Genomic DNA, 68,377 nt, shown 5'->3' on the forward strand with positions numbered 1-68,377 from the left:
ATATTACTCACCGCTTTGGAGGTCCCTTTGTGGTTGCCAAAATGTTATGGGGCGGGGGGGGTGGGAGGGGGCGGGGAGTCTTTGCTCCCAGAGCTTCGAAGATGGTGGCAAGCCTTGTGTTTTCTGACCTGGTGTTCTCGGTCTCACGGATTCCAAGAAATGGAATCTGGGGCCATGCAGTGAGGGTTATAGCTCTATTAGAAGCTGTGGGTCATGGAAGAGAACCATGGAACCCACTGACTAGTGTTCAGCTCAGTTAGGACAAACCTGGACACTTAGCCATGCAGAAACAATGGCAAGCCTTTAGCCCTATCGGGGGCGGCAATGGGCACCTTGCTGGATCAGGAGCACAGTGGACACCCTGCCGGCTCCAGAGGGATGGCATGGACGGCCCAAACACAGACTAGAAGAGAGTGCAGTTGCAAAATTTAATAGAGTGAAAACAGAGCTCCCATGCAAAGGGAGGGGACCCAAAGAGGGTAGCTGTTGCTGGTTCCAATGACTGGGTTTATATCCCGATCATTGTCCCTCCTGCTGTGCTCTCAGGCAATAGATGATTGGCTATTTCTTTACCTCCTGTTTTTGCCTAATTAGCATTTTAGTGAGCTCTCTTTATTACCTGATTGGTGGGGTGTGAGCTAAGTTGCAAGCCCCGTGTTTAACAGTGGATGTGGTCACCTTCCCAGCTAGATTTAGGGATTCTTAGTCGGTCTAGGAAATCTAGCAGGTCCTGTCTCTCAAAATGAACAGATTGAATGTCCTGCCATTAGGAGGAAGGGTGGAGAGCTGTAAAAAAATTTTTTTTTCATTGAGTTACAGAAAATAAAACTGCAGTTTTGCCCACCTGAGTTTGTTTATTGTGGAAGTTTGTGCCTGTTATGCGTGTAAGGCCAAATGCCTCTGCACCAGCCTCTACCATCATAGAAGTGATTGCTACCCTCACTGGTTTTCAACTTCAAGAATTGGCCTGGTGCAGTGGCTCACACCTAGCACTTTGGGAGGCCGAGGCAGATTGACTGCCTGAGCTCAGGAGTTTGACACCAGCCTGGGCAACACAGTGAAACCCCATCTCTACTAAAATACAAAAAATTAGCCAGTATAGTGCTGTGCACCTGTAATCCCAGCTACTTGGGAGGCTGAGGCAGGAGAATTGCTAGAACCCAGGAGGTGGAGGTTGCAGTGAGCCAAGATCACGCCACTGCAATCCAGCCTGGGTGACAGCATAAGACTCCATCTCTTAAAAAAAAAAAAAAAAAAGAATCAAGACCACTATTTTCCAATCAATTTCTTTATCACCTTCATGAGTTTTGCCATATTTGCTTTCCTCTGGGGTATTGTACATTATTTATTATTTTTCAACTCCCTTTTATAATTTAAAAATGAAATAGCTTTATTCTAAGCAATTGAAGGACTTGTTACATAAATATATAAATATGGATATTTCCCAATGCATGTCAAAATTAACATGAAACTACCTTTTCTTCCCTTCCTTCCTCCCTCCCTCCCTTCCTGTGTTTCTGAGATTGGCTGGCTCTCATCATGTTTCTTGGGCTGGTCTTGAACTCCTGGAGTCAAGGAATTAGCCTGCCTCCCACAACAAAGAGATATTAAGTGTTTTGTTTTTGTTTTTAAAATGTGCCGGGAACGTGAACCCAGGAGACGGAGTCTGCAGTGAGCGGAGATCGCGCCACTGCACTCCAGCCTGGCCAACAGAGCCAGACTCCCTCTCAAAAAAAAAAAAAAAAAAAAAAACCCGGAGGCTTGGGTGGGAGCGTCATTGCTGTATGTTTTCAGCATTAGCTTTTCTGGGCCACTTGATTATTATCATGTGTATGTATTACCAGGAGACAATTTTTTTTTCTTTTTAAATTACGAAATAGGGCACCTGGGGCTCTGGCTTGAGGCCTTGCAGTCGTCTCTGGGTGCAGGAGGAGCAGGAGAACAATGGGCCTCTGCTGACCCCTGCTGGCCGCAGTGCCTCCCACCCGCCCTGGTCTCCACAGGGTGGGGGTCTTGCGCCACCGCCTCCATCCCCAGAAACAGCCATCCTTCCTCCTCTGCCCCTAGAAGGCCTCCGTCAGCCACTGCAGTGTGCTCTGGACATCGGGTCTGGGGCCTGGTTGGGAGACCCTTGTGCTCCGGAGGGCACTGAGGCTCTGGGCTGCATTTGTGTCCCTTCCAGCCCTGTCTACATCGAGTGGGTGGGGTTTGAGTCCTGGGATCAGAGTATCCACCAGCTCTAGATAAAACCCGACTTTGGGAGGCCAAGGTGGGCGGATGACCTGAGGTCAGGAGTTCGAGACCAGTCTGACCAACGTGGTTAAGCCCTGTGTCTACTAAAAATACAAAAATTAGCTGGGCATGGTGGTGGGTGCCTGTAGTCCAAGCTACTCGGGAGGCTGAGGCAGGAGAATCTCTTGAACCTGGGGGTTGGAGATTGCAGTGAGCCAAGGTTACACCACGGCACTCCGGCCTGGGTGACAGAGTGAGACTCTGTCTCAAAAATAAATAAAATAAAATAAAATAAAATAGGTAAAACCCAGAGAATTTTGGAGATTCAAACTCTTCTCCCAGGGACTCAGATTCTCTGAGCTATAGGTCACCAGGGCAGAGCTTTCCTGAGAGCAGGGGCAGAAGAATGTAGCACATAGAGGAGTCTAACGTGCCAGGACTGAACTGGGAGTGGGCAATGGAAATCACAGAGGATGGAGCCCTTTGGAGGATTAGGGAAGAAGGAGGAAGGGAGGGAACCCAGATGTCTGGGCAACCTCTGCAGAGGAGGCCCCTTTTTTCTTACCTGGAAAGACCTGGATCAAGGGCCACGTGACACGTATTCTCCAGATCTGTACCATATAGGGCAGGGGTGGAACACAGTCGTTTTTAGATTAGCTCCATGACCCAGGCCAAGTCACCTGAGTCTCAGTTTCCTCCTCTATAAAATGGAGAGTCATGATTGCCAGGGGGCACAACTCCTAACTGAAACCAGCAGAGACAAAACGGACCACGAGATGACGGGTGCAGTGCAGGACAGGGTTAATAACTAAATAGGAAGGGGCGGGGGTGCTCTGCCACTGGGAAGGATACCCTCTCTCCACCTCCCTTATGCGGGAATGAATCTCACAGCTCACTCTGCACTGGCTCCCTCCTGTGGAGAGACCGGGGATAGGAAGGAGACAGCCGGTAAGTTCCCCGGCTTTCTCCCCTCAACAGAATGGTCCAAAGTTCAGCGCACAGGACCTGTCTGGGTCACCTACATGACATAGAAAAGAGCTATGTTTCCTTGTGCAACTGTGAACAGCTCAGAAATGCAACTAGCTTCTATTTGCTTTCCTTCCTTTTCTGCCTCATTTCCTTTTTTTTTTTTTCCCTGTCTCTTGTGCCCTAGAATTCCACTTCCAGTAAAGCCTTAGGACATAAGCTTTGCCTTGGGCTCTGTTTTCTAGAGCATCTGGGATGAGATAGACGCTTAGAAGCTGTGTGACCTTGGATACATGACTTAACCTCTCTGTACTTTAGTTTTCTCATTAGTAAAATGGAGTCATAATGATTCCTAGCTCATGAGGTTGCAGTGAGTTAAGTCTACTGAAGGCACTTAGAGCAGTAGGTAAGCATTCAGTTAGAATTCATTGTCGGGTGCAGTAGCTCACACCTGTAATCCTGACACTTTGGGAGGCCTGGCACTTCCTTGAGTCCAGGAACTTGAGACCAGCCTAGGCATCATAGTGAGACCTCGCCTCTAAAAAAAAAAAAAAAAAAAAAAAAAAAAAAAAAATTAGTTGGGCATGGTGGCATATGCCAATAATCCCAGCTACTCAGGAGGTTGAAAGAGGAAGGATTGCTTGAGCCTGGGAGTTTTAGGCTGCAGTGAGCCGAGATTGTGCCACTGCACTCAGCCTGGATGACAGAGTAAGACCCCATTTCAAAAAAAAAAAAAAAGAAAGAAACGAAAAAAAAAAGTGTTCACTGTTTTTAGTACCCTGGGGCCTGAGAATGTTCTGGACATCTGGACAGAGGCAGCTCATCGGGAAAAAAATGGAGATTTGAATGACTTTCTCCAGGGTTCTCATCAATGACAGAGCCACGCAGCGGAGGATGCCTGTTGCTACCCAGGCTGCACCTCCCACACTGGCTGCCCCTGACCTTGGGGCAGTGGCCTGAGGCTGGGGAAGGAACACTGGATTGAGAGTCAATAGGACTTGGTTCCAGCTTGCATGACCCTGGGGGAGGCCTCCACTTCTCAGAAGCCCAGTTCCTCACCTGTAAATGACTACATTGATTGAACACAAACCCAGTGAGCACTTAGCCCAGATGGGATCTGTGAATATCACACCTGGAAGGGCTTAGAGACACTTCTAGCCTTCTGCCTTCCTTTTACACATGACAAAACTGGGGCCCTGAGAGAGGAAATAACTTGGCCAGGGCGAGGGAGAGGGCTTGTGGATTAGACAGGGACAGAGGAGGTGTGGCAGGGGAAGGGGATATGCAAATTCCCTTCTCAGCACCTGAGAGCTGGCCTGGGAACACCTGGGAATAGCTTCCTTTGGCACAGACACCCAACATCAGGAACCTCAGAAAGCAGTATCTTTTATGAGTCTGGGGACCCCTCCAGCCTCTGCCTGGGGCAGCAGATGTGGCTAGGAATAGGGAGCCAAGGCCCAGGAGTCCTGGCAAATGGCCCAGACAGCCAGAAGCCAGGGCCAGCACAGGCTGGGGCAGATAAGTGCTGCTCACTGAGGGGCTGAACAGCCAAACATGGAGAACTTGATCCCCTGCTCAAACCCCATGTCTTAATGACAAACTTCTAAGGCCAGGAAATGGGAGACTAGGGGAGCATCTTCAGCTGAGCCAGGATGGGGCCCTCTGAGATTCTAGCTGAGCGTTCCCCTCACCCTCCTTGTTGATGTCCAGAGGGCAATTGCTGGGAAGAAAGGAGTGCCCAGGTGAGTTTGCACTCAGGTGTGAGAGCTGCTTCCTGGACTTCCAAAACAAGGGAGGAGAGGGGAAGGAGGTGACACTGGTGTCCAGAGCCATGCCAGACATTCACCTCTAAGGCTTCATGTGTGCTTCATGACAGTCCTGCCAGGAGGCATTATTATAACCCTCCATTGTGCAAATAGGGACACTGAGAGGGCTGGGGCATGCCAACGTCCCATAGTCAGTCCGTTTCAGAACCTACACAGGCTGATCTCTGACCCAGGCCTCTACCTCCAGGGTCAAGGGTGGGGCGGGAGCTCAGAGGAGGGCCTTGCAGCCCTAGGGTGATGAGTGCATGGTGGTTGCTTTGACCGTGGGAATGGGGCTTTCTCTGCTTGTTCTCGAGGAGCCCAGAGGAACTCATTGTGCAGGGCACAGTTACAGCTGAATGAATTCGTGCTCCTTTCTGTCATGTTACCCAAGGCTCTTAAAAAGCTTTTTTTTTTTTTTTCCTTTTCCCAAACAGGAATCTGATCACCTCAATAGACCACCCTTGCCTGGTAGGACTTTGGGAGCTTATTCTTTATGAGCGTCTCTCTCAGGCAGAACCCAGACAGACCTTGCCCCCACTCCCAGGAAAGTAGAGCAAAACCTTTATCACAGGTGGGAGAAGAGCGGCCATCCTGGCTGCTTGGGAACAGCTGGGGTCAGCTTTGATCAGCCCTCTCTGCGGACTCAGGAGGGTCCTTGGCAAGAAGAGTCGTCCCATCCCCAGGAACCATCAGCATCTCTAACTGACGTCCTTCAGGGCCTCACCACCTCGGTTAAAGAATATTCACACTGCAGGGCCATGGAGGCTGAAGAGAGCGACACAAAGAGAAGGGGGGGGTGGGGAGAGCCCTTGAATTGCTACTTTCGAGGGCTAGGCCCAGGTAGAGATAGCAGACACCCCACTGCCTCCTCCCACTCCAACTTCCCACATTTATCTCCTCTGGGAAGCCTTTCTAGACACCCCTGCATCCCCCAACTTCCTCACATAGTCCATAGAGACTCCCTCACTGCCTGCTACTCTCAGCTAAACTGCCACTTCTGCTCAGCTTGGGGCCACAGGAGCCTGGCTTCTCTGCTGACCTCGTGGTCTGACCGCACTCAGATAGATGAGCATGAATAAATGTGACCATGCATCCATCCCTCCATCCCTCCATCCCTCCAACACAAATTAACAAGCACCTATGATTTGCAGGGAACACCTTGGGGGCACAGGGATGAATAATACAGGTGTACTTATAAGCAGTTACTAGGAACTCCAGCTAGGAAGTGAGCCTTAGACATCAACAGCGAATGAAACAATACTGTTTTGTATATCAAGTTTTTCTTGTGTCCCAGGCTCTGTGCTAAAGCATTTTATACACATTCTCTCATTCAATCCTCATGCAACCTTATCAAAATGACTATTATCATTTTTTATAGACCAGGACACTAAGACACACAGATATTAACTTGCCTAAGGTGGCCACAGGGGCAGCAAATGACAGAGCCAGGCTTTGCACCCAAGCAACACCACCTGTCAGAGCCACCAGCCATGTGTGGGACTGAGGAGAGGAGGCCACTCTCACCAGCAGGATTGGGAGTGGCTTCCTGGTGAAGGTGACTTGTCAGTGGTGCCAGGACTGAAGGCACTGAGTTTTGGGCCATGATAATTCTAGGAACAAAGGTAGAAAAGTGCAAGGCACATGGAGTGACTAAGGAGCACAGTGCCAGGCCAGGAGAGGAGGGTGTAGACCTGGATTGAGTGGAGGGAAATGCAGTTTCATAGGCTTGAGGCCTTGCTGCCAGGCTAAAGTTTGGGGCTTGCAGTAGGCAGAATTATGGCTCCAAAGATATCCATGTTTGGCTGGGTGCGGTGGCTCACACCTGTAATCCCAGCACTTTGGGCGGCCAGGGTGGGAAGATCGATTGAGCCCAGGAATTAAAGATCAGGCTGGGAAACATAGTGAGACCCTGTCTTAACAAAAAAATTTGAAAAGAAAATGAGCTGGGTGTGATAGCGCGCACCTGTAGTCCCACGTATTTGGAAGGGTGAGGTGGGAGGATCGCTTGAGCCACGGTCGCCCCACTGCACTCCAGCCTGGGTGATAGAGTGAGACCCTGTCTCAAAAAAAAAAAAAAAAAAAAAAAAAAAAGAGAAAGAAAGGAAAAGAAGAAACTCGAGCATGTGTTAGCTTATGTGTCAAAAGAGATTTTGCAGGTATGATTAAGGATTTTGATACGGGAAGAGTATCCTAGATTGTCAGTGGGGCACAAGGTAATCACTAGAGTCCTTACAAGACAGAGGCAGGAGGCTCAGAGTGAGAGAAGATGTAATGATGGACACAGAGTTAGAGAGGGAGACTTGGAGATGCCACATTGCTGACTTTAAAGATGGAGAAGAGTGACTGGGCACAGTGGCTCACACCTCTAATCCCAGCACTTTGGAGGCTGAGGTGGGCACACCATTTGAGGTCAGGAGTTCCAGACCAGCCTGACCAACATAGTGAAACCCTGTCTCTACTAAAAATACAAAGAAAATTAGCTGGGTATGGTGATGCACGCCTGTAATCTCAGCTACTTGGGAGGCTGAGACAGGAGAATCACTTGAAGTTGGGAGGCAGAGGTTTCAGTGAGGCTAGACCGCACCACTGCACTCCAACCTGGGTGACAGAGCAAGGCTCCACCTTGAAGAGAGGGAGGGAGGGAGGGAGGGAGGGAAGGAAGGAAGGAAGGAAGGAAGGAAGGAAGGAAGGAAGGAAGGAAGCAAGGAAGGAAGGAAGGAAGCCATAAGCCAAGGAATGCAGGTGGCTTCTGGAAGCTGAAAAAGCAAGGAGACGGATTATCTATACCCTAGATCCTACAGGAGCAACACAGCCCTGTGAACATCTTGATTTTTAGCTCAGTGAGACTTGCTTTGGATTTCTGACCTGTGTGATAAGTGTGTGTTGTTTCAAACCACTAAGTGTGGTCATTTGCTAGAGCAGTTACAGGAAATTAACACAGCACTTTTACCTGAGCACCACGTGGGCACTGGGGCTTCAAGCAACATTGTACGACTGGCATTTTAGAAAGTTGGATTCAAATATTTACCAAGCTTTCTACATGCCAGGACCATGCTAGGCCAAGGGGAGATAGTGCAAAAGACAGGTGCAGCCCCTGCCTTGGGTGGGGCTGTAGCATCATTGGAGGCCACTCCAGCTGCCACACTGGATTAGAGGACAGTGCAGGATGAGCAGATTATCACTAACTGGCAGCCCGGACAGAAGCAGTTCCTAACCGGCAGCTGCAGAGCTTTTGTTTAATTGAGAAAAGACTTATCTGAAGGGCTCAGAGGCAAGCACTTTTCAACAGCTGTGCCAGAGCCAGCCCAGCAGCCACGTGGCTACAGCAAATTTATGCTATGGCTGTCCACTGCCCTTTCTCAGCAGGGCTGCCTGAGGGTCTCGTAGGAATGAGGGGTGGGGGGCCACCTGGGGTTTCTCAGAGCACCAAGCAGGATTCTCCACTGGTGGGAGGAATGTGCTGGGAGAAGGTAAGAGGGGCATTGAGGTGCCACCCCAGCCCATACCCCAGTTCCACTCCCAGGAGTATATCCAAGAGAAGTGTAAACATACATGTGCTAAAATATACACCCCAGAATGTTTGTGGCAGAGCCATAATAGCCTCAAACTAGAAGCGACCCCAGTGTCCACCAAGAGGAGAACGGGTGGCTAAAGTGTGGTATGTTCCTACAAGGGAACACTGAACAGCGATGAGAATGAATGAGCCATCATGAAACCCAGCAACATTGATAATTCTCACCAACTTGATATTGAGCGAATGAAGCCAGATACAAAAGATCTATTACATGGCTCCGTGTACTTATTGTTCACAAAGAGGCAAAATGAATCTGCATGCTGGAAGTCAGGATAGGGTTCCCCTGGGGTGGTGGAGGGCATAGTGATTGGGAGATGGCACAGGGGCTTCTGGAGTGCTGGCAATGTTTTCTTTCTGATTCAGGGCAGGGGTTAAATAGGAGTGTCTGCTTTGTAATAATTTATTGTACAACACACGTATGGATTGTGCATTTTCTTTGGGTACCTGATATTGTGATGCTTATTTTTTAAATTATTAATGAATGTACTACAGTGTTGGGGGTTATTTTGGTGGCTATGTGATGTAGGAGGCATTGGCTTAGTGTTAGAAGGCCCAGGTTCCAGCCTTAATGTGCCTGGACTATGATGCTGTGCACACTGGGCAAGTTGTGGCCCCTTTTTGGGTCTCAGTTTCCTCTATCCATGAATTGGAAGCGTGTATATGTGAGTTATATGATTTTTGCAGAAATTCAGCAGAATGCTGGAACTGTAGCTAACCTGAGTCCTTACTTTAAAGAGAAAGACAGAAAGAGAGAGAGCCCAGGACTTTGTTGGAACTGGAGACGTTTTCCTGCTTCCTTGTTAGAGCGGTCATGTGATGATTTGGCTCTATTACTAACGGCCCAATTATCTGACCTTGGCCTCAGAGACAGGTGTGTGGTGGACTGGAAAGAACATGGTGGGTTTGGGAGCACTCAGTCCAGGTTAGAATTCTGGCAAGGTCCCCATTTTAGTTGTTTGTGAACTTGGGCAAGTTAATGCGCCTCCCGCACTCTTCCATCTGTTACTAGTAAAGTGCAGGCACCCAAGCCCACCCTACTGGGCGGATGGGAAGATGAAGTGAAAAGTGCCCCCAGCTGTTGGAAGCAGGGAGCCCTGGGAAAGCAGACCCCACCTTTACAGGTCACAGGGACTGTATCCTGAGAGCCTCACCTGACTGCGGGGGGCCTCAGGCCTGCCCCTGCCCATAAGGCCCAGAGAGTGGGGGTTGGGGAGGGATTGCAGCGTGAGGGGGCTGCTCTATGGCCCTCTGGCGAGGGGCCTGGGCTAATGCCCTGGGGGCCTGTCATCCCTCCCATGTGGTTTCCCACTGCCTTGCGCGAACAGCAGGTACCAGGAGAGCCTTGCTGAGCTGAATGGAGGTCCAGCCTGTCGCACTGCACTCAGCTCAGTATGAGAGGACATGAGAAATGGGTAAGGATCTTGATATGTGAGAAACAGCTGGATAAACTGCTGGAGTTGAAGCCAAGTCGCTCGGAGAAGACCCAGGGGCCATGGGCCACTGCTTTTGCAAATCCAATGGGCTCTCTGGATTTTCTGGTCTTTTGTGTGGAGGCTAGTGTTTCTTCATCTCTGATTTGTTTTCAGAGAATCCAAATCTGCTTAATTTAAATGGTTTTCTTTTCTAACTATATAAGGCACATATGTTCCTGCAAAAAAAAAAAAAAAAAAAAAAATCGAAACGCATAGAAAAGCAAAATAAGAAAATAAGGCTGGGTGTGGTGGCTCATGCCTGTAATCCCAGCACTTTGGGAGGCTGAGGTGGGTGGATCTCCTGAGATCAGGAGTTCGAGATCAGCCTGGCCAACATGGCGAAACCCCACTTCTACTAAAAATACAAAAATTAGCTAGGCGTGGTGGTGTGTGCCTGTAATCCCAGCTACTCGGGAGGCTGAGGCAGGAGAATCACTTGAACTGGGGAAGCAGAGGTTGCAGTGAGCCAAGATTGTGCCATTGCACTCCAGACTGGGCGACAGAGCAAGACTCCATCTCATGAAAAAAAGAGAAAAAGAAAGTAAGACTCAGCCAGGTGCAATGATTCACACTTGTAATCTCAATACTTTGGGAAGCCAAGGTGGGAGGGTATCATGAGTCCAGGAGTTCGAGACCAGCCTGGGCAACATGGCAAGATGCTGTCTCTACAAAATAAATTTTTTTTAATTAGCTGGGTAGGGTGAAGCAAGACTTCAGCCCCAGCTACTACGGAAGCTGAGGCGATAGGATCACTTGAGTCTGGGAGGTTGAGGCTGCAGTAAGCCATGACTGTACCACTGCACTCCAGCCTGGGTGACAGACCAAGACCTGTTTCAAAAGAAAAGAAAAAGAAAAGAAGACTCACTCATCATTTCATCATCTGGAGATCGCTATTGTTAACATTTTTGTGTATATCCTTCAGATTTACATATGTGATCACCAGGTATATTTGATCAGCCAGGGTGTTTGGTTGCAGGCAACAGAAACTGGTTCTGGCTAGCTACATTAATTAAGGCAGAATTGGCTGCTGTACTAGGAAAATCCCCAAATAACAGTTGCTTTATACAACACAAATGTATTTCTTGCTCACATAAAGCCCGACACAGTGGTTCCTGCTGGGTAGAGGGGAGTGGAGGCAGCTCTGGATCACAGTCACTCAGTACAGGACCCAGGCCAAGGGTGGCCCCACCCATTCAATGCCTGGCTTCCTAGGTGACCAGCCAACATGCAGCTAGCAGGCGCGGAAGAGAGCATGCAGAGGATTCTGCAGACCTGAAGGGGTGTCCGTACTGTTCCTTTTCTTTCCATTGGCCAGAATTCAGTCACCTAGCCATACCTAACGGAAAGGCTGTTGGAGGACTCGCAGAATCGACAGGAGGCTGGGGCACCAGGCTTGAGACTGAGCAGTTTCGAGGGAGCTCCAGGGAGTCAAGAAGCAGAAAGCAATACACATACACCCCCAGCCCCACCAGAGCTGCCAAGAATCGCCTCCAATTCCTCTTGGCTCCTCCAATTCCTCTTGGTGTCACTCTCTCGGGATTCAGTGTCCTATAAGAATGCATCTATCTTGTTAGGAATCCCCAGATCATGCCCTCATCCCTGGCTGCACCAGGACCAGGAGAGGCTGGATCTGGTCCCTGAACCTTGTCATGGGAGGCAGGCATTTCCTGTGGCTGGGCTTACCCCTCTCCCTCCCCAGGAGAGATAACTTCCTTTTTCTTCTGGTTTTATTGCAATAGAATTGACAAAAAAAAGTATATATATTTAAGGTGTACAATGTGATAATTTGATATATGTATACACTGTAAAGTGATTGCCACAATCAAGCTAATGAACACATCCGTCCGCTCACATAGTTACTTTGTGTGTGTGTGGTGAGGACACTTAAGATCTACTCTTAGCAAATTTCAAGTATGCAACACTCTATTATTAACTATAGTCACCATTCTGTTCATTAGATCCCCAAAACTTATTCCTCTTACAGCTGAAGCTTTGTACCCTTTGACCAACATCTCCCCTTTCCTGCCCCCCACCCCTCACCCCTGGCAACCACCATTCTACTCTCTGCTATGAGTATGACTTTTTAAGATTCCACATATAAGTGAGTTAAAGCAGTGGTTGTCAATACTGAAAAAGAGACAATTTTCTGAGGGCCTGTTGAGAAAGAGGGTTGGTTCTGGACAGTCAAAAATAACAATGTTTTCTATTGTCTCACTATACTGTGTTATTGGGCCTGGGATCCTGCCCATGCTGCCAGTTGCCCCACCCACCCACGCACCTGCTGAGTGGCCATAGCCGTCCTGGGTTTCTACAGCCACAGGGAGAAGTCAGAGCGCCTGGGAAATGGAATTGCCCAGAAGCCTCATGGAAAGGAGCCATGTGGAGTCCAAGGCGGCTCAAAGCTGTAATGTCCCACCAAGGTTTCCATGTTAAGCCCTCAAATACACCAGGACGACTCGCCCAGCCCTCTCAATCACCAACGCAACCCATGGCCAACAAAAAGCTGTGAGAGGAATAGGAAGAGAAAGCCTACAAATGCAAATTTCAGTTTGGAGGTGTTTTGTCTTTTTTTTTTTTTTTGATAGAGGCAGGGTCTTACTATGTTGTCCAGGCTGGTCTTGAAGTCCTGGCCTCAAGCAATCCTCCTGCCTTGACCTCCCAAAGTGCTGAGATTATAGGTGTGAGCCACTATGCCTGGCCTGAGGTGTTTTGTCTTTAGGGAACCTCATTCTATGATTAACCGGGTCCTTGACACACTCCGAATCACTGTTTGAAACAATAAGTGCACAAAAAGATACTCAACATTGTTGGTTCCTAGGAAAATGCAAATTTAAAAACATGAGATATGACTACGTATTCACCAGAAATGGGCAGAATTAAAGACAGATGACCTGGTCCAGTGGCTCACACCTGTAATCCCAGCATTTTGGGAGGCTGAGGCAGGAGGATCGCACAAGCCCAGGAGTTCAAGACCAGCCTGGGCAACACAGGGAGACCCCATCTGTAAAAAAAAAAAAAAAAGGCCAGGTGTGATGGCTCACGCCTGTAATTCCAATACTTTGGGAGGCTGAGGCAGGCAGGTCACTTGAGGTCAGGAGTTCAAGACCAGCCTGGCCAACATGGTGAAACCCTGTCTCTACTAAAAATACAAAAACTAGCCAGGCTTGGTGGTGCACGCCTGTAATCTCAACTACTCAGGAGGCTGAGGCACAAGAACTGCTTGAACCCAGGCAGAAGTTGCAGTGAGCCAAGATGGCACCATGGCACTCCAGCCTGGGTGACAAAGCAAGACTCAGTCTCAAAAAAAAAAAAAAAAAAAAAAAAATTATCCAGGCATTGCAGCATGCACCTGTGGTCCCAGTTACTTGAGAGGCTGAGGCAGGAGGATTACACTAGCCCAGTAGTTCAAGAACAGCCTGGGCAACATAGCAAGATCCCATCTCTAAGAAAAAATTATCCAGGCATGGTGGCATGCACCTGTGTTCCCAGTTACTTGAGAGGCTGAGGTGGGAGGATAACTTAAGCCTGGGAGATGGAGGCTGCAGTGATCCATGATGATGCCACTGCATCCCAGCCTGGGTGACAGAATGAGGCCTTGTCTTAATAAATAATCTCGATAAATAAATAAATAAAAGATACTCTATAGTGCTGCGAAATATTCAGAGCAAATGGAACTCATCTACATTGCATACATATTCCATTGTATACAATGCAATAACCATTTTGAAAAACTGCTTAGCAGTTGTGAAATAATAAGAAATACACATATTGGTTTCTGCCCCCAGTTCCTGGCACAGAACTACTAAAACTCTTGTAATTTCCTTAGGAAAATAGGAGTGCTAGGAGGATCTTTTGTTTTAATATTTAGTCTTTGACCCAGATTCCTAACACAGAGCTCCTATATCCCTGGGAATGTCCTGGGTGATAGGACCATCTTTTGTTCTAATAACGTGACTCCTGGTGGGCTCCTGAATAGCCTCAAGATGAGAGCCGGTTGCCCGGGGAACCAACCGTGTGATTAAAGAATTGGAACTCGGCCAGTGTGGTGGCCCATTCCTATAATCCCAGCATTTGGGGAGGCTGAGGTGGGAGGATTGCTTGAGCACAGGAGTTCAAGACCAGCCTGGGCAACGTAGTGAGTGAGACCTTGTCTCTACTAGAAGTAAAATATTGGTTGGGTATAGTGGCATACACCTGTAGTCCCAGCTACTCAGGAGGCTGAGGCAGGAGGATCACTTGAGCCTGGGAGTTTGAGGTTGCAATAACTATGATTGAGCCACTGCACTCAAGTGTGGGCAACAGAGCAAGACTCTGTCTCAAAAAAAAAAAAAAAAAAAAAGAGGAACTCCCAGCCCTGCCTCCCTGACCATCCTGGTGGAGGAGAGAAGGGCTGGAGATTGAGTTAATCACTGAGGCCAATGATGTAATCCATCATACCTATGTAATTAAGCCTCCATAACAGCTCAAATGGACAGGGTCCAGAGGAGCTTCCAGAGAGCTGAACACGTGGAGGTTCCTGGAGTGGTGCATGCAGGGAGGGCGTGGAAGTTCTGCGTCCCCTTCCCACAGGCCTCGCCCCATGCATCTCTTCCACCTGGCTGTTCATCTGCATTCTTTGTAACAGCCTGTATAATAAAACGATAAACATAACTAAAGTGTTTCCAGAATTTTGTGAGTTGCTCTAGCAAATTAATTGAACCCAAGGAGGGGGTTGTGGAAACCCCAATTCATAGCAGGCCAGAGGCACAGGTTGTGATTGGCATCTAAAGTGGGAGGACCTGTGGGATCTGAGGCTATCTCCAGGCAGGCAGAGTCAGAATTGAGGTGAGTTAGAGGACCCCTAGCTGATGTCCACTGCAGAACAGCTTGCTTGCTTGTCAGTGAGGCAAGACCTCATGCAGCAGTAACACAGACACCTATTCTGTGACCTGGTAAATCCACTCTCAGGTATGAGAGTGGATGAGCAATGAAACCACACATTCACACAGATTCATGCAAGCGGCTTTATACATGGTAGACTGAAGCAGTAAGCAATCCAAATGCCCATGATCAGGATAATGAATAAACACATCGTGGTATATCCACGCAATAGAATACTTCTCATCAGGACAAATGGACTAATGAGACAGACATGTAGGGCCGTGGACAAATCTCAAAAAGGTGTAATGAACAAAAGGAACCAGACTAAAAACATCTCCTACCATATGGTTCCATTTATATGGAATACAGTCTGTGGTGACAACTCAAAAGAATGCGGAAACTTTCTGGGGTGACAGAAGTAGCTGTATCTTGATCCAGGTGGTCACACAGGTCTACACATGTGAGCAGCCCACTTAAGTTTTGTGCATTTTACTGTATGTGATTTATACATAAAGTACTATGAAAATTTAAAAATTAATATGGCTGGTCCCCTTTCAGGTTACAACGGTCGCTTTCAGTGAATGCTTACCTGTCCCAGGCCTGGCTCCCCAGGTCTGCCCTCTGGTTCTTGTGTAAGAGGATTGACTGTTTCTTCCTGGATGCTGGACCACGCAAAGTGGGGACACCTGTCACCTAGTCCCAGCTGGCCCTGATGGCCTGCTTGGTGCCTGCAGCAGGTGAACATGGGGCATTCTTTCTCTCCACTATACAGGGACCCACGGTTCCCTTATTGATTCAGCTGTTCCTCAGTCCTCACTGGCAAATACTGGTATCGTGTATTGTCTTAATTGGCATTTCTTGGATTAGTAGTGATAGTAGTGAGGCTGAGCTTCTAAAATATGGTTACTGGACATCTTTATCTGTTTATTCAGAGCCTGACATTTTCTTTTTCTTTTTTTCTTTTTTTTGACAACATCTCACTCTGTTGCTCAGGCTGAACTGCAGTGGTACATTCAGGGCTCACTGCAGCCTCAACCTCCCCAGCTCACTCAAGCAATCCTCCCACCTCAGCCTCTCAAGTAGCTGAAACTGCAGGCGCACACCATCACATCTGGGTAATTTTTTCTATTTTTGTAGAGATAAGGTGTCACTATGCTGCCCGGGCTGGTCTCAAACATCTGGACTCAAGCAATCCTCCTGCCTTGACTTCCCAAAGTGCTAGGATTATAGGTGACAGCCATCATGCCTGACCAGAGCCTGACATTTTCTCGGGACTCGTTCCACATAATGGTTAACAGTGAAAAAGAAAGGAAAGATATATTTTTGCCAAGCAAGCATTTCTAAAGGATATATATGTTCTTCTTTCTTCTGTGCCTTTCCTAGGAGGGAGTATCTTTTTGAGGGGTAATTTTTTGTGACAACAATGACAGTAACAATAAAAAATGGAACCATCTGCTCCTCCAGACTCAGTAAAATTGGCTTGAATCCCTCAAATTTGACAGCCTACAGCACTCCAAAGCTTTCCTCACAATCCTGTGCATTCTCCAGGGCGGAGGGTTCCATGGCCTCCTCTGCATGTGTTCACTCTCTCCTGCCACGTTCACTCTACCCTGCACACACACACAAGCACCAAATATTTGTGAGTTTAGCACACTGAAGATGGGCTGGAGTGGTGAGGAGACAGGAGGGCCTAGCAGGCTCACCTGATTCAAGCCTATCTTCATCCTGCAGGCTCTTCTCTCTTCCCTCTCCCTCCATTTTTTTTTTTTTTTTAGATGTAGTCTTTCTCTGTCTCCCAGGCTGGAGTGCAATGGTACTAACTTGGCTCACTGCAAGCTCCGCCTCCCAGGTTCAAGTGATTCTTCTACCTCAGTCTCCTGAGTAGCTGGGATTACAGGCGTGCGCCACCACACCCAGCTAATTTTTGTATTTTTGGTAGAGACAAGGTTTTGCCATGTTGGCCAAGCTGGTCTCGAATTCCTGACCTCAGGTGATCTGCCTGCCTTGGCCTCCCAAAGTGCTGGAATTACAGGCATGAGCTACTGCGCCCAGCCCCCCTCCCTCCTTGCTTCTCATTTTTCTCCCTCTTGAGAGCCTAACAAATTCCTTTCCCGTGTCATGCCAGGAAGTTTCACCATCATCTTTTAAGGCCCTGGCCTTAGAATCTCAAATACCTTATCAATGTATTTTTTCCAAAGATAGTTCCCATGCTAAGAACAATGGAATGCCAGCTACTCAAATGCACATTTGAAAATGTGACTCCACCATCATCGTAATAGAATTGCAGTGTTTTTCTGCTTCTGAACAGATTTCAGGCTACTTCTCTCAAACTTCCAAGCTGGTGAACGGCACCACGCTACTCTGACCGTGCAAACAGCACTCTGAGGACTTGGAGCCAAGAAGGGTAAACTGAGTTCGGACCATGGAAAAACTTCAATGCCAGGGGAAGGATTTGGATTTGATTATTTTACTTAAGGATCCATCAAAGCTTCTGGAATGGAAGGAGGGTGACTGGAGGGGGCTAGGCAGAGGATGATGAGGGCTCATCTTAAAGCCAAGACAGGTCTGGGAGACTCTAAGGAACATCCACAAACTTTAATGATGGGGAAGGAGTGACAGAGGAGAGATGAGATGTCTCCAGGCTGGAGCCTGAGTATCTGAAGATGAAGTCAACTTTCCTTTCCTTCCTGGTCTGGAATAGTCTGTAATTTTCTAGGCACCATACTTAACACAGGCCATTACTGCTGAGATAGGACTGGCCAAGGCTGAGGAAAGATCTGAAAAAATCATTAAGTGTAGCTTTTACTGGACACACACACAAGGCACCCTATAACAGTGGCGCTATTAAGGTAAGTGTCTCAGCCCAGTTCCCCTGGAGGTTTTTCAGCCTCCCACCCTATTTGGCTTTTTTAATTTCCAAATAGAATCCTTCTAGGCAGATGCACGTATGGAGCTCTTTGTATCACATAACAACAATGGCTAGTATTTACTGAACACTATGCCAAGCCCTGTCCAAGAGCTTTCCATCCTATAATTCATATACACACGTAACCTTTTCTGTTCCTCACAACCCCATGAGGTAGGTATTTTTTTTAAAGAAATTGAGGCAGAGAAGTTAAGTCACTTGCCCAAGTTCACGCAGCTAAGAAGTGATGGAGCCAGTATCACAACCAAAGCGCTGATGGGTTTATTTTCTAGAAAAAAACAAACTAGGAGACAGCAGAACAGGCCTGTGGCCCCAGCTTAACTGCTGACCAACACAAGCTTGAGCAGGCTTTTAAATACATACTCTTTCATGAGGACATTTTTGGGAGCAACAGATATGCTCACGTCTCGATTAAGATTGTGGTTTCATGGGTATTTACATATATCAAAACTGATCAAGCTGTACACTTTAAATAGGTGCAATTCATTGTGTGTCAACTGTTTTTATAAACTTTTTTAAAAAAATGGATAGCAATTATGTGATGGAATTAAAGTATTTGTAATACTTCTATAGTAACTCTCAATTATCTTATGAGACTCCATTATGACATTCAAGCATGATATATAACATCCATGGTTCATTTTTGAATTTAAGGATTGCTTTGAGGATTTTGCTATGCCTCAGAGGAGCAAAATGTCTCCAAATTGAAACTGAGAGCTACAATGACTCAAGAAATGTTTTATAATCTGGCATTACTGAAAATAGAACACAAAGTATGCAAAGATGTTGTCTGTAACAACATAGCGATATTGCTGAAATAAAGTAAAAAAACAATTTATGAAATAAACATACAACAAAAATTTTAAAGTACACCCCCCCACCTTTGCCGCCCTAAGGATAAAATCCCACTCTGCCCTGAAGGCCATCCCCCTCCTCCATCACTGTTCCAGAAACACTGGTTCCTTTCTGGTTCTTCACACCTTGGGGCCTTCACACGTGCTGTTGCCTGTGCCTAGAACTCTCTAACCCAAGTCCCGCATGCCTGGTTTCTTCTCAACCTCCAGGATTCATGCGAAGGTCATCTCCTCCTTCTGACCACCCAGAATTCAAAAGGACACTTTTCCTTCTCTCCTACAGTTAGAGCTTTATTTCTAGATTTGTTCTTGTCCTCTGTGTGGGGGAGACAGGATGTGTTCCGTGGTGCGCTCCAAAGCCTCTTGCAACACTGGACACGAAAGGCACTTTACAAATGTGTGGGAAGGATGGAGGGATGTCTTCTCTCTGGACTCTGGGACCTCAAAAGATGGGTGCCTTGATGAGAAGAGCTCAGAATTTTGTCTCTAAATTCCAAATACGTGGCAGGATGACCACTCCCTCACTTTCTTAGTTTTTTTCTCCCCAAACAGAGCAGCCCCAACCTCTGGTGGCAGCAGCTCTGGGTAAAGGCCAAGTTCCAGAAGGAAGTGACTTCTCAAGAGACCAGGCCCTAACACGCAGGAATGTAGCCAGAGGCTCAGGTTTTATCTGTTCAAGCAAGGTGGCAATGGTTAACTATTTCAGTGTGAGTTCTTAGAAAATTCTATGGGTTGGAATGCTAGCAAAATCAGCCCGTGCTAGGGGTCACCCAAAGTGGCTGGAGTCAGGTGTTCAGGCACAGCTAGTCTCTGAGCTCTTTGAGGATAAGCATAACCTTAATCTAGTACTGCACTGTTGGTTTCCGGCCCAGAGCCAGACACATAGCAGGTGTGCACTAATCCTGTTGTGATGAAATCAATAAATTCCACTGTGAGAACATGTGCTTTCTGCACACGGTAAGCCCTTTATGCATTGTCTCCATTCTTCTGTACAAAATAATTCTGTGAAGCAGATGTTCTTATCCTCATTTTGCAAAGGAGGAAATGGAGGTTCAGAGAAAGGTAATTTGCCCAGGGTCAGGGTCACACAGCCAGTGAGAGGCAAGGCCTCTCCAAGTGGAAATCCCTCCCAATATTAAAACAATGGCCTGAAATGACAACTGCTGTTTTGGGGGCCAATAAATTGACGTCCTCCCCTTGAAGTACTCGTCCCCCATTCCCAGCCTCTCTGCCACCCAGGCAGTGTCTCCTCTACCCCTCGCTGCTCTGGCCTTGAATGGTTTCAGTCCTCTCCACTTTCTGGGTTCTCCTCTTGCTTCTCTGATGGCTGTTCCTCTTTCCACTTCCTAAAGGCAGGTGCTCCCCAACACTTTCCCTTGGAGTTCTCTTTTTCCTTCCAGCCCTCTCTCTGGCTTGCCTCTCAAACCTGCATGCCCAGCTCGGGCCTCTCCCAGGAGGTCCAGATCCATCCATGCCCCGAAGACTGCTGCTAGTTACTCCTCTCAGAATGCAGGTCCTGCTCTGAAACCTTCAATAGCTCCCCAGGGCCCATCAGAACAGCAAACAACTCCTCAAGGCATTCAAGGCTCTAGCACACCTCTCTCTGTTTCCCTCCCAACTCACAGCCTTCATCCATCTGTGCTCTCTGCCTTTATCCTGCTGTCCGTTCAGCATGGCTGCCCTCCCTTTCCTGCTGCTCAAGGGAGCTCTAACTTCCTGGACTATGGCACAAGCTCCTCGTCCATGAAGTCCTTCCTGGTCCCCCTCCCCAGGTAGGTGTGGCTTCTCCCTCTTCAGGAAACTCCTTGAAGACCCCATCCCAGCATTCCCTGGGTAAAACCTACTCCCATGCTTGCTTTGACTCTCCTATGCTGGGTCAGAAAGGAAGCCCCACACAGCATCAGGGGACAATGGCTGTTCTGTATAATTTGGCTTCTTTAAGAATCTCTCCAACTGCAGAATGAGATGGTGGAACTGGATCAGCATTTCTCAAATTTCTGTCATTCAAGTACCACCACTGTTGCTTTATTCTTGTACTACAGGTACTATCATACGCTTACTATGTATCTACTCTTTTTTAAAAGAATTTAAAAAGGAAATCTAAAATTGCTTACTATGAGTGGAATGCCAATGTCACTTTTAATAAAAGTTGCAGTAATGAAAAGGTCATCATGAAAATAAACACATAACTGACAAAATAAGAAATGTCTGTGTAATGCCTCCAATCCTCCCATGCATAATTCTGGGAAATAATCTACTAGATTGTCAGAGGCTTTGTCTAAGATAAACAAAGCTGAACACTAGTTAAAACTGTAAGCACAGAATTTAATCAGTCATAACTATTGCAATAGGGAAAACAATCTAGTATGAACTGAGCTCAACATTGATTTGTACGAAAAGTAATTGGGCATTTTGAAAAGAGGATGAGGGAATATGAGGAAGGACAAGGAGCAGTTTAACAGAATCAGGGAAGTGAAAAATGACACAGGGTTGGTCAGTGTAAGTGACATTAGGCCAGCTGTGTCTGCTAGCTGCCAATTACCAAAGTTAGGATGCCATCCTCCCAAAGAGACTGGGAGACAGAAGCTCTATCCTCAGGTGTTGGATGAAACAAAACAGTAAATATTTTGGCAGCCTTAAGTTTTCTCAGGCAGGCACTTTAGAGGGGGTAGTGGGGCCAGTGTCACCTTAGGTAGGGGCCACCAACCCCTGGGCTGTGGACCAGTACTGGTCTGTGGCCTGTTAGGAACCAAGCAGTGGCATTAGATTCTCATAGGAGCTCAAAACCTGCTGTGAACTGTACATGCGGGGGATCTAGGTTGCATGCTTCTTATAAGAATCTAATGCCTGATGATCTAAGGTGAAACGGTTTCATTCCCCATTTTTTTTTTTTTTTTTTTTTGAGATGGAGTCTCTCTGTTGCACAGGCTGGCATGCAGTGGCACAGTCTCAGCTCACTGCAACCTCTGCCTCCTGGGTTTAAGCAATTCTCCTATTTCAGCCTCCTGAGTAGCTGGGATTACAGGCCCGTGCCACCACATCTGGCCAATTTTTATATTTTTAGTAGAGACAGGGTTTCACCATGTTGACCAGGCTGGTCTCAAACTCCTGAGCTCAAGTGATCTGCCCACCTCGACCTCCCAAAGTGCTGGGATTACACGCCTGAGCCACCGCACCTGGCCAAAAATGGCTGATTTTACTAGGCAATCCTATTGTTATTTATTTATTTTTTGAGACGGAGTCTTGCTCTGTCACCCAGGCTGGAGTGCAGTGGTGTGATCTCGGCTCGCTGCAGCCTCCGCCTCCCGGATTTGAGCAATTCTTGTGCCTCAGCCTCCTGAGTAGCTGAGATTACAGGCTAGCACCACCATGCCCGGCTAATTTTTGTATTTTTAGTAGAGATGGAGTTTCACCAAGTTGGCCAGGCTGGTCTTGAACTCCTGGCCTCAAGTGATCTGCCCACCTCGGCCTCCCAAAGTGCTGGGATTACAGGTGTGAGCCACCACGCCAGGCCTTCATCATAGAATTATTGCCCATCCCCACCACCCTGTCTGTGACACCACTGTTTTCCATGAAACTTGTCTCTGGTGCCTAAAAGCCTGGGAACTGGTGATCTTAAGGATGTGACGCTGTTATTAGAAACTGTGTTCTGTTCAGTCTTTATAGGCCAAGATTGAAGCCTAGTTGAGAAGAGGACTCAGACAAGCATGGCTAGGTTCCATCAAGAAAAGAATCACTATCAGCTTCTTTACCTTAGCCCCTACCTCTCCCAATAAAAGCATCAATATTGTGACTACGTACCAGGTGTTTCACAAAGTTATGAAGTAGTTATAATTAATATCCTCATTAAAAGGTTGAGAAAACTGAGGCTCAGAAAGGTTGCCTGCCCAAGGTTCCGCAGCCAGAAGTAGCAGTGCTGGGATTTGAACCTAGGTCTAGGTCTCACTGGTTCCAGAATTCACTGTCGTCCAAAGTGCAGAGCTCCATTCTATGTTTCTAGGCTCTATAAGCCATCCCTCTCTTGCACATGCCCATTTTATGAATGCCACTGGTCTCGAGGATTGAGTCTGGACAAGTATGTGGCCCTGTGGATCTTGGCTCTGGCTGCACCACCTGGGGAGCTTTCAAAATACTGATGCCTGGACCTCACCCCTAGAAGCTCTAAAGTAACAGGTGTGGAGTGCAACCCACAGGGACTTTTAGAAGATTCCAGGTGATTTCTGTCAGGAGCTAGGTTTGAGACCCACTGTGCTAGATGCCTTCACAGTTATCATCCCATATGATCCCTACAAGAGCCCTCTGAGAAAGGCAGGCAAGTGGCAATGCCCATGTCCTGCTGACGAAGAAAACTGTTGAGAGGCTAAGGCTCAGAGAGTAGTATCTGGACAGAAAGCAACATTCCTGACATCTAGCTCTGAGTTCTCTGCCTAAAGGTTCTGCTCTACAAGGCACAATTAAGAAGAAAAAAAAGCAACATCTCCAAGAACAGCAGCTTAATTTCTCTTGTACAGTAAAAGTCATCTCTCACCCCCATTGAACACATGGAGGAGAGGTAGTGCCTGCTTCAGCCATAGTACCCAAAACAAGGCCAGGGGATCTCCTGGAGGTGAGCAGTGACCCCCTTCCTGACAAAGTGTTCCCCTGGCAGAAGCCAAGGGAGGCCTAGGGGACAGGGGCCTGCAATTCTGTGATAGCGCCGCGGCCTGTTTTCCACGCCCACTTTTCTGAGACAGTTTGTGATCTGGACTCCCTGAGCACCCGTGGGGAGCTGGGGGCAGCCTAGGGAAGTTGGGACCTATTCCTGTACTCTTCCAGGCAAGCGTCCCTGGCCACCTAGCCTTGTCAGGGTCCAGGCCACGGGACCCTCTGTGCATAACCCTGGGCCCACCAGCCTGTTCCGGCCCTGACGTTTGCTCACTGATAATGTGCAGAGGGGAAAGGGCGGTTTCCCACCTCTGGGAGAAGAGGGCACTGTCCGCCCTTGGTAGACTTGGGGGACGTCACTGCTCACCCTTGGGGGACTTAAGGGTTCCCAGTGGTGGGCAGTCGAGAGGATATTGTCCACATCTGGGGCCACCAAAGGACCCCCGTACCTCAACTGGAAGGCCAGAGGTTCACCTCAGCCTTGCGGTCATGAGGAGGCAGAGGGCCCCTACCCACTCCAACCCCCTAAAAATGCAACAATCCCAGGCACACCTTAGGCCGCAGCCTGGCTGTGACCGAACAGAGGGCGACCACACCCCACGGGAGAGGCCAGGTTGGGACCGCAGGGCGCAGCTCTGCCAGTCCCACCCTTTGGCGCAGGGCTCCTGCCGACATAGCCCTCCAGGCCGCCTACTCTCCAGCCAGCCGGCTCCACGGACCCACAGAAGGGCAAAGGGGCCGCGTCGGGGCGGCGGAACGGTCGTCGGAGGGCGCCCTCCAGGCCCAAGCCGCCTTCTTCGGCCCCCGCCATGGCCCGGGGCGGCAGTCAGAGCTGGAGCTCCGAGGAGTCGGACAGGCAGCCAGAGGAGCAAACGCCCGAGAAGCCCGGGTGAGCGGCTGGGCAGCGCTGGACGGGCGTCGGGGGTCTGGTCCGCGAACCGGCCGCAGCGCCGCCCGGAACCTCCGCGAAGGTTCTAGGCCTTTGTGGCGTCACTGTCTCCTTGCGGAAGCTTCCGCCGGCGCCGAATAAAACCCGCCGCGGAGGAGCCGGTGGCTCTAGTGCGGCGGTGCCGAGCGTGAAAGTCTGCCTAGCGCGGGGAGCGGGCGGGAGCCACAGGCGGCGGCGGCGGCGGCGTCGGCGGCGGCGGCGAGGGCGGTGGCAGCGGTGACCGTGACCGTGACGTGCGGGCGGGCGGCGGGGGCGCGGGCCAGGGTCCCGGCAGGGGCGTCCGGGGCACTCTGACCGGCCTCGCCCGCCCGCCCGCCCGCAGAGACAAGATGGTGAAGGAGACCCAGTACTATGACATCCTGGGCGTGAAGCCCAGCGCGTCCCCGGAGGAGATCAAGAAGGCCTATCGGAAGCTGGCTCTCAAGTACCACCCGGACAAGAACCCGGATGAGGGCGAGAAGGTGAGGGGCGGCGCGGGGCGCGGGTCGGGCTCCCTAGGGGCCGAGGGTTATTAAGCCAGGAGCACTGAAGGCGGTGGGAAACTTGAGCCGCGTTTGTTGGGGAGGCCGTCGCCAGGCGCCTCGGAGCCAGGCCGGGGCAGAGGTGGCGCGAGACCTGGGCGCCCTGTGGCGCGGTCGGTGGAGGGCGCTTCGCCCGCGGAGGAGGCATGTGGTGCGGCACTGGGGCCTCTCGCGAGTCCCTGCCGAACCCATTCATTCCTCCATTAGCTCCACAAGTGTTTGGGTAGCCCCTGCAGTGCGCGCTGGACTTGGGCGTCAGGGAGGCGCAGGGGCTGAACCCAGTTCTCATAGGGTGTGTTGGCGTTCCTGTGGGAGAGGCGGCCTGGAAATCGGGAAACTGAGGCACGCACAAACAGTTGTGTACTTGCTGGGAACGACTGGCTCGTGTACTCTGTTGATGCATAAACCCTAGGGATGAGTGTCTTCAATCTGAGCCGGTACCTTGGACAAACGCCGTGCCTCTCTTGAGAATGACTAGCTGGATTTGTTCTGTGCACCTGCTTCCTACCTGATAAAAGTGTCAGATAGTGAATAATTCCATTTTCTTTATTAAACAGGAACATGGACATGTGCAGCCTGACATTAGCTAGTAGTCATATTCTGGGTTTTCGGTGACAAGTGACACACAGTTGATCATAAGTACCAATCATAGACTGAAAATACTCTGCATTTTAGAGACAAAAGTTAAAAGCTTTTCCATCCTGTTTACAGAAAGTTTGCTTTTTATCTCTAAAGAGGCTCATGACCCACCTGAATAGGTGAATTGAAGGAATGAGGCGTTGCAAGGAAAGGCTGCTGGCCCTCCCATTCCTCCTTTCACTTCTTGCCATTTTCTTATAAAACTTTGGTTGTTCCGCATGGGTCTTGAGAGGTGGGGCCTTTATAGTAGCTGATAGCAGTGTCGCCTGGGCCACTTTTGAAGCCACACTGATCACCCATGTAGCATTTAAGACCTTTGGAAACGACACTGGAATCAAAATACCTGTCTGCATTAGTTATTCCAAACTGGAGAAAGCTACTTCAGGATGGTTTGGCTGAATGGCAACAGTGATGGAATATTTATATTTAGCCACATGTGCTGAATGTGGCTGTCACAAGTTTAGAATGCTTTCGTGTAAGACCATTTGTCTGTTACCCACTTGCGTTCTTTCTCATCTATATTTAGATGGCTTACTGTAGCTTTTAAAGGCACTGGCGTTTTACATGGTGCTAGTGATTCATCCACCTGCTCCCTACATTCATTGTAGTCTGCTTCTGATAGTCTTGTTTAAGGAGAGCTTCTAGGCTTCTAATTTCACATTTCAGCAGGTGGCTAAAGACATGTGGGAAAGCCTTCTGACCCTGGTTTCAGGTCAAATCTCAGCACTCAGAAGAGTAAGTTCATGCCTCTGTGTGTACAGTTAGAGCTGAATGTGCTTTTGTTGTTCTGAAGCTTTTATTTTTAAAACATTAGACTTGACCTGTACTACATATATGTAGGTTTCACCCTGTCAATACCTGTCTGGGCAGGTTGTTTGGTTTGTTTTAAACTAATATTTATTTATAGCCAGGCACTGAGTTAGTGTCGCATAAATGAGGCCCTTGGCAGTGAGGTCTGGCAAGCCCATCTCAGCTTGGAGGGAGGGGTTCTGTGATGTGCCTGTTGCCAGGAATACTTTCCTTCCCCTGCCTTCACGGAAGGGGATAAAACTCCTTAGTTCTCAGCTAAAACATCTTCCAGGAGGCTGCCTCTGCCTCGTAGACTGAACCACAGGCCCAACAGGCATCCTACTTTAATGGTGATTACTTGTTTGATTAACTGTATTCCTTTAAAGGTGATTTCTTGTTTGATAACTGTATTCTCTGCCATAATATAAGCAGGGCAGTGACTGTGCCCCCATGGCCACTTACGGGGTGAGTAGCTAGCTGTGCAGGGTAGGTGCTAAAATGTTTGTTAGCTGGCTGAGTAAATGCACTTTAAAAAATTGTATGTAGGAGAAGAGGGCTCTATAAAGGCACAAATTGGAAGGGAAATTGCAGTGAAGGAATATTGGAAGGAGAGTGGTAATTTAGATTGGGAATCAAAGAGGATGAGGAGACTGGGGACACAATTTATAGAAACTGCTGTAAAGTTCCCCAGAGAGAGCTCATTCGTTCATTTGTTCATTCATTCAACAAATACCTCCTCTTCTGGTCCCCACTGTGTGCTGGGTGTACTGTGCAGGCCTTTTGTGAGTGTGTATGTGAGTCTGTGCAGTTCTTTTCCACTTTATCACAGGCAGAACATTTAAATTTTTTTTCCTCCTAAGTTTATCACTGTATTATTAATGTCTCTTCAAAAATAGACTATGCCAGTTCTTTAGCCCTTGCTGGGACAACTGAGAAGGCCGTTGGGGTGTTGGTCTTTGTTTTTTGCCCTGTTGTCCCCTGTTGCTAAGCGTTGGGGCAGCTTGTGTTTGTCGGGCGCTCTGTATGGAGTCTGTACTTATCTGCGGCTGGTTTTTTTTTGCAAGACGCATGGGTGGTAGGTAGTGGGTCACCAAGATAGTCCCTTTCAGGGGCAATGATGTGGGGTATATTCTTGGCTACTACCCTGTTGAGATGAGTTTGATCTTTTGGTCAATTTCATTGTAACTTTTAGTTTGAATGATAGATTTTCAGGTTCAAAAATCAGAAGATAGCAAACTGTGCAGAAAATTATAGAACACAGAGGAAAACCTACCAAGTACACATTATCCTAACCACTCTGTGCTGCTTTCCAGGCTTTCCCCAGGATGATCATACATGGCCATCCTGATACATAGACATTTTGTTTTCTTGTTTCCACTTAATATTTTATTATAAGTACTTTTCTCAAGTTGTTACATAGTCTTCAAAGCCATTTTCCCCTCAGCTGTATAGTAATCCTGTTAAGATTCTGTGACAAATGATCATGGCCTGAAAGGCAAGCTGGTCATAGCACTTGTCTCCCACTGGGAGAAGGGGGTCCAGGCTGGGAACTGAATTAGACTTTGGAGTCCTGGCACCCTAGAGGATGGACTCCCTACTGGTAGTTGGAACCCCCATCCCATGTGAGGTCTGGCCTCTGACTGAATGTCCCAAGCAACTGGGTACTCCTTTTCCGTTCTTAGATAATTCTAAGTATAAATGTCATGTGAGTATTCAGGGTATTTGGTGAGTGTTTCCAGTGGACATTCCCATGAAGCTTATTTACCTAGTCCTGACCTGCAGATAGATGCGGAAACTCTCTAGGGGCAGCCTGGCCTAGATGCTTTCTGATCTGTACCAGGCAACCAATCCTTACACCGTATCTCAGGTTTTCTGCTGAGGAAAGGGGTAGTAGTGAATGGTACTTACTTCTTCGCAGAAATGGTATGAGAATTAACATATCGAAAGATCTAGCTGACTTATATATGATGCTGACGTCTTTTTAATACTTTTCTAAATTGTACAGTTTTTTAGCTATTCTTTATTAGCTATTATTATTATTAGTTACTTATTAGATTTCAATCAGGGATTTGTAGAACAAAGGAGTTAATGCCTCAAATTCCCTTGTTCTCTCAAATTCCTTATTTCATGGCACTTTTTTTCCCTGAGTATTTTGTGAAGCCAGCTGCATTATAAGATCTGTGTATCTATATATCCATATATGTCTCTCTGACTAAACTGTAGCCTCTGGAGGGCCAAGACCGTACCTCATTTATTTATGTCTGAGTTCCCAGAATCGAACCATTCATCTAACAGGTATTTACCAAGTGCCTTCTACATGCCAGGCATGGTTCCAGGCTCAGTTAGACAGCAGTGGACAAAACCCCCCATCTTCACGGAGCTTATGTTGCAGTGGGGGCTACATAAGCTAAGCAATAGATGATACAGCTTGTTGGAAGGTGGTTAATGCTATGGAGAAATATGCAGCAGGGGTAGGGGGTGGGAGGGTCTGAGGTGGGTTTGCAGTGTTAAAGCTGGATCACCAGGAGGCATCCCTGAGAAGGTGGTCTGTGAGCTAAGGCTGGAGAGAGGTGAGTGGGAAGGCCACACCAGGCTGAGGTGCCTCTGAGGCTCAGGCTGCAGAATTGAGGAACAGCAGGGAGCCTGGTGAAGCTGGCACAGAATTGGGGTGGGGACGCACAGGAGGAGAGGAAAGTAGAGGTGCCAGGTTGGGCTTATAGATGAAAGTTAGGACTGGCTTTTACTCCCAGTGACATGGGCCGCCTTGTAAAGGTTTGAGCAGAGGATTGACCTAGTTAGTAGGCTCGAATGGAGAACACACTGAAAGCTGGGGCAAGAAGGGAACATGGAAGACCAGGGAGGAGGCCACTTCAGTAGTCCAGGCCTGAGATGGTGCCTTCTGCCAGAGTGGATGTGGTGTGGTGAGAAAGAACAGATCTTGCATGTTTTAGCATTCCGATTTTATTTTTAAAATTTCCATATACCTGCAGAAAACATGAGTGGTACAATGAACACCTATGTATTCTTCACCTAGCTTTACCAGTTGTAAATAAATTGTCACATTTGTTTTATCTGTTATTATTATTATTACTGTTGTCTAAAGGTTTTGGGAGGAAGCTACCTGTAGCGTAACCTTTCAGCCCTAAGTGCTGCATGTTTCTCTTAGGCACAAGGACATCCTTGTACATAACCATAGTGCAGTTATCAAATTCAAGAAGTTTAACATTGAGAACAAAGATTCACATTTCTCCCGTTGTTCCAATAATGTCCTTTTTAGCCATTTTTTTCCCCCAGTGCAGGATCTAATCGAGGATCACACATTGTATGCATTCCTATCTTTTAATTTTAGAGTATCTCTCAATTTGGCTTTTCTGATTCTTTCATACAATTGGGTTCCAGTGGTAACTCTTCGGCAGGAATGCTACACATGGGATATTGTGTGTGTCTTAGGGTACTGGAGATGCAAATGTGAAGGCAGCGTCAGTGGGATTTGTTGACAGGTGAGATTGGCATTGCCAATGACTGTGATATGGGGAAGACTATGGGCAGGATGGGGCTTTTGGGGGAGGATCAGGAGTATAGGTTTGTATACAATGTCTGGCATGTGGTTAGGTGCTCACAGATGCCTGTAGTTGAATTTCATGCTAGTAAACTAATGAAATCATTCCCATGAGGAGGTGAGCCAGTGGTAGTGCCCAGAGTCCTAGCTTTATCTGGTTAGAGATTCAGCCCTGGCATTATCTCATGGTACCCTAGCTGGACTCGACTTCCTGTCTGGTGCAGCCAGGTTAGGGAGAAACTTTCCTTCTCTACTGCCTTCTCTTCCTTGTTCTTGTCATGTCCCTTTCACCAGTCCCTTAATATGTTTGCCCTGTGTTTCCCACTTTACCGAAGGAGTAAGTAGACAGGCAAGTCAGGTTCCAGGTAGAGGATGTATAGACTGGCTAGTTCAAGGGTTTGGGGGCAGAATACCTCTATTACTTTGTATGTTTATATGGCGGGTTTGCTTAACAAAACAACTGAAACCTCTCTCTTTTTAAAAATCTCTCACTCTCTCTCTTTCTTTTAAAGTTTAAACTCATATCCCAGGCATATGAAGTGCTTTCAGATCCAAAGAAAAGGGATATTTATGACCAAGGCGGAGAGCAGGCAATTAAAGAAGGAGGCTCAGGCAGCCCCAGCTTCTCTTCACCCATGGACATCTTTGACATGTTCTTTGGTGGTGGTGGACGGATGGCTAGAGAGAGAAGAGGTAAATGCTTTTAAAGAAACATAAATAAGTTGTATGGTTTCCACAATTGTACATGTTTTTGGAATCAGGATAGATCATGCTTTAAAAGGATATGATTGGACCAGGTGCAGTGGTTCATGTCTGTAATCTCAGCACTTTGGGAGGCCAAGGTGGGAGGATCGTTTTAGGCCAGGATTTCAAGACCAACTGGGGCAACATAGTGAGACCCCCCCATCTCAAAAAAATAAAAATAAAAAAATTAGCCAGGCCTGGTGACTCATGCCTGTAGTCTCAGCTACTTCTTGAGAGGCTGAGGCAGGAGGATGACTTGAGCCCAGGAAGTCAAGACTGCAGTGAGCAATCCAGCCTGCATGACAGGGTGGGGCCCTGTCTTAAAAAAACAGACAGACACACACACACACAAAAAAAACGAGGTACAGTTGCCATGTTTTGGGATCATTAACTTTAAAGAGTTTATCACTTGTCTAGTGCTCAGGCTACCTGGAAACTCCTGGTAAATTTAGTAATTATCTGACATCCTCCAATACTATATGAACGAGCGAATGGAGTGGTGGATAGAAAAGAGGAAGGTCAAGTTCATCGTGCCTTCTTTTCCTCTGTTGTTGGGGTCAGGCACCAGAGTGTGTTGAGGGATGTAAATGACGCCTCCTGTGGTTGTCAGGGATCCTTTACCGAGAGTGTTCCTCTCCCCTCTTGCCCACCCTCCCTTTGTGGCCTTCCATTTTCCCTGACCTGGGCTGCAGGCTCTCTAATTCTAGGTGGGTACCCTTGCCATGTTCAGTATGGCCTCATTTCCCAGCCTGCTCAGGGGATTTTCTAGGTAACAAATTTTACCTCTTTATGTTTTGAAATCTTTGTAAATGACCTGCCTTTCTTTTCAGAATGCTTTATGAGTAGTAGCAACTTCATCCCCAGGTGAATGAGGAACTTAGCCCTTAGCTCAGTGGCCCCAGGCCACTGTTTTGACTTTCGGGGTTTGCTCTTCCTAATTTTTCTGCATCTCACCTTCTGCCAGGCTACAGGCTGTTACCTCTGTTGTTAGTAGTTGCTAATGCTAGTAGTTGCTAATAGACTAGTTCCCATTCCCCCTGTTTAGTTTACTGTTGTCAGGCTGCTTTGAATCTTGAAACCAGAAAATTAAGCAGGCTTATTATAATTCTGGATAAAGTCAGAAGAAATGAGCTCTGCCTTGGGGTTTAAGAAGTGTGGTTTTTGAGAGACCCCTAGATAAATGAAGCAGCACCTGTTATCACATTGTAATTGACTTTGAGCTTTAAAAAGCTTGGGTGTCAATTCTGTGAACACAGAGTGCTGAAAATCACAAAGTGTTTATTAGGGAAAAATCCTTCCCCTGTCCTTTGAGCATATTGCCTGCTCATATAATTGATGGTGTGGATGTGATTAAAACTTTGGATATTCTCTTGTCCAGCTCCCTCACTGTCTTGAGATGAAAAACTTCATGCCCTTAATTAAGTCATCTCTTAAAGTTGGCAGCCAGTAAACCAGGACAGCTTGTCTCAGTGACTGCAGGAGCTCCACGGGCAGCAGGGAGGGTCTTGATGCTGTCAGTCTTGACAGGCTGGCAGGCGCTGGAGCACACCCCCACCCTGAGGACCAACCACCCACCGTCCTGAGTGCAAAAGCAAGATTTTGGCAGAGGAAAGAATTCCCATTTGGCCACCAGTTACAGAAGGGCTCAGAAAGTAAAGTGCTTTATGCCCAAGGAAGAGTTTCAGTGAAAGATCCAGAGACTTTGGCTGTCACAGATTTATGTACAGAAAGAACTCCTTTCATGGGGAAACTTAACCAACTTCATGGGTTCATACTGCTTTCGGTTTCTCAATTAGTGCTCTCCCTATCCTCAGATTTGTTCTCCAAAAATAAAGGTGGAAAGTCTTTTTGTTGGCCTCTATAAATGATTAATTAGCTCATAGCTAGAGAAGGTATTAGCTCTTGTTATTGGCTGAGGGCCAGAAGGATGGGCTGGGGTAATAGAAGCATTGCTTCCTGCAGGGAAGGGAGTGCATGACCCAGCCACAGTCTTGAATCTCTGGAGATTTCATACAACTAAGGGTCATATGGGTGGTATTTAATACAGTGGTATATTTCATTCAACGCCACTAATTTTTTTTCTCCCTTGCTAAGGCAAGAATGTTGTACACCAGTTATCTGTAACTCTTGAAGATTTGTATAATGGAGTCACGAAGAAATTGGCCCTCCAGAAAAATGTAATTTGTGAGAAATGTGAAGGTAAAAATTAATTTTTGACTGAACCTCACAGTTCTGATCCCTTAGATTCAGAAACAGTGCTTGTTTTAGTTCAGGGAAAATAAGTTATCTTATTTCAAATGCAAGGGTCAAGCAGAGATTACAACCAGGTGGCCTGAGGACCACATCTCTTTGCCTGAATGAATGTTTTCTTCGGGCTGCACCTCTATTTGACATGTTGACAACTATTTCTAAAAATTAAAAATCAGACACTTGACCTCATCTAGGGGGTTGGCTGGCAGACTTTTTCTGTAAAGAGCCAGATTTTAGGCTTTCCGGGCCATGGAGTCTTTTGTAACTAGTTCACTCTGCCATCATATTACATAAATGAATGGACATGCCTGTGTTCCAGTAAAGCTTTATTTACAAACCCAAGCAGTCTGGCCATGGTTTCTTGACCCCTGACTTAAATGTACATATAATTATTGTAATTTTTTAAAAATCTGAGTTTTCAAGAAAAGCCATGTCTGGTTACTCCAGCCTCACATTGTCCCACAGAGAGAATTGGCTGAGCTGGGTAGCTGCTGCTATTGACAGAGCTTTTGTTCTCTAGATCTCCACAGCCCCAGCCTCCTCATTCATCTGTGGGCCTATGCAGGTTCCACCTGGGGTGGAAGAAAACACATTTGATGAAGCTAAAGTAATAAATTTGGATTGATGCGGCCAAAATCACACATTATTTGAGGTCAGATGTTAACATCTGGATGTTATCTACTTGGCTGGACTCCTCCAGGCTCTTCTGCATTGTTTTTTGATTATAAATAGAATTCTAAGCCCAATGTCCAATGTGAGGGTTCCCTACCCTTCTGCTGTGGCACCCAGCAGGGACACTGGTAAGGGCAGAGCATGGCCCTCACTCCTGCCTCCCCCGACCCTGCAGGTGTTGGTGGGAAGAAGGGATCGGTGGAGAACTGCCCGCTGTGCAAGGGGCGGGGGATGCAGATCCACATCCAGCAGATCGGGCCGGGCATGGTGCAGCAGATCCAGACCGTGTGCGTTGAGTGCAAGGGCCAGGGTGAGCGCATCAACCCCAAGGACCGCTGCGAGAGCTGCAGCGGTGCCAAGGTGATCCGTGAGAAGAAGATTATCGAGGTACATGTTGAAAAAGGTGAGGCTGCGCAGAGCTGGTGCTCCACACTGGCTGGAAATGCTGACTGGATGCTAATCGTGGGATAATCAGGGAAGTGAGCTGTATCACAACATGTATTGGGTGTGCCATGAATTCTTCTTGTTTCCCAGTCATCTTCTCTCCACCCTTCCTGGCCTTATTTCCATTCCATGTCACCTGCCAAAGTGTTCTTGCCGAGGTTTACTTCCTTGAGATCACAGACAGCCTCTTTATGAGATTTTCTAATGCTCTGAAAGTCTTACTTGGCCTTGGTTTTGGTTAGTTGCCATCTCCTGACATTCTCAAGCCATTCCTCTAGAATCTTTAGGAGTGCCTTCCTGGTCGCTTCCAATGCTCATTGGCCGTAAGGGCTTGTGTAAGTATTTGTGGCTGCATGTTCCCTTTCTCTCCACATTTCCCCATCTGGTGCATCAGATTCCCCCAAATACAGCACCTTCTCCTGCTATTCATTTTGCCTGATGTTATCATTTTAAGGCCTTTTTCCATTTTAGCTGTCCTCCAAGTATTCCCTGATGATTCTGTGGCTTTCCAATCCAGTGAATATATCCTAGATCAGATACGAGACCAAAAGTAAAAGAATTAACACCCAAACCGACACAGGTGTTATTAAAGGACTTACTGTTTAAACATGCCTGAACCCTGTGCCTTGAGTGTGCATAATGACTTGTTAGAAAAGGACAGGGCTGGCTGACCCCCATCAGTCCTGAGTCATGCACCCTGTGCCCCGGGAAGTGGGTGGTGACCCCATGCTGGCAGTGTGGCATCACAGGCCCGGGGAAGGGAGTGCTGTGGAAACCTGGGATGTAGAGCCGCATTCCCCCTCTCCCTGTGCATGCTGGGCTTGGCCCCACATTATGCCAAGGGAAGCGGGACCTCTTTTCTCATTGGCCATCCTAGCCACCCCTCCCTGCCTTGTGCCTGCATGAGGTTAGGAGGCTTGATGAATAAAGAACCCCTGAAGGACTCTGTTCCTTCTTCAGAAGCTTTAAGGAAGCATGGTTTGTATGAGAAATTGCTAATCAGAAAGGGATGATGTTTCATAGGTATGAAAGATGGGCAAAAGATACTATTTCATGGAGAAGGAGATCAGGAGCCTGAGCTGGAGCCTGGTGATGTCATAATTGTGCTTGATCAGAAGGATCATAGTGTCTTTCAGAGACGAGGCAATGACTTGATCATGAAAATGAAAATTCAGCTTTCTGAAGCTCTTTGTGGCTTCAAGAAGACGATAAAAACATTGGACAATCGAATTCTTGTTATTACATCCAAATCAGGTAAAGTTTCAAATGTGTGTTTCCATTGACGTTCTGTATGTTTGGCATAATTCTGGCAAGTTAGCCTGATTTTTTTATTGCTACATAGTATTTTACATATTGATTGGGTGCATGTAATACTTTGTCCCATGCATAAAATGGGTAATGATCAAGCCAGGTGTTTAGGGCATCTGTTGCTTTGAGTATTTCTTATTTGTGTTGGGAATAGTTCACTTGATTTCACATTTAAAGTCAAATTCTGTTACACAAATTAGTATGACGTGATTTTCTCTAAATTTAAAGTTATCCCTAATGACTCTGGATAATTTATAAAGTCCTTTTATATTCTCCTAGAAAAATATTCGGTTGGGGGGAAAAGTCTCAAATAAGAATCTTGGGGCTCTGAAATTTTAGATGAAGTCTACCAATTAAACTTAAATTTTTAAAAATTTATTTTTGTATAAGAAAACAGCTTAATAGGTGGTGTTTTTCTATCAAGTGGTGATTTGTGCTGATTCATCCACATGTTCCTGTAGCCTCTGTGGTTCATTACATGAGTTACATTTTAAAGTAGAACTTTCCTGTAAGAAAGACTTTGCCTATCAGCTTATCCTTGGAGGTTTCCACAGGAATTGCTGGTCTGCACACACCCATGGGAGCCAGAGGGAGATGCCTCTGGGCTGAAAGGGTTCCTGAGGGCCTGAGCTCAGCCCCCAACCCCCTTGTAGACACTAGGGGACTCATCTCCCAGGAGGGCTTCTGTGTTCGCTGCAGTGAGGGTCTGTGTGGGCACCAGAGCAACTGCCTCGAAGGGGCTGAGAAAGGAGAGAGGCCAGGCCAGAGACCTTGACTTGAAGCTGCTTCTGAATAGCACTAAGGTCAGCTGTGCATAGCAAAGAATGTCTGGATGGGTGTGGTGGTGGCTACGCCACCGAAGCAACCTGGGCCCCAGCACCAGCCATTTGCAGTGTTGCTGTAGTCCCCTCACTGGCCATGGGGCTGGGATTACCTTTTCCTATGGCCATTTGAAGTTTGGGGCAAAAGGGGTAGGTTCAGAGCAGGCAGGGAGGTAACCAGCCAATAAGCCTGCCCCCAGGGCAGTGGCAGCTGGAGATAAGACTCAAGTCCAGTGGGGTGACTGAGGCCTGGGCTTCTGTTCCCTCCCTGTCCCTTTCCCCCTTCCCCTCCTTGCCTGCTTTCCTCTTCCCAGCCTTGTGCTCTTTTTCTCTTTCCTCTCTTTGATTCTTTCAGGTTCCTCCTTTCCTGGGGATAATAGGAAGCAGAATTATATATCCAAGCCTTGATCAGTTTTTGGGATTTTAAAATAAACTTATTTGGAAACAATTTCAAGCTTACAAAAAGTTGTAAATGCAAAAATAGTCCGAGGTCCACCCGTATATGATTTGTCTGATGTTAACATTTTACCCCATTTGGTTTGTCATTTGCTCTGTGTCTGTTTTTATTTATTTTTAAAATTTGTTCATTTATTTTTTGAGACAAGGTTCTCGCTCTGTCATACAGACTGAAGTGCAGTGGCGTGATCTCAGCTCACTGTAACCTCCACCTCAGCCTCTCAAGTAGCTGGTGCTACAGCCACATGCTACCACGCCCATCTAATTTTTATATTTTTTGTAGAGATGGGGTTTTGCCATGTTGCCCAGACTTGCGTGTGTTTTGATACATAATCAAGGATTGAGGGAAGAAGCACTACAGTATAATGCAAAATTTGCATGAAAATTTAAAATCAAACACCTACCCTTAGGCTTCCATAGACCTCCCAAGGCACCCATTTCTTCCCTCGAGAAGGAGTTTGAAGATCACAGTTTACATGAAGCCCCAGACCACTGGTTGTGAGCTCAACACCCTGGCATTGTGTCCAAGACGCCCTTACATGGTCACAGCCCAGATCCTAGCCCTCCTGAGCCGGGGCTGGGCGGCATCTGTATGTAACTTCTTTGGGAAAGACCATCCTGTCCAGGGGTGGACTGTTTGAGGCTTGGGCCCTGCCAGGGGTCAGAGCCCAGTGTTCCTTGCTGCCTGCGCTGACCCCAGTCTAGGGAACCGGGAGCCAAATGGAGTGAGGGTGGCGGAGAAAAAGCCCCAGAGGGAAGGAAGTGGCAAATCCTAAGAAACCTATTTCCTTCTTTATTCTAAGGAAGGGTGGAGCATCCAGGAAACCTGCCGTTGGAGAGTTCTTTGGGGATTTGTTTTCCTTTTTGTTTTGTTTTTGCTTTTACTTTGTTCCCTTTTGCACCCTCTCCTTTTTTCTTCACCCCTCTTTTGTGTTGGCTTATTTCTTGTTTCTCCATCTTCTCTCCTCCCTCTTCCTCCTCTCTTCTGCTGTTGAAATGCCTTCTTCCCTAGAGCCCTTTAGCCTGTTACGAGCATTGCTGAGGATTGGATTAACTAAAAAAGTGATTTTGGAGCCACACAAGGGTGTGATGGCCCTGCCTGCAGGCGGGTATTTACCTGCCGGGAGAGCCGAAATTGTGGTGGTCTTCTACCTGTAGTTTTCCACGCTTGGTCAGTTTCCCACCTCCCAGTAAGCTAGAAGCAGAAGCATGGGGAGTAGAGCTTGAGAGCAGCAAGAAGTGACACCTGATAGGAATGGGGAGACAGAAAAACCAGTCATGTGTCACGTAATGATGGGGCTACATTCTGAGAAATGCATTGTTTGGCGATGTTGTCGTGGTGTGAACATCATAGAATATACTTGCACAGACCTAGATGGCGTAGGCTGCTACACCCTAGGCTGTGTGGCATAGCCTGTTGCTCCTGGGCCAAAACCTGCATAGCAGGTTGCTATACTGAATACTGTTGGCAGTTGTAATACGATGCTGAGTATGTGGGTATCTGAACATAGGAAAGGTGCAGTAAAAGTTTGGTGTAATCTTTGCAACCATCTTCATAAATGTTGACTGAAAGGTCGCTATGCTGTACATGACTGTATTTCTTTTTTCTTTTTTTTTTCGAGATGGAGTTTTGCTCTGTTGTCCAGGCTGGAGTGCAGTGGCACCATCTTGGTTCACTGTAAGCTCTGCCTCCCGGGTTCACGCCATTCTCCTGCCTCAGCCTCCTGAGTAGCTGGGATTACAGGCACACCCCATCATGCCCAGCTAATTTTTCTATTTTTTTTTAGTAGAGATGGGGGTTTTTTCACTATGTTTGTCAGGCTGGTCTCAAACTCCTGACCTCGTGATCCGGCCGCCTCGGCCTCCCAAAGTGCTGGGATTACAGGCGTGAGCCACCACGCCTGGCCATGACTGTATTTCAGAAAAAGAATAAACAGGAACACAAAAAGCCAGCAATCCGGAGCAGTTTAGCTAAGGGGTTGCTGTCCTGCACAGTCAGTAGGCTCTGAAGGCCATGTCTGAGCCACAGCCCTGCCTGTGAATGAACCTCAAGGATAGTCACTGGCTTACTTTATTTTTAAAACCTGCTCTTTAAAGATTTCCTCTTGAAGAGAGAGCTCACTTTCTAGATAGTTCCATATGGAAGTGGACTGCTGAATAAATTGTTTTGATTCCCCTCTACCATCTCCCCCATTTTTTCCAAACATTTCTTTGTCTTTGTCCATATTCATCGCCGAGCTGAAGAGTATACTTTATCAGAAACCCTTCTGTCTCTTTCCTTTTCCATGCTTAGAGGGAAGTTTCTGACTTGGGAGAATGCCTCAGAGTTCTTGGGGTCTGAACTCCCCTGATGCCTTGCAAAGTCACGTAGCTGTAAGACCCAGCGGGTGCCAGCCGGGAGGGTGACTCCAGCTCAGCAGCGTGTATGGAAGTGCATTTTGACCATGAAGGAGATTGCCTGTGGCCAAGCCACCTAGTGAGCTCCCTACCAAGGAACCTGGGTGTCACCTACAGGTGGCCAGGAGCCAGTTTTTATGCCAGGCAGGGGACTGGTTGGACTCTTGAGGCTTCTTCCTGTCTGTGAGGAGCATTCCTGTTCCCCTTGTGGTAGGGATACCTGTCACCCCACGAAGGGGCAGAGTGATGGTTGTTGGCCCCATTTTATGCAGACTTGGGTGTCATGACTTCTGGTTCACTTGTTTCAAACCTACCTGTGATGCTGCCCCCTTGATACACTGTTGGAGCCCAGAGCACGGGCCAGGGGAGCATGGGCCAGAGTTCCAGCCCGAGCCCCACCCCCAGGCGGTACCTGACAAGGATACCTGGGATTGGGGCCATCTTTCCAGTCAGATGCCACACTTCTTTTGCCCAGTGCCACGGGGCGCTAGGACCTGCCTCAGGCTCTCCCGTGAGGGAGAACGACCTCTGCAGGCCCCTCTGCCTTTGTGCTTCATAATTGACCCTTTCTCTGGCAGGTGAGGTGATAAAGCACGGGGACCTGAAATGTGTGCGTGATGAAGGAATGCCCATCTACAAAGCACCCCTGGAAAAAGGGATTCTGATCATACAATTTTTAGTAAGTTCACTGTGTTTCATTGTCGTGGACATATTATTAAATGCCTTAATTGGAAGAGGAATAAACAGCCACCTTTCTTTCCCACCTCACTTTTTACAGGTAATCTTTCCTGAAAAACACTGGCTTTCTCTGGAAAAGCTTCCTCAGCTGGAAGCTCTACTGCCTCCTCGACAGAAAGTGAGGATTACAGATGACATGGATCAAGTGGAGCTGAAGGAGTTTTGTCCCAATGAGCAGAACTGGCGTCAGCACAGGGAGGCCTACGAGGAGGACGAAGACGGGCCCCGGGCTGGAGTGCAGTGCCAGACAGCATGACGTGGTGCGGGGCTGCGTGGCCCTGCTGGACTAGCACATGATGAATGTAAAGTTGGCACAATGAAAATGGATCGCTTTAATGGCCTCATGTTTGGGATGTCCTGTGTACGTGTTCAGCATTCTTAATTGCTGAGTGTCTTTTTGGTTTTTATTTTGGTTGTAACTTAAGTTATAGCTTAATTTATATTTAAATGTTTTAAGTGTAAATCACCTGTAGTCTGTATATGGAATCTGTTCATTTCTATTTTCAGGATATACTTTTTGAGATGTCAGTAATTGCACCAACACTTTGTGCTTCTAGTGGCTTTGCCATAATTCAGTGTCACCAATAAAGCACAGCCCAGTTAGCAGCTCAGCCCCCTAGCAAACCCCAAGGCACAAAGTGGGCATCCTGGCCCATCTCTAGGTCTGTGGTTTCTCCCCCCTCCCTTGGCAGAGTTATTGAGGGCATGATCTCAGGGCTGCTAAGATAACATTTCTGAGGATTCTAGATGATCCTCTTAAAGAACAAAAGCACATCCATGGATCGGACATGGCTGCCTGTGCCTGCTTAACAGGGCCAACTTAGTTCCTACTGTTCTGTGCCCTTCAGTGGATGGAATGTGAGTGTGTCTGATCATCTCTCTTGGAAGTTTTCTGAACCTTCCAAGCTCTGTGGTGAGGACAAACCAGTGTTTTGAATCATATGCTGATAACTGTTTGCCTGTGACCCTCACACCTTTTTCTTCATGGTTTTAATGATTTTCTGTTGACAACTTTTGCAATGCTTTCCCACCAAAGTGCTTACTTGTAAAGAAAACTAAATCCTTCTGTGTCCCCGGCAGCCTCAGTGCAGCAACAGAAGCCGAGGGAGAATGCCGCTGGTTTGGCCCATGGCACAGCCAGCTTCTCTGACCAGTAATCTGGGGTGACTTGAGGGTCTGCAAAGGCATAGAACTCCCCAGTGTTTTCCACCTTATTCTCCCAGATTCAGCTCCCTTCCAAAGGATTGTTCCTCTCATTGCACAGTCATATTACAAAGGGCTTCCTGCTCAAGTGATGTTTTGGTAAGAACTGCTCTGAGTTCCACTGTGGATTACAGTTTGTATGGACTACTACTGTAAATTATAGCTTGTTTGGAGGGATATCAGTCATTATTTTATTCCTGACAGGTAGACTACAATTCGAACTTAGGGTTACCTCAGTCTTTAGCCATTACTGCTTATTTCTTGCCCCCAAGTCACAAAAAACTTGTAAGCTGCTGGGTTAAAGCAGAGGCCACCTGTCAGATCTACCCTGCCCTTATTTGGTTACATGGCACCTGAGAGTTTCACTCAGACCAGGGATCTTCCTTAGGAGGGGCAAAAAGCAGATCAGACCATGCAGAAGTAGGGTGAACCAGCTGCACGGACCAGGTTCCCGCAGAACATTGCTAGCTAGTGAGGCATAATTTGCTCAAAATATAGAAACAGCCCACCTATGCCCACTTTGACCATGGGTCAGGATAGATACAAAATCACTTCTTCCAACGAAGCCTAAGTGAAAAATAATCTATTTGTAAATGGACCACAACTCGGGTGTTGTTTCTGTGCTGTGACTTCCTAATTATTGCTAAAGAACTACTGTTTCGTTGGTGATGGAGTAAAATTACATTCAGCTCCTTCTTGTCATGAAGAGGAATTTGGAGGGTGTTGCTTAAAATTTTATTCCACCTGTACATTTGTCACTTTAAAATTAAAATTGAGCTGGTATGAGAGACAAGTGGCTTTTTTCATTTTTTTGAGAGCTCAGTGTTAAGTGCCAGCTTGCCTCTCATTGGTTGATATAATGGAATGAAGTTTCCACCCTCATGGAGCTTTATTTTGGGGATGCGGGTGAATGCAAACAAAAAGTGGTAACTGTATGAAGAATAAGAGGAATGGGAGTAAGTAGAAGGGAAAGGGAAGAAGGCCTCTACCAGGAGCTGGCATCTAGGCAGAATCCTGGATGCAGTTGGGGAGCAGACGTCCGAAGGTCTGGAGGGAAAACATTCCAGGCAGAGGAATGGCAAGGATGATGTGGTTACAGGAGGGTGAGCAAGGCAAGCAGGAGGAAGAAGCAGGGGGCTATGATAAAAAGGGTGAGCTTTATTCTGAGGGCAGTGAGTCTTTTGGGGAAAAGCACATGATCTGACTCATAAGCATATTAAGTTATGATCAATAAAAAGCAACACTCTTCCAAGTGTTTAGCTACTTACATCTTTCTCATTAACGTGAGTCTCAAGGGGGCCGATGAGGAGGAAACTGTGAGGTACAGATACTCTGAAATAACTAAGGCAGAGCTACTGTTCTACGGAATGAGGCACAGGCTTGAGCCTAGGCATTATTAAGGCAGCAAGAATAGCAGCCTGCCTTCCAATACCCACCTAGTGAGTTAGAGACCTCTCTGAAATTAATAAGGGGAAGCAGAGCTTGGCAGGGGACATCTTTAATACATCAAGTAGAAGGATGCCCAGATAGACAGGAGTACATAATGTTCCTATGTAGTCAAATATACTCTTTCCTTCAGGACTCCATTCTAAAATAGATTAGCTTCTTTATCACAGCTCTGGGGAGCTCGCTGCTGTATCTCACTGCATGAGTCAATTCCCTGGAAAAGCCTGTATTTCTAAGCCGGAAAATTAAAGAAGTGCCTGGATCTCTTGATGGCTAAGGCAGAGATTTGCTCTTAATGCCAATCCCGCTCACTGTTTCACTGGTAACAGGGTAACTGAAAAAAGAAGCATGTTCAAGGACACTGGTGTTTGCATTAAGAAAGCTTTATGTTAAAGTATGAACAGCATTCCCAATAAAACATGAAAAGGTTTATATTGTATCTACAAAATTTAAGTCTTTGCTACAATAAATGCTATATTTCTTTTAAACAAGCCTAAAAAGGTAAGGAATGTCATGATCAATCCGTACATTCTCTTTGCAGCATAAGCCTGGAGACTTTGATGTTTAAATTGGACAATCATAGATGTGAATTTCCTGGTCATCTCCAACAGACACAATTTTTGAACCATTTCCATTGTATTTTACTCCCCAGACCTGTAAATTAAAAAAAAAAAAAAAAGTTCTACAAATGCCTTTATTTATAATATTTATGAAATGAACATCCTTATTTTCTCGTTATTCTGAATCTACAAAAACTGAGATGAGGATATTGTACTTTCTAAATCAGTGAGAATGGAGGCTTTAACCAAGCACCTTCCAGTATTGCTATTTAATTAGCATTCCTGTCCCTTCCCATACTCCAAAAAAAAAAAAAAAAAAATCATTTTTAAATACAGTACTAATCAAGATTATCTATAACCCTTTCGAAGAGTCAGAATCCTGAGGTAACCTAATGCCAGGAAGATAGAAGTCATAAGAGACCAACATTTATGCTTCCAGGAAGAAAGAGGCCCCACAACTACCCCGAGATCACTGCCTATAGGGAAAATCACAAACTGTACTCCTCAGCTGGCCCCTTGTGTCCACCCCCCACGGTCAGTAATTCTCACTCTGTTATGAGTGGCCTATGGAGCCTGCTTGTCCCCAGGAGCTAGACAACATGATACTGTAGACCATAGATTTTTATTTGCTATGTGTTGAATTAACTGATTCACACCTCCTTCCCAGACAGAATTGATGTGGTTGGAGTTTCTCTAGTCAGGAATAACTTCCTGATTATTAGGAGGTGATTTTGGGTGGTAAGCCTGTCACCCTACTCTGATTTTAGTGTTGGGATTGGGCTGCATGATGGCCTTTCACTCCAGCCTCTGAAACAGCACTGCAATGATCCATGCATACAAGGCAACACAGCTAGCCAGGACTTACTCCTTGAGTAAGATGTTTAAATCCAGGAGTGGGATATCAAGATTCAACCCCCTCAATTTTGTTGGAAACAATTTAAGGTGAAAAGTAAAAAGCATGAACAATATTAGTTAACTTTAAGTTTCATTTCAAAGAGAAGAAATCTATAGGACCATCTAAAAATATTTAAAATGTATTAAAAGCCAATTTTATACTGCCATGGACGTTTTATTTTTTATGCTTAGTTCCCCAAGACCTTACAGTGTGGTTAGGACCAGCAGCCTTGGCCTCACCTGGGAGCCTGTTAGAAATGCAGAATCCCAGGCCCTATGCCAGACCTAGTGAGGCAGCATCTGCATTTTAACTAGGTTCCCAGGGGATACAAGCACACATGCAAGACTGAGCAGTATTGCACTAGAACACCTTTACTATTTCACATAGTCACCTTGGCAAAGACAAAGAGGCTTGTGAGAACAGTTTCCTTTTAAAGACTGAAACAAAAGTTATCAATACCACTAAAGCCAAAAAACTTGTAAGAATTTCCAGCTTCTACTATATTTAAAAAAAAAAAAAAAAATCACATCTCTTCTTTGGACAGTTCCTAAAATGACAAGTGATAAGCAATGGAATCTCCTGAAGAGGAAGGTCGTTGGTGAGCCTGCCATGGCCCAGCAGCCCCCAGGAGAGGGCCCCAGACACCAGCTGCAGCAATTTCCAAAGACGGCATTTAAAGGCTGAGGGGCTAACACGATGTCTTCCGGCCTGTGTGGGGATATGCCTTGTGAGTTGCTAGGCTGACAGCACATCCCAGCCTCTGCACCCCAGACTGTGCACAGGAACTCTGGCTACATGGATGACTGAGCAGACACAGCAGCTCAGGCCCAGGCATCTACTGGCATCTACAGCTCAAGCAACAAGATTAGGAAAAGAAAACCTCTTTGGTACAATGGTCAAACAACCCCAGCTATCTAAAGATGAAATAGTAATGCCATACCTGATCCTGGTGATCAAAGAAGGTGTGAACACACGTCCTCGTTCCAACATCCCAAACTTTTACACTTTTGTCAGACGAACTATTTTAAAAAGTGAACATTAGTATTGGTTTGAAGTTGGAAGGACTTCGACCAAAAATCTTTTGATGACTTACATTCTTCTAACTTCAGACCCCCCAACCCCCACGCCTCAGTACAGGAAATGGACAGGTATTGCATCATCACTGGTGGCTTTCCCTCCTCACAGGGTAGCCGTTTTCCTGAAATTCTGATCTGCCTGGCCCTCATTTTAATTGTTCTCCAGAAGTCTCAGACACAGCTACCTATTTCCAGATGGGAGGGAGGCCTGTTAAAACTTCAAAACCAAGGCTCGCAGGAGGCCTCTAAAGCACTGTGCAATGCCTTCAAGTTGTCCATCTCCTGCTTTCCAACTGTCTTGACCATCCCAGGGCTGACCAACACTGAGATCTATAAACAACATTTTACAAACATTTACATATTTTAAGTTACCACTGGAACACAAGTCTACCTTAGAGTCACTTTGGTAGAAGCCTCAATTTATAATGAAAAAACTAAGAGTTTAACTGTTTAAAAGGATTCCTTGTTGACTTTTGTTCCAGCTAAGGTCAACTAACTTCACTAAATAAAAATTTTAAGAACTGCAGAAAACAAAGGCTAACTGAATAAAAAAGAGTCAAACATCTTTAAATGTTAAGGCAATCTATACAGGAAGACTGTCCTCATCTCCCCAGCATTTTAGAAACTGCTAAGAATCATTAAGTACCTGGAAACAAAGTGAGTGTCATCAGGACAGAACGCAACGTTCAACACCCAGGAGGCATGGCCGCTCAGCGTGCCAGCTAAATTGGCATGTTGTCTGAAATGGGAAAGGTTCAAACAAAATTGAGATGTTAATTTCTAGAGTATAATCACCGAAGTGGAAAGTTTATTATTAACTCTGCCCATAAACTGGACCAAATATGCTATCCTTATAATGACCATGAATACTATATCACAAATTCCCCTTTCAGTGAAGTAGCATCATGCATTAGAGACAAATTTTAATAGCAGCATTAACCCATAATGTGTTGATGCCACCAAGAGCCAAGAATAAAATCCTTAACAAGCAAAGAGCTGAAGCTCAAAATGAACAAAGAACTACACTATAGAGGCTTCGCAAGCCAACCCCTAAGATGAGGAAATTGAGAACCAACGGGGCAAGGAAGCCGTCTCAGGAGAAGGGCAGGTTCCGACTCCGGCCTGCACCGGCAGCCTTTCCATATGGAGCCAGTGCTCCTAGTCCAAGGAAAGCATCAAGATGTATTCATTATGACAGATGCAGCTTGGAGAGACTATTTTAAACCTAATCAAGAACAAGACAGGTCTAATTACAACAGCTATTTTCACTTTTTTAATAAAAATGAAACCCAATCACCTCTGGCAGGAGAACCACCATAAGGCCTAACTGAGGTCAGCAATTTTACCCCTGAACACAGAACCCAACAGAGTGGAGCAGACCTCAGTTAGGTGCCAGGAGGCAGTCTCAGTGGGATACAGTGGGACCGTGGGAGGGTAAAAAGTCCTGGGCCTTAGTAAAAAGATCAGTAGTTGCTAGGGGCTCAAGGTGGGAGGAAGGGATGATCTGGTAGAACATGGGATTTTCAGGGCAGTGAAATTATTCTGCGTGATACTGTAGTTAGTGGTGGCTACACGTCATTATATATTTGTTAAAACTCATGGAATGTACAACACAAAGAGTAAACCCTAATGTAAAACAGGGACTTTAATAAATAATAATGCATCAATATTGGGTGAAAAAAAACAGTCTTGGGTCTTCATTCAGTACCACCTCCTTGGGCAAATCACCACCTCAGCTTGGGTTTCTCATGTGCAAAATGGGGACACTAATCTGTGCTGCTACCTCATTGGTTGCTGGGAGGATCAATAAAACAGTGGCAATGGAAATCATAAAGTCACAAATGTAAGGAACTGCTGCATTTATACTGCCTCTGCCACTATCAGGCAAGTACAACTCTCAGAGACATCTTCCCCTCTCGGCTGTAGCACCCTCATTCAGTTCTAATTCCAAAAACTGCAGTTAGAAGTCTATGTCTAGCTGATAATCTTTTGCCATAAAAAACTGCATTTTAACCAGAAGTGGGCTAGAAGGAGCAGTGTTCCTACTGTGAGGTTTAAACTCGCAAGCAACTATGACAGGCCCCTGAAAGAACACACACGGATGGTCAGGGTTGCAGTACGTGCAGGTGGAGGAGGTCTTGGCACCATGGCTAGGGTCGGAGTATGATACGTACCTGCAGTGGATTAGAATGCCATGTTCAGGAGCAATGAGCCAGAGGCACACCTGGCAGGGAGAGCTGACCATAGCACTGAGTCACAGTACCAAGAACACAGATCCAACACATTACAGGGGATACCTCAGTAGGGAATAGGAGTCAGGGCTAAAAATGATGGGGGAAAACATGAAGACAAGGGGGTCTGCACAGGTTTACAATGATGGCTGTGAATGAAAGAGGATGATTAACTTGCTTCTATACTCACAGTCAAAGGCCAAAACCAAAAACACTCCCATCTAGACCTGTAGCAGGGCGGCTTATAAACTGACTGCTCCCTAACTAGGGCAGAGGCATGTCTGCCAGAACAGCCCTACCCTTGAAAATGGATGCTCTAATTTTTTCCTGTCCCCAGGGGCCAGCTACAGCCCATGGCTCCATTTCCTCATCTGTATATTACTTACCTATCCCAAAGAATTTGAAATCAGTAAGCTCACAAAAATCAGGCTGCCTAAGAAAAAGTAGCAAGTATCTGATCCTACCAGGGAACACATGTACATCCTCCTCCAAGCAGCCCTTGAGGACACACACTAAAAATGGGCGCTGAATGGGGGAGGACCGCCTGGGGAGTCAAGGTGTCCGATGTGACTTGAGCACAGGTCTTTACTAGGGCTGCTCCCTAGGGCTCCTTGTAACAATAAGGGGACAAGATGGACATCAGTAGTAAGGGAGACACCTTGAATCTCGACAGGTAACTTACACATCATAGATCTTGATGTAGCCATCATCTGAAGCAGTGACAAGGAGCTGGGAATCCGGGGAAAAGGTCAACGAGCGAATGGGCATGGCATGGCCTGAAATTCATAAAGGCCCTTGTTAATCTGGTGGACCACTGCCTCCTCACTCAGCTTCCCACTGATAATGCCCCTTTTAATGATTACAAGCCACTGAGTTGAAATACTCAGGTGCTTCAGGCAGAAAAGCAAGAGTTCTGACTGGGCCTTTCCTCTTAATGTTCTCGAAACATCCACATAACCCCAGTCTCTCCTCCTGGAGCCATTTCTCTTTAGTTCCCTTCCCTGCCCTCAGCATGCATTGTTTTAAAGAACTTCTCTACTACAAATATGGCCACACAAGGAAATATACATTGCTCCTGATTTGTAAGGTTGAACAAATTAAGATGTTATTTCCCTATCAAATCCTTTATTACGGTGTAAAGGATAAACTATAGCAATGTGAGGAGGTAATAAAGTCACTTGATTAGAATTCAAAACCGCACGAAAGTACGTGTAATAAGGTCTCCCTCCAATCTACCCCTGTTCTTTAGCTACCCAGTCCTCCTTTCCAGAGGCCACCAGTGTGGACAGTGGGCACAGTACTTTCATCCACCTTCAAATTATCAACAAAAAGTTGTTTTCAATCACAAAGTTCGTCAGAATCCAAAATGACAGAAATAGGCAAATAAATATTAGCACATACATATATATAATGTGATAGATTATGATATAATCAATAAAAAGTAAGTCTGTTCACCCAAACAAGCATTTAACACTGTTACAAGAACTAGTATGTCTAGGTTAAAAGTACAGTGACAGGCCAGGTATGGTGGCTCATGTCTGTAATCCCAGCATTTTGGGAGGCCAAAGCGGGATGATCTCTTGAAGCCAGGAGTTGGAGACCAGTTTGGGAAACATAACAAGACCCCATCTCCTCAAAAAATTTAAAAACTAGCCAGACATCATGGTGTGCACCTGTAGTCCCAGCTACCCAGGAGGCTGAGGTGGGACGATCCCTTGAGCCCAGGAGTTCAAGGCTACAGTGAGCTATGATCACACCCATCACTCCGGTCTGGGAGCAAGACCCTGTCTCTAAAAGAAAAAAAAAAAAAAAAACCTATAGTGACAAGATTAAAACCTGGAGGCATTTCAGTTTTCCAACTAAGATTGAGATTTTGTCAATCTAATGCCCATTTGCCATTTAATGGCATTTTAATGAAAGAATAATTCTTCCTTTGTGATTTGATAACCAAGTTTATAAAAGTAAGATGATGATATATACCTTCCAGCGTATGCAGAAGTTTTCCAGTTGCAATATCAAAAATATTGATGATTCCATCTATGGCTCCACTGGCTAGGTATTTCCCATCAGGACTCTGTTCAGAGAACATATGGAAAAATTAGCACTTTCAGACCCCATGTTGTTAAGCTATCCCTACCAAACTCAAGCAAACCTCCTGCTGTCTACAGGTCTAACCAGCAACCTGGCAAACCACACCAGTGAGATAGCAGCTGCCTGACCAGACCAAGGCGGAATCTGTGCCAAGGACTGCAACAGGCTGGAAAGGCAAACTGAAAGAATCAGAAGGAGAAAAGAGAGCAATGTTTCCTTACATATGCAATACTAAGAATGAATTTTCCTCTCGTGTCCAAAGAATACTCCTTTTTCCCACTTTCCACACCAAAAATGTTCACTTTCCCAACATGAGTTCCTGTGGCCAGATACTGGGAATCAGGAGAAAAGGCCAAAGTCCAGGCATCCACTGAACAGAAAAAAGAAGGACAAAAATACAGTGTGAAAAGATTTGGCCTTAATTTTAAAAACTAAAGTTTTACCAAAAGACACATCTTTTTAAATTGGAGTAGCAGTGTCCTGATTCAGAAAATTATGTTGTAAAGACGCTAATTCTTTATCAAGTTTAAATTTAGTTTAAGGGTTTCTTAAATTTTTAATAAAAATAGGACAACATCAAGTGTTAGCAAGGATGTGGAGAAACCAGAACCTTCATACACTGGTGGGAATGTAAAATGGCACAGCCACTTTGAAAACCAGTTTGACAGTTTAAGTGAAAACAAACACCATAATACCCAGTAATTCTACTCCTAATGAAAACATATGTCCACACAAAGACTGGTACACTCATGGTCGTCGCTTCCTCCTACTTCCTCACTTCTCCATGACTGGGGATTGTCTCTCTTCTTTTTTTCTCTTCCTTTGTGGTGGTTTAGATTCTCCATGCATATTTTCAAGATAGGTAGAAACTAAGTGTTCATTTTCCCTACATTCATCAGACCCAAACTCATCTGAGGAGTTTTACCTTCAGATGAATTTAGCTGCTCTTTAGCTGTCAATAGCAATGCTTGCTTTTGTTACTGGACCAAATAACTGTTGGCTGTTTAATGGCCTTGTCTAGTTTTATGCAGAGTCCTATCCAAAAAGAATATAAACCCAACTTTCAGACTCCATTCTTCTATCTTTTTTTTTTTTTTGAGATTGAGTCTCACTCTGTCACCCAGGCCAGAATGCGGTGGTATAATCTTGAGTTCAAGCTATTCTCCTGCCTCAGCTTCCCGAGTAGCTGGGACTACAGGCGCACACGACCCCATCCAGACGTCCAGCTAATTTTTTGTATGTTTTAGTAGAAATGGGGTTTCACCATGTTGGCCAGGCTGATCTTGAATTCCTGATCTCAAGTGATCCGCCCGCCACAGCCCCCCAAAGTGTTGGGATTACAGGCATGAGCCACCACCACCATGCCTGGCCTCTTCTGTCTTTTTCATTCATAACAGTAACCTTTAAAACCTTGCCACACTTGGACAACACCCAGTAAAAGGTACTGTTTATCAGGGAAAGTGAGCTGGATACATATGCCATCCTTTTACTTGGAACCAATCCAGCAATGATTTCTTCATCTGCCTCGTGCCCAGGGCTGCAACCAGCATGCAATGACACCAGCATTATGACCCCTAGGAAAGCTTAGGTGCCCAAGATGAAAAGGTAGAAACAGTTCTGCCTCTTCCTCTTTTCTTAAGACCACACTTATATATTAGAGTTTTAATGGGCTCTGCAGGATAGTTTGGGGACCCAACTCCTCTGTAAGTGACGTAAGCAGAGTAAGGGCACATGTAAAGACAACCATCTGAAGAGTCAGGGTGCATCTGCGCAGCTTTTTCCAAATATATATCTCACCCCACGTACTCCGAACACTATGATTCAGTGGATCCAAAATATGGACTGGGTATGCATATTCTTAAAAGAGCTCCAGTGGTAAGAATTATAGACAAGAAATATTGCCTCTGAGGGAAAATGCACTCAGTTTCCAGACAACCCAGCCTCTTTAAAAACTCTGGAACCATCATTATTTCCAATACAGGAACAGCCTAGCGTGGCTACTGAGCATAACTCGTGGGAGGTGAATCCATCCAGGGCATCAATCAGGGAACTGTGTTCATGGAACACCTAAGCAGCTCTTCTATCATCAGCCCACAAAGGGGTGTGCCACAGAATGCCAGGCTATTCGTACCCTCTAGCGGTTACCACCCGTTCTGGCAGAGCAGGTTTTGCTGGGGAAAGTTGTGCAGCCATTTATAAGTAAATGTGAAGCTCAAAAGAATCCTGAAATGTCCTCTGTGCTCCACATTAGTCAGCCTATGACATCATTAACTTCCGTCATCTCAGATGATGTTTACCAAGGCTGATGGACAAGATTATGCTGTTCTACAGTACTTAAAACAAAAAAATCGATGTTCCTTAAAAGTTTCATATGTATCACATACCAGGAATCACACCCTTTAATCAAAATGAGTAGAGATGACCATGATACACATCTATAAGGACGCCATGCTTTACATTCTAGGCTTCCATAAGGCAGTGAATGAATCAGTTCAGAATATGGTAAATAGAGAACCTCTAGAAAACACAAAATACAGGTCAAAAACCCCAAACCAGCAGTTCTGAAATCCAAAAAGCTCTGGAAACTACTAGCTTTTTCCACAGGTTTACTACCAAAATTCATTTGGCAGCAAAATCTAAGCTGAATTGACACAGGGCTATTTATAGCTTTTATTTATCTCACTTAGTATAAATACTCACGTTTAGTTGCAGAGTGTTTCATTAGAGTGCTGTTTCCAGCCCCACTGAAGGTATTATGTGAAATACAGTTCATGCATCCATTATCATCCCTCTCAAATCCAAAAAATTCTGAGCTGTAAAACACATCTATCCCTAAAGATTTTGGAAAAGAAATCATGAGCCTCCATTATCTCCCCTACAAGTAAAACTCTTACCAGGTCCTGCATCTATGGACTTTATCTGTTTGCCATTTTCCAAGTCCCAAAGACGAATATGAGCATCAAGAGAGCTGGATGCAGCAATGGGCAGGGTGTGGCTGATGTCCACAGACACCACTCCCAGCTGATGTCCCTCCAGACTCCACTGTAGGTCCAGCCTCTCATCACGCCTTCAACAGGGGACAGAGAAATGGATTTCTTCACACAGAACACACTTTACCTGGCATCTGAAATTCTGGGTCCCTGTGACTATGCAATACCAATGGTCTATGAAATACAGAATCAGAGAAGAGTTAATGAGCTACAGAACACCAAATGCTGCCAGGTTTTCAATGTAGGACTTTAAGATTTTTTTTTAAACTTTAGGGCTTTAATACAGAGTCACAGGAAAACAAGTGGGAAAAAGAAGCTGCTGTTTTATACCACCATATTGCTATAGATTTCTTGCCTAGAAAAAAGTATTTCCCAGACTGCAACTGGAGAGTTCAGAAGCAAAACCTCAGCCCCCAATTTTCCAAGGCTGTATGTTAGGGGAGAGGTACTCACCATTTCCAGACCTTCACCAGGTCATCCAGGGAGCCTGTGACCACTGTCTCAGAGTTTTCCTTCTTGTTTGTCCCCCAAGCAACTGACCAAATGGCATCATCATGGGCTGGAATGGAAAGTAAAGTCTTCTTGCATATGACTTAATGAAGCTGAAATACTGTTCAACAATTGTAAGGTAACGTTTATTCGTATTTGCTTTACTATTTGACAAAGTGCTTTCCTATACAGCTTTTACTGAAATTTTGGGGCCACATATGAAAATTGGAGGTTCTGAAGAAGCTACTTGCCCTAAATCTCATGCTTACCGGATGGGATGGTAGTACTTTGGACTCTAAATCCAGTGTCCTTTCTTTTAGCATGCTATCTGGTATATAGGAGTCTACAATGGCTATCACTTGGCTAAAACAAGTAAAACCAGTGGGGAAGACCCCCTCCTACCAAGAAAAGACCTAAACCCAGTAACAGATACTCTGTAAAGATCTTTGGAAACGGAGTAGGCAGTTCAATTCTAAACAGTATAGATCTAAAAGAAAATACCTAATATAGCCTCCATATAATAAGTTGCCTTTCCCCACAAGTATCTTTATTATGGTTAATGGGCCAATTATTACAACAATCTATGAAGTGGGTACTATTAATATCCTCATTGTATAGACAAGGAATGAGAGGTGCTAGCATTCAAATCCAATCTCTATTAATTAAAGTCTACCTTAAATCTAAGTCTGTAAGCTGCAGGTTTGGTAGGCCACACCGTTGTATGTGCAGACCCGGTGTGGATGTAAAAATGTGACAAGTGCACACGGAGGCTTTACCCCTGCCTGCCAACAATTCTCCAGCGATACCTTCCCAAAATATGAATATAAAGGCATTAAACTTAAACAGCTATGCATTACAGACGGAGTTGTGACTTCCATTTCAAACCCCATCTAACTCAAGCCTGCTAACTTGCCACCTGGATGACAATAGCTACATATAAGGTAGTTGACTGGCATGCCCAATTAGCCTATTAGTTACTTACACTAGCTAACCTGGATGATGCTTTTGGCTTAAATGTCAAACTACCTACATGTCACTACTTAGAGAGGAAGAGCTTTGATTAGGCATTCCACAAATTCCTTAGGCTTTCCCAAACTCATGGAGGCTATAGTGAAGAAATGAGATGGGTGAGTAGCCCATGCACAGACATGACTCCTTTTTGGGTACAAAGCTCTGGACCATTGGTCAGCTACAATCCCAGCCCACTCTGACCTGCGGCCTGCTCTCCCATCCCTGCCACTGCCACTGTTGCACAGCTCCCAGCCCTCCCCATGCACTCAGTGGCCTCAAAAGAAATTCATCTCACTATTATAGGCATCACTTTCATTAAGGGCCAAAGCAAGTTCTGAGTTCAGAAAAAGGCTCATGTTCACCTCCCCGGATGAGCCGGCATTAACAGAGTTTTGAGGCTCAAAGCATTTCCTTCTTCCACCTCGCCAGCTGGGAAGCTCGGTCATGTCTTCCTCAGGTGGGAAAATTTTCCTCAGCCTGGAAGCCTCCAACCTATCATGATGACTGCTTTTTTTTTTTTTTAGTTGGTTGTTCAGGTTTTTTTTGTTGTTGTTGTTGTTTGTTTTTTAAGAGTATTTGTTTTCAGCTGCCAATTCTTCTGCAAAGTGAGTATACTTGAGGGCCGGGCGCGGTGGCTCAAGCCTGTAATCCCAGCACTTTGGGAGGCCGAGACGGGCGGATCACGAGGTCAGGAGATCGAGACCATCCTGGCGAACACGGTGAAACCCCGTCTCTACTAAAATTACAAAAAACTAGCCGGGCGAGGTGGCGGGCGCCTGTAGTCCCAGCTACTCCAGAGGCTGAGGCAGGAGAATGGCGTAAACCCGGGAGGCGGAGCTTGCAGTGAGCTGAGATCTGGCCACTGCACTCCAGCTCGGGCGACAGAGCAAGACTCCGTCTCAAAAAAAAAAGTGAGTATACTTGAAAACTGCATGTCTGGTCAGCATGACAAAAGTCTTAAACAAACCAGGGACAACAGTTTTTTTCACAGATGAATTGCTTAAACAGGCAGGCTACTTACCTTGCTCTTGTTTGAAGAGAATACCATACTAAAAAAAGAACAGAAGCCACATTAAACCCATGGTCAGATTTCAGATGTCTCACATTGCCTCCAGAAAGCATTCCTCCCCAAGTAGATAGAGTCACTACCGTGTTAGTTACTTCCTCTGCTGTCAACCTGGCCATCCTACAAGCTCCTTGATTCCCACTCATGCAAGATTTGTACAGTCCTATCAGAAAAAAATTCTTAAAGAAACTGACACTCTCTCCCCCTTCCTACTACCCACACTCACCCAAGAAGAGACCAATAAATTATGTTTTCTTTTTCTGTTCTGATCACCAAGGAAGCTCAGAGTCCAGTTTGCAGGTTACATTTTGCAGCTGCATAAGAGCACACAGCATGCATAACAGTCTATTAACTTCGTCCCTAATCTTATTACAAAGATCTGTTTCTCCTGTTCTATCTTCTATTCTGATCTTGCTGCTTTTTCTTTTGTACAACATCTTTTAAGCTTCTTCTATTACTCACCAAACTGTGGTAAAGACTTAGAGGAATCAGTCCTCCTCTTAGTATTTGCATTTTACTAGTCCCACCTAACACTGTGGTAACTAGGCGACTAGGTACCCAGGGTCATCCAGCTTTTTAGGAGCACGGCAAGAATGAGATGCTACTTTCTTGACTACACATCCAGAAAACCTACTGGACTTGAACTTGGCAAAGAGACCAACTGATGTTCTTCCCTTCAACACGGGCCTTACCTGGTTGGTCATTTCCTTAACCAAGGATCAAGGGCAAAAGGCCAGACAGTTCTGTGGAAACAACACCAGGATTTCAGTGAGGGGTGTCATCAGGATAGAAGGGCACACAGGAAGTTCCCCTTGACCAAGAAAATAAGGCAACTCCTTATTATGAAGTTGTTCTGATGCCCTTCTATGGATCAGTCCCTGGAACCCCCTTCACACTCCCTACCAGGCGGTATGGTCTTTTTTCTTCCTCTGAACCTAGGGACTCAACTAACAGCTAATCTCATCACACGTTTTCTTCACCTCAAGTGTGACTACAGAGAGTAACCAGTCTCTGTCCTTTGCTGCTTTTTAGAGAGAAGAAAACCACTTCTCCTTTTAATACTAAATATTATTTATTAAAAACAAACAAACAAGGGGAAATCCAAAGATGGTAAAGTTCTTATGTTACACGCAAAGTTCTCAACCAAAAATGCCTTTAAGAGCCAATAGTCAGGTAAATAAGGGCAGAGGCTGGAGGGAGACACGGTGTCAGGAGATTGAGACCATCCTGGCCGACATGGTGAAACCATGACTCTACTAAAAATACAAAAATTAGCTGGGGGTAGTGGCGCGCACCTGTAGTCCCAGCTACTTGGGAGGCTGAGGCAGGTGAATCACTTGAACCTAGGAGGCGGAGGTTGCAGTGAGCCAAGATCTTGCCACTGCACTCCAGCCTGGGTGACAGAGCAAGACTCCATCTCAAAAAAAAAGAGCTGGGCATGGTGGCTCACGTTTGTAATCCCAGCACTTTGGGAGGCCGAGGTGGGCAGATCACGAGGTCAGGAGATCAAGACCATCCTGTCTAACACAGTGAAACCCCATCTCTACTAAAAATACAGAAAAAAAAAAAAAATTAGTCAGGCGTGGTAGTGGGCGCCTATAGTTCCAGCTACTCGGGAGGCTGAGGCAGGAGAATGGTGTGAACCCAGGAGGCAGAGCTTGCAGTGAGTCGAGATCGTGCCACTGCACTCCAGCCTGGGCGACAGAGCAAGACTCTGTCTCAAAAAAAAAAAAAAAAAAGAATAGATCTAATTTCTCAGGCTACATTAAGGGCTAATGGTTCTTATTTCTTTGTGTGTGCCACAGACCCCCTTTAGTGGCCTTTTTTTTCAAGATAGGGTCTCGCTCCATCACCCAGACTGGAGTGCAGTGGTGCAATCATGGCTCATTGCAGCTTCAACCTCCCAGGCCAAGTCTTCTCTCACCTCAGCCCCCTGAGTGGCTGGGACTACAGGTGCGTGCCATGCCTGGATATTTTAATTTTTTATAGAGATGGGGGGTCTCCCTATGTTGTCTAGGCTGGTCTTGAACTCCTGGGCTCAAGCGATCCTCCTGTCTTGGCCTCCCAAAGTGCTGGGATTACAGGTGTGAGCCACTAGACTCTGGCTCAGGGTGTCTTTACAGAAAATACACAGGTTTAGAAATGAAACCAATTACAGTAGGTTCTCATTATTCACAACAATTATGTTCTAAGAAGTCGCTACAGACACTAAATTATCCCATAGAGAACCACTGTTCCTTGGGAAACCGGTTCCTGAGAGCCTCTGGGCACATTCTTGTCAACCAATCAATACATAATCATGTTTTATGTATGTTTATGCTTAAAAGCACTTACTGAATATACATTAGTAATTCATTAATATTGAACTCATACCTAAACAAAGCTTATCTAACACACATATTTTCTCCGTAAGACAAATCACAGACTTCTTGCATTTAGAAACACTTCAGCACTACGCTTGGGGGCTATCTCAAACAGTGGAATCACCGACAAAAAGCACAGAGAAAAACGTAGCACCAAAGACTGCAAAAATGACATTTGCTTACAATATGAGAGCTGACAAGAAGGCAGTGTCACCTTGTTTGACTTCAGCTGAGAACATGTGCATCAAGTGACTAAAATTTTTATGTGAAAAAAAGTCATGTCTTCCAAAGACCACAAAAGCATTTTAAGTATTAATTTGGGGGCTACAGATATATTTTAGTGAGTAGGTGAATTCATAAATACAGAATCCACAAATAATGAGGATAGACTATACGCTAAAATTTTATTAAAATACAAAAACATATGTGCTTCTTTATTGGCTCATTATATATGCAATCTAGAAGCAAATTTAATAACTACCATAATTTCAAAGTTGTAAATGAGCTTACACAATACCGTGATATGAAAATATCTGTAATTTATATTCATAACAAAGTCACACTGCTAATAATGTGATTTATTGCCTACATTCATAGTGGAAGAAAATGCTAAATTTCAGTTGGAGGTTAGGAAACAAAGATGCAATTTTTCCTGTCATCCAAGTTCACGGCCCTGGCAGTTCTACCTACTGTCAGTTTAAGGGACCATACAGTTAAGGCATCCAGGTTCAGGTTACTTCCTTTAAATCTGCCAGCCCAAAAAGCTGCCGAAGGTTTTCCAATAACAGAAAATCAAACAAACAATTTATAACTAATCCTTGCCTATGAAGATCTCAAATTGGTAGTGTTTTGTTTTGGTTTTGTAAAGACAAGGTCTTACTATGTTGCCCAGGCTGGTGTCAAACTCCTGGCCTCAAGCGATCCTCTTGTCCCGGCCTTCCAAAGTGCTGGGATTACAGACAGGTTGGTAGTGTTTTATTCATTTGTGACCCATGAACAGGGTTCTTTCTGCCCAGGGTAGGAAAGACAGGAAAGCGCTGGAGCCAGTTTGGTTAATGGGAAGGGTATTCAGCCTCTGCTTGAGCACAGCCTTCTGCCTGCTGAAGCACAGGCTTGTCCTCTTCCCTGTCATTCCGGGCCTCACATTTGGCAATGGATAGAAACAAAAAAAGAAGTAAGGCTGGCGGTAAGTCAACCTCCAAAAACCCGGGTTCCAAAAGACAAGGGTGTGATTCTATCAATGAGTGCACATTTAAGGATGTACAATGAATCCGGTCCTATTTTAAGTAACACACAAAGATTAGCTCACTGAAACCTCATAACCCCATTTACTAGGTACAGTAGTTCTTTAGCTGAGGTTTTGATTTCCACAGTTCTAGAGGTCAACCATAGTCCAAATATAGGTGAGTAGCGTGCAGTAAGATTTTGAGAGAGACCACATTCACATACATTTTATTACACTGTTATAATTCTATTTTATTATTGTTGTCAATCTCTTACTGTGCCTAATTTATGAATTAAACTAAGTAATCACAGGTATGTATGTGTAACCTGTATGAGAAAAAACACAGTATAGATGCTTCTCAACTTACAATGGGGCTACTTCCCAATAAACCTATGTAAAGTTGAAAAATTTTACATAGGTAAACCACGGTAAGTGGTCAGGGTCCACGGTAAGTCAGTCAGGGTCCTTCACTATCCAAGATTTCAAACATCCACTGGAACGTACACCTCGCACTATTTTCTTATTATCAGTTCCACTTTTCTAATAAGAAAATGGAGGCTTAGAAGCGGTTAAGGAAGCCCCCAAGGGACACTATAAGGTGGATACAATCTATAGTATATGCGACCAAGATACACTACCTCTTACTTCAGGGTCTTATGAAGGTCAGAGCTAAGAGACTTTAGACCTTAGCCCCCTCTTGCCATCTTCTCTCTTTGGGAAACTTTTCCCTAATTTTCCCAGGCAGAATTCATCACTGGCTCAGTGTTTCCAAGGAACACTACAGATGCCTCGATGAAACTACTCAGGCAAGTCAACAGCTCACAGTATTGCACGGTACTTGGCGTAAAGCGCACCCAGCCTCTGTACTCGTCCAGTGATGTCTGTATCTGTCCAGCACGCTACCTAAGAAGACAAGCGTGGCCCACTACTGGAAAACTTCGGTTAATACCGTCCTCCCACCTACGGATAACTGATCTCCTCCGCAGAGAAACCAGCCCTAATCTCGGTGCTGCCCAGAACATTCTCAGGACGCAAAAGGAGGCCACCTACGGGCCTCCCTCTCTCCCCTCAGGCCCCGTACACCGAGGGACAGCCAGGGCAAATGGAGTCACGGAAGCCATCCTCAGGTCCCAGGGCCTACAGCATCCCCGAACGGACCTCCTTACAGGCAGCCTCGGGCCCAACCTCGCTCACCCGCCCTCTGGCCTGCACCGTGAACTGCCCTAATGACCGCCATCCCCAACGGCCCTGCGCTCCAACTCACCACTGCACTGCCAGGCCGCACGTCGGAAGCCGGGCTCAGCGCGACTGCGACGCGCAAAGATGAGCTAACGAGGGGGCGGGGCATCGCGCCGGCCCCGCCCTCACGGCGCGGAGCACGCCGCAGCGCCCCCTGCCGTCGCTACGCCGTGTGCCGAGCAGATGCCGAGAGGGGTGGGCGGAGAGAGGAGGGAGGAAGCCACGCCCTACTTCCAGAGGCGTGGTAGCTGGAAATTTGCTCCTGGAAGCGCAGACGTTTAGCTTCTGGCAACTGCAGGTTTAGGGGCTTGTGTTGCAATTTCATTGCAAAATAAATTTGTTGCTAAAATAAATTCAGTGAAATCGAGGTTTGTCTTTCAAACTGCTAGTCATGACCCATTAGCGTGACAGATATCAGTTTAATAGGTTGTCACTGGCAATTTTTTTTTTTTTTTTTGGAGGGCCAGGCAGAGTGGCTCACGCCTGTAATCCCAGCACTTTTGGGAGCCGAGGTGAGAGGATCGCTTAAGCTCCTGATTTCCAGACCAGCTTGGGCAACATAGCGAGAGACCTCGTGTCCACTAAAATTCAAAAAAATTAGCACATGCCTGTAGTTCCAATTACTTGGGAGGCTGAGGCAGGAGGATCGCTTAAGCCCTGGAGGTTGAGGCTACACTGAGCCGTGATCACACCACTGCACTCCAGCCTGGGGGGCAGAGCTAGACCCCGTCTCAAAAAAAGAAAAAAAAAAAAAAAACAGAGATGGGGCTGGGTGTGGTGGTTCATGCCTGTGATCCCAGGATTTTGGGAGTCGGAGGTGGGTGGATCACTTGAGGTCAGGAGTTTGAAACCAACCTGGCCAATGTGGTGAAACCCCATCTCAAATGAAAAAATAGAAACAAAAACAAAATTAGCCGGGTGTGGTGGCACATGCCTGTAGTCCCAGCTACTTGGGAGGCTGAGGCAGGAGAATCGCTTGAACCCGGGCGGCGGAAGTTGCAGTGAGCCTAGATCACACGACTGCACTCCAGCCTGAGCAAAAGAGTGAGACTCTGTCTTGAACAGCAACAACAAAAAAAGAGATGGGAAGAGGCTCATGCCCCATTTTGGAGGCCGCCCTGTGGCTCAGATGTGGTGGCTCACTCCTGTAATCCCAGCACTTTGGGAGACCAAGGTGGGAGGATTGCTTCTGGCCATGATTTCAAGACCAGTATGGGCAACATGGTGAGACCCAATCTCTACAAAAAATTTTAAAATTGCAGACGCAGTGGTGTGCACTTGTAGACTTAGCTACTCGGGAGGCAGGGGTAAGGATCACCTGAGCCCAGGAGTTTGAGACTACAGTGAGCTATGATTGGGCCACTGCACTCTAGCCTGGGTAACAGAGTGAGACCCTGGTTCTAAAAAATATTTTTCAAAAAAACTAGTTTTAAAGTTCAAAAATATAAATATAAAGAGAGATGGAGGACTATTAGACCACTTACAAGTAGGTGAAGTTCATCTTTGGGGGCTTTTTTTTCTTTTAAGACAGAGTCTCGCTGTGTTGCCCAGGCTGGAGTGCAGTGGCACGATCTCGGCTCACTGCAAGCTCTGCCTCCTGGGTTCAAGTGATTCTCTTGCCTCAGCCTCCCCAGTAGCTGGGATTACAGGCACGCACCACCATGCCCAGCTAATTTTTTGTGTTTGTAGTACAGACAGGGTTTCACCACGTTGGCTAGGCTGGTCTCAAAGTCCTGACCTCAGGTGCTCCACCCCCTCGGCCTCCCAAGTTGCTGGGATTACAGGCGTAAGCCACTGCGCCTGGCCATCTTTAGGGGCTTTTTGAGGAGGCTGTGTGTGACCAGAAATTGGCTAATACACCACATCTCCCAGGACCTATTCTCTTGTCCTCAGTAATCTCACATTAACACAAAAGAGAAGACATCCTGCAACTCTTCTGCTGTGCACGTGACTTCCCTGCATGCCAGCATCCTTAACCCTCAAGTTCACATGTTTCAAAGTGATATGACTAATTTTTCTCACTCATATTGACTGGAGAGCTATTTCTCTCCTTCCCAGCTCTGTGACATCTCTGTCCACAGAAATTTCATCTGCTCCAGGTGGACCCTCTGCATGTCACTGGCTTAGAAAGTTTGGGTCAAAGTGAGCAGACTTCAAGACTGAATTGTCAAAAGTCTTATGTGGCATCTCCTATAAGTCAAGATATCCTTGTAACTGTTCTGGATCTATTGGACCAGGGGGCAGGCATGTGCCCCTGAAGCTAAGGAAGAATGTACAAATTATATCATAAAGCCAGTGAGATGATTTTCAAACTGTAGAGAATTCCCTTTAGATTGACTTAAGTGCTGACTGGTGTTCTGGCACATTCCACAGAACTAAATACACAGAAACTGACCCTGCATTGGCTGCGATGTGGGTTCACAAAGTGCAGGAAGGAATTAACATTAGTACTACAAAGCAATGGCTTTTAGCAGTTAAATGAGTGATCTGCTGCCTTCCGGTATAACCAGTTGCCTTGGTTTTGGCCAATCCGCTGCTTTGTTTTTTGTTGGTGACATTTACGGGTTTTTGTGAGTTTTGGAAATAGATTACTATGTTACCTCTCCCACACCAAGATAATTGGGCCATCTTCACTCTAACTTTTAGCTTTTGAATATGAAGAAGTATTTTTGAAAGACTCCCACTTTAAGAATGGTGAGATTTTGGCTATCAAAAGTGCTCACAACTGTATGACTAAGTGAGTTTTAATTTGTGTGATCTAGGGTTATGTGAGGTTTTTTTTCTTTTCTACACATTAACTATAAATACCACACCTTCAAATTATTCTAAAAGCACACTGATCACATTTATGCCTTAAGTTAAAAGGCATAAATGTGATCAGCATGCTTGTAGAATAATTAAGCCAAATACTAAGACTTTCCATTTCTGTTTATTTGCTCCCAAATCTGCTACTATTAATTTTCAATTGAAGCAAGTTGTTTTGGATAAAAATTCAATTAATCATCTCAAAAAAGAGAAATGGAATACATTAAGAAAAAAGTAGAATAGAAGATACAAGAGTGCATCATACATAGTAAAGTTACATCATGTTTTATAAAAACTGTTTCACCCATGAGGTTACTGGGTCACAAATGAAAATCCATTTCTTACTAGGAGTCATGGCCAAACACTTTGAAAATCATCGTACTTAAGACTTTCTAGCTTTATAATTCTATAATTATGACAAGAACTCCAAACCATTCATTCAAAAAGGATGTAATAAGTACCTGCTTTCACCCCATCCCCCCCAGAGGGCCAGGCATATGAGGTCACTGGCATGACCTTAGCACTGGGACTATAAAGCTAGAATAATTGGCCTTTTTTACACTGTGGATGTCTCAGGCATCTGATGAAGTCTATGAATCCTGTCTCACAACAATGGGATTATTTTTTGGAAGAAAAAATTTTAATTGCTATTGCAAAATAAAATCTGTATGGAGTAGAAATTGGTTTTGATAGCATTATTACAGAATACGTTCTAGAAAGTGGAGGTAACTGGATGTAAGATTCTGGCAGCAGTTTAATAGAACAGTCCCAGATGCGTAGGTTGAGGCCAACACCTAATTAGGGTGAACGGTTTGTGTTTGTGGGTATAATTTTGGACAATATAAGGAGAAACGTTACACTGTGCACAAACCAAATTTAATTTTTTTACAAGTGTTGTGAAGCTTCATATAGTAAAAGGTTTTTGCTACATGCACTTCATTTTCACATTGTTTGTTTAGAATACCTAAACACAAAAGAGATCATTCATGTAAGATATGCCACTCCTTTTTTTTTTTTTTTTTTTTTTTTTTTTTGAGACGGAGTCTTGCTCTGTCGCCCAGGCTGGAGGCTGGAGCGCAGTGGCCGGATCTCAGGTCACTGCAAGCTCCGCCTCCCGGGTTTATGCCATTCTCCTGCCTCAGCCTCCCGAGTAGCTGGGACTACAGGCGCCCACCACTTCGCCCGGCTAGTTTTTTGTATTCTTAGTAGAGACGGGGTTTCACCGTGTTAGCCAGGATGGTCTCGATCTCCTGACCTCATGATCCGCCCGTCTCGGCCTCCCAAAGTGCTGGGATTACAGGCTTGAGCCACCGCGCCCGGCCTGCCACTCCTTGATATAATAATACATGCAGTTCAAAAGGTTCACACTTTTTTTTTTTTTTTTTTTTTTGTAGATGGAGTCTCCCAGGCTGGAGTGCAGTGGGGCAATCTCGGCTCACTGCAAGCTCCGCCTACCGGGTTCACGCCATTCTCCTGCCTCCCAAGTAGCTCGGACTACAGGCGCCTGCCACCACGCCTGGCTAATATTTTTTGTATTTCTTTTAGTAGAGATGGGGTTTCACCACGTTAGCCAGGATGGTCTCGATCTCCTGACCTCATGATCCACCCGCCTTGGCCTCCCAAAGTGTTGGGATTACAGGCGTGAGCCACCGTGTCCGGCCAACGTTTACACTATTGATGCAGTAGCTGCTGCCATCACAGGGCTGTGGCGGGGAGGCACAGCTGGGGCTGCATGCCGGTGGATGCCTCGCCCCTTCTGAGTTGGGGAGAGCTCCCCGGGTGCTGCTGCGGCCGCTCAAACCGCAGCTGCAGACTCAGGCCTCCTGCTTTAAGGAGCAGGCAGGATCCCCACCCTCCTGGGCGGGGCTACAACCGCCCAAACTGCGGCTGTGGATCCGAGCCTCCCTGTGCTCTTGGAGGGAGCTGGCAGCAGGCAAGATCTGCCCTCCTAGGTGCAGGACCCAGAGAGTTTCTGCAGCCTGCACCCTCGTGGACCCCAGAAAGGACCCCACTGCCCCCCCCCCCCCCCCCCCGTCGCTTGGGGGTGTCTGTTCCTGCTGCCTGGCCTCTCTCGGCTGCCACCTGTGCTCTGATCTTGGAACAGGGCTTGGGGCCAAGCCCCAGAGGCCATGAATGACAGTGGGAGGCAGATTGATTCCTGGGCAGAAGTGGGTGGGTCTCCAGTTAAGGCCCCATCTTCAGGTCAGGGAGGGACTGAAGACTGGGAACCAGGCTGCCAGTCCCACAGACCTGAGTGGGAGCTTGTAGTGCCTCCTCCAGGCCCACCCATGGCTGCCAATGGGCCAATCAGCACACACTTCCTCCTTTCTGAGGTCCATAAAAGCCCTGGGCTCAGCCAAACCGCAGGAGAGGACAGGGAGACAGCAGGAAGAGTAGCTGTAGAGAGGAGCTACTGTCTGCCAGAGCTGCAGAGACCTGTGGAGACTTTCAAAGGACCTGCGGAGAGGAGGCCCGCTTCCTCCTGTAGAGACTTCCAAATGACCTGAGGAGAGGATCCCCCAGAACAGCCTCCTTCTCCAGGAGCAGGTCTTTTCTCTGCTAAGAGCAGCTCCCCTCTTCAGGGTTGGGTCTTCTTTCTGCTGAGAGCAGCAGGCGACAGGATGACCATTGGGCAGAGGGGAGCTACCCTGTCTAGGCCTCCTGTCTGCGGAGAGCTGAACACTCCATGGGATGACTTGCTCAGAGGAGCTACCCACTGTGGGTCTTCTCTGAGCTGCTTAACAGCTAAACTCAGTAAGTTCTTTGAGTACCTCATTATTCCTGGACACAGGACAAGAACTCAGGCAAAGGAGCTCCCAGGAAGAAAATCAATAGCCCCCATACTCCTCCAAAGATCCTATAACACTACCATTACATCTGAGGTTTTCTGCAACTACAAAAGGTTAGTGGAAAGCGCGGCCCTCAGTATCAACATCAAGAAAGCAGCTACCGCCATCTATGCCTATTCTCTTTTTGCATTTTTTTCTTTCATTTTTCTTAATCATCTCTGCTATTGCTGCTGCTTAGCAAAACTGGTAAAAATAAAGTTGTAATAACTGATGCATCACCCAGAGAATCCCCAAATTCCTGCTGGGAATCCTCTCAGATTCTCTCCAGTGTGCTGTAGAAACCACCGAAGTCATTTGGGCCAGTGCTGGCTGCAGCCCTCCTGAGTCTGAGTTCCCACTGAAAGGTCATGAGATCACAGAACAGCCAGGTGGGGCAGAATAATTGTTTTTAAGTACATAAGAAAAAAACTACATAGGATTACAGAGGAAACCAATTACATCAAAGTAGTTACCAAAATATTTGTGAAACAGTAGTATATGTGCTTTATTAATGCAGCATGTCTAATATCTTCTGTTATTTTATTTTTGAGAGAGGGTCTCGCTCTGTCACTCAGGCTGGAGTGCAGTGGCACAATCACTGCTCACTGCAGCCCAGTCTTCCAGGCTCAAGTGGTCCTCTCACTTCAGCCTCCCAAGTAGCTGGAACTACAGGCGTGTGCCACCATGCCCGGCTAATTTTTGTAATTTTTTTTTTTTTTTTTTTTTTTTGTAGAGAAAAGGTTTTGCCATGTTGCCCAGGCTAGTCTTAAATTCCTGGGCTCAAGTGATCTGCCCACTTCAGCCTCCCAAAGTGCTGGGATTACAGGCATGAACCATGGCTCCCAGCCTGTTCTGTAATTTTAAAGTAGCAATGAGCATAAACAATATTTAGAATTACTTGCAACAGCTGCAATGTGATAGGAAAATATGTGTGATTTGTATTGGTGACAAAGTCACAGGTACTACTAATACTCCTGGATTTACTGCATACATTTATCATTAAAGAAGATATTAAATTCCAGTTAGAGGTTAAGGGAAATAAAGATATAATTATTTTCCTATCAAAGTTCGCAGATCTGCGGAATGCTCATTGTAAAGAAAATCTGGAGAGACTTGCCACTGTATATGCCATTTAAACATCTATAATAAGAGTTGTGGTCTTGCAGGTCAGGAGGAAATGAAAAGATTTTAGAATAAGATAGGTAAACATCCAGGCTCATGGTGAAGTAGCTCCAAGATGTAAGGCCTGTCTGAAAAGATCTACAATTCATAAGGATGCTAAGGTTGGGAGGCTCCCTCTAAGGCTGCAGCCCCACAGGGACATAGTTGTTCCCTGAGAATCATTCACTGTCTTTCCAAGTAGCCCTGCATAAGGCAGACACAGAGAGAGGCTGAAGCAGGCAGAATGATACCAGGTCACCGTGTCCCAGGACTCACCCCTATACTTCTCTCCACTCAGAGTCCCAGGTCCAAGCATTTCTGAAGGAAGAAGAACCTCACAGGTCTATCTCATACCTCTCTCCCTCTATACAACCCCAGCATGGGATCATCCAGCCTCTGTTTGAATATCTCCAGGGACAGGGGGCTCACTACCTCCTTGGGAGGAACAGCTCCCTCTGCCTCAGTTCCGGGAAGCCTTACTTGACTTCCCGGGAAGACATGAATCAGCAGGTCTGGAGTGGGGTGCAGGCAAAAGCCCTGCTCTCTGCTCAGCACAGGGAGAAGGAGAGGGAGGCCCAGGGCCACATCTGCCCTGGGTAGAGTTCTGACAGTCTCCTCAGAACCCCAGCTGGCAAAGTCTGACGTCAGGGACCCCACCCACACTTCCTGATGTTTAACCCAGGTTTCCTCTCTGGCCCCCACAGCTGACACCTGACTCTCCTTTTTCCTGGTCTCCCTCTTCCTTCCTCTCCTGCAGGCCACAGTGTCTCATGTGGTGTCCCTCTTCTTCTACGGATGCCACCCTCAGTCTGCCCCACAAGCTTCCCTGCTTTCATCAAGTAGCACCTCCTTCTCCTCCATGCCCCACCACACAGGCCCCAGGCGCCTTTTGTTTCCAGTTTTGGCACAAAGGGGTTAATCAACTTGGCCTCTAGAGTCCGAATGCTTGGGTTCCATCTTGGCTGCTCCATCCAAGGCTCTGGTAAATTATGTAACCCCACTGGGATATCTCTAAAATGGGGATAATACTGGAACTTTCCTTTTAGGGCTGATACGAGGATTAATAGAGTTAAAATATGTAAAATGCGGCCGGGCGCGGTGGCTCAAGCCTGTAATCCCAGCACTTTGGGAGGCCGAGATGGGCGGATCACGAGGTCAGGAGATCGAGACCATCCTGGCTAACACGGTGAAACCCCGTCTCTACTAAAAAATACAAAAAAAACTAACCGGGCGAGGTGGCGGGCGCCTGTAGTCCCAGCTACTCGGGAGGCTGAGGCAGGAGAATGGCATAAACCCGGGAGGCGGAGCTTGCAGTGAGCTGAGATCCGGCCACTGCACTCCAGCCTGGGCGACAGAGCGAGACTCCGTCTCAAAAAAAAATAAAATAAAATAAAATAAAATAAAATATGTAAAATGCTTAAAACAGTGCCTGGCACAAGGAAAACACTCAATAAATGCCACCTAGGATTACTCTTACAATTGCCATTCTGGGACTTTTCAAACATACAGTCCACTGTTAGGGAAGGCCCTGAAAGGCCCCAGGTCTCTTTTCCTCACTAGCTTGCCAGATGGCTAAGGGTATTTACCTCTCTGAAGCTTATAGCCAGGGCAACTTCCAGACTTCACCCAGCAATCAGCCACTCTGAGCATTTCTTCACAAGGAAACTTCTAGAAAGTTATGCCTCCCCTTCTCTAAAGCAGTGACCCCATGTACCTATTATTAAAAAGTTATTACTGGCTGGGCATAGTGGCTCATGTCTGTAATGCCAGCACTTTGGGAGGCCGAAGCAGGTAGATCACTTGAGCTGATGAGTGTGAGACCAGCCTGGGCAACATGATGAAACCCCTCTCTACAAAAAAGTACAAAAAGATTAGCTACGTGTGATGGCACATGCCCCTGGTCCCAGCCACTCAGGAGGCTAAGGTAGGAGAATCTATTAAGCCCGGAGGCAGAAGCTGCAGTGAGCTGAGATTGTGCCACTGCACTCCAACCTGGGTGATAGAGTGAGACCCTGTCTCACAAAATAAAATAAAATAAAATAAAATAAAATAAAATAAAATAAAATAAAATAAAA

At 46.2% G+C, this 68,377-nt stretch overlaps 2 protein-coding genes across 6 annotated transcripts; one reads left to right on the forward strand and one right to left on the reverse strand.

Moving 5' to 3' along the window:
* The first annotated feature begins 23,917 nt into the window (after positions 1-23,917).
* Positions 23,918-41,619, forward strand: DNAJA4 (DnaJ heat shock protein family (Hsp40) member A4). 2 transcript variants are annotated; one of them, XM_023196547.2, is made up of 8 exons: positions 23,918-24,225; positions 24,608-24,746; positions 30,306-30,486; positions 32,632-32,736; positions 33,635-33,862; positions 34,927-35,157; positions 39,464-39,564; positions 39,664-41,619. In XM_023196547.2, the coding sequence occupies exons 1-8, from the start codon at positions 24,146-24,148 to the stop codon at positions 39,877-39,879; spliced, it is 1,281 nt and encodes a 426-aa protein (XP_023052315.1). In that variant the 5' UTR covers positions 23,918-24,145; the 3' UTR covers positions 39,880-41,619. The 2 variants fall into 2 exon arrangements, with proteins under 2 accessions (XP_023052315.1, XP_023052317.1); XM_023196549.2 differs by lacking the exon at positions 23,918-24,225 and adding an exon at positions 24,347-24,518.
* A 1,018-nt stretch (positions 41,620-42,637) lies between these two features.
* On the reverse strand, positions 42,638-60,210 carry WDR61 (WD repeat domain 61). 4 transcript variants are annotated; one of them, XM_023196553.1, is made up of 11 exons: positions 60,201-60,210; positions 55,374-55,424; positions 54,637-54,664; positions 52,569-52,674; positions 52,020-52,192; positions 49,347-49,495; positions 49,015-49,108; positions 47,717-47,810; positions 45,450-45,542; positions 44,668-44,746; positions 42,638-42,926 (listed from the first exon to the last, which is right to left on the reverse strand). In XM_023196553.1, exons 2-11 carry the CDS (start codon positions 55,383-55,385, stop codon positions 42,837-42,839), a joined length of 918 nt encoding a protein of 305 aa, XP_023052321.1. In that variant the 5' UTR covers positions 55,386-55,424; positions 60,201-60,210; the 3' UTR covers positions 42,638-42,836. The 4 variants fall into 4 exon arrangements, with proteins under 4 accessions (XP_023052321.1, XP_023052319.1, XP_023052318.1 ...); XM_023196551.2 differs by lacking the exon at positions 60,201-60,210 and adding an exon at positions 59,534-59,698; XM_023196550.1 differs by lacking the exon at positions 60,201-60,210 and adding an exon at positions 59,534-59,597 and having other exon boundaries at positions 52,569-52,693.
* Positions 60,211-68,377: the final 8,167 nt, after the last annotated feature.

This window comes from Piliocolobus tephrosceles, chromosome 6 (genome assembly GCF_002776525.5).
Source record: "Piliocolobus tephrosceles isolate RC106 chromosome 6, ASM277652v3, whole genome shotgun sequence".
Lineage (NCBI taxonomy): Eukaryota > Metazoa > Chordata > Mammalia > Primates > Cercopithecidae > Piliocolobus > Piliocolobus tephrosceles.

Excerpts from the sequence above, each read along its gene's own strand:
- WDR61 (XM_023196550.1), bottom strand. The coding sequence starts at position 54,663 with ATGGTATTCTCTTCAAACAAGAGCAAG. Across the intron at positions 52,694-54,636 it reads TCTCTTCAAACAAGAGCAAG|ACTTTACTTTCCATTCCAGC; the intron begins GTAAGTAGCCTG and ends ATATGCAAGAAG. Across the intron at positions 44,747-45,449 it reads GACACTCACTTTGTTTCCAG|TTCGTCTGACAAAAGTGTAA; the intron begins GTACTTAATGAT and ends TTTTTAAAATAG.
- DNAJA4 (XM_023196547.2), top strand. The coding sequence starts at position 24,146 with ATGGCCCGGGGCGGCAGTCAGAGCTGGAGCTCCGAGGAGTCGGACAGG. Across the intron at positions 32,737-33,634 it reads AATTTGTGAGAAATGTGAAG|GTGTTGGTGGGAAGAAGGGA; the intron begins GTAAAAATTAAT and ends CCGACCCTGCAG. Across the intron at positions 39,565-39,663 it reads TTCTGATCATACAATTTTTA|GTAATCTTTCCTGAAAAACA; the intron begins GTAAGTTCACTG and ends CACTTTTTACAG.